This window comes from Mustela putorius, unplaced genomic scaffold (genome assembly GCF_011764305.1).
Source record: "Mustela putorius furo isolate JIRA1106 unplaced genomic scaffold, ASM1176430v1.1 tig00000174_pilon_pilon_pilon, whole genome shotgun sequence".
Taxonomy (NCBI): Eukaryota; Metazoa; Chordata; class Mammalia; order Carnivora; family Mustelidae; genus Mustela; species Mustela putorius.
In genome coordinates, this window is record NW_025421304.1 from 31,012,812 (window position 1) to 31,074,169 (window position 61,358).

General features: G+C 42.1%; 2 protein-coding genes across 3 annotated transcripts; both read right to left on the reverse strand.

Annotated features, from left to right (window-relative positions):
- Nucleotides 1–18,463: 18,463 nt before the first annotated feature.
- CHST4 (carbohydrate sulfotransferase 4) lies at nt 18,464–28,110 on the reverse strand. 2 transcript variants are annotated; one of them, XM_004763449.3, is made up of 2 exons: nt 27,904–28,110; nt 18,464–20,461 (listed from the first exon to the last, which is right to left on the reverse strand). In XM_004763449.3, the coding sequence occupies exon 2, from the start codon at nt 20,444–20,446 to the stop codon at nt 19,292–19,294; it is 1,155 nt and encodes a 384-aa protein (XP_004763506.1). In that variant the 5' UTR covers nt 20,447–20,461; nt 27,904–28,110; the 3' UTR covers nt 18,464–19,291. The 2 variants fall into 2 exon arrangements, with proteins under 2 accessions (XP_004763506.1, XP_004763505.1); XM_004763448.3 differs by lacking the exon at nt 27,904–28,110 and adding an exon at nt 27,725–27,888.
- A 16,142-nt stretch (nt 28,111–44,252) lies between these two features.
- LOC123391025 (ragulator complex protein LAMTOR5-like) lies at nt 44,253–45,738 on the reverse strand. Its single transcript, XM_045076518.1, has 2 exons — nt 45,537–45,738; nt 44,253–44,365 (listed from the first exon to the last, which is right to left on the reverse strand). Exons 1-2 carry the CDS (start codon nt 45,736–45,738, stop codon nt 44,253–44,255), a joined length of 315 nt encoding a protein of 104 aa, XP_044932453.1.
- Nucleotides 45,739–61,358: the final 15,620 nt, after the last annotated feature.

The following is a 61,358-nucleotide window of genomic DNA, read 5'->3' on the forward strand; positions in this document are numbered from 1 at the left end:
CTCTGTCAAGTAAATAAATAAAATCTTTAAAAAAAAAAAAATCACAGTGTAGTATCACTTCTCATCCACTGAGATGACCCTAACAAAAACAAACAATAAAGTAGTAAGTGTTGGCAAGGCCATGGAGAAATAGCCACTCTTGTATGTTGGTGGTGGGCATATAAAATGGTGTGGTTGCTGTGGAAAACCATTTGTTAATTCCTTGAAAAGATAGACATACAACTACTAGCAATTCTACTTGGAGATTTATATATATCCAAAATAATTGCAAGAAGGAATGTAAATAAAACTTTGTTTATAAATACTCTTGGCAGCACTATTTACAGTAGCTAAAAATATTATCTAATACACTGTCCACTTTTGAAAGTTTTTGATTGTCCCCATAGTGTCTTTTTTCAGCCTGCCTTTGTTGAATCTAAGATCCAATCAAAGTTCAGCCATTGCATTGTGATGTCCTATCTCTTTAGTTTTCTTTAATGCAATACACTTGTCTTTTTTTTTTAAGATTTTATTTATTTATTTATTTATTTGAGAGAGAGAACATGAGAGGGGGAAAGTCAGAGGGAGAAGCAGACTGCCCTGCTCAGCAGGGAGCCCGATGCGATACTCCTCCTGGGACTCCCAAGATCATGACCTGTGCTGAAGGCAGTTGCTTAACCAACTGAACCACTCAGGCGCCCTCAATACACTTTTCTTTAAAAAAGTTCGTCTTTTTTGAAATTGGCAATTTTGAAGTGTCCGGGCCCATTGTCTGGTAGAACATCCATGTTCAGCACTTAACTGCTGCCTCGTGATTAGATTCAGGTTGAACAGTTTTGGACAGGAGGACCACTTCAGTGATGATTTGTAGGTCCCATTGCCTCCACCAGGAGGCATGCAATACCAGTTTGTCTCATGATTAGGGATGCTAAAGTCAGTCACACTGTTAAGGTGGCATTAACCTAACAGAATTGGGGGTGGGGGAAGGGGGGATTATATGAAGAAATGTACCCAAAAGGTCTGGCCCATAAACCTTACCTCTGCCCATTCCCCTTCAACTTTGGATGACTTTGGGGCAAATACATATTTCTGACTGTACTTCACCACCACAAATGCTCTTGGGGGGACTGTAGCTTTCACTAAGTTGAGACTGTTTTTAAAAGAATATTTAATTATGACACTTCCAAACATACAGAGAAGTGGGGAGGGTAGTATAATGAATCTCAGTGTATTCACCATCCAGTTCTCTAAATAATCACCATTTTGCCAGTTTGCTTCCTCCTTTTCTTTTCTGGTACATTTTAAAGCAAACCCAAGATACGTAATTCATCCATAAGTACTGAAGTATGGTACATCAGTAACAGAGACTATGTATGTATGCACGTACTTACATGTATGCATACATAGATTTATTTTTTTTTAAGATTTTATTTATTTGACAGAGATCACAAGCAGGCAGAGAGGCAGGCAGAGAGAGAGAGAGAGGAGGAAGCAGGCTCCCCGCTGAGCAGAGAGCCCGATGTGGGGCTTGATCCCAGGACCCTGAGATCATGACCTGAGCTGAAGGCAGAGGCTTAACCCACTGAGCCACCCAGGTGCCCCCATACATAGATTTACACAGACATCCCACACAACCATGATAACATTGTAACATCTAACGAAATGAAAAATTATCCCTTAATGTTACCTAAAAACAAACCATATTCAGAGCTCTGGAATTACTTTTGAGTTTTATTTTTTGAGCCTCTCTTCTTTTTCTTAACACAGAGGTCCCCAAGTGGAAGCACTACACAGACTGTTACCAGACTTTGATTTTTACCTTTTGTTATATACATTTGTTTCTCTAGGCAAAGCAGATGTGTAGTTAAAAGCATAGATGAACCAGTCTGTGGAGGGTGCAGCCCAAGAATTCCTAACTTTGATAAGCACCCAGGTAGTGGAGACTCAGACCACAGCTGCCTTAGATATTAGTTATGTTCATGAGAAACGAGATGCATGGTTAGAAAGCCTCAAAGAGTTTGCTCATGCTTTTATTCTGGTTTTACCATTTGGATGTAGAATTTGTCCAGTCAGCCATCAGACGTTTATTGAGCATCTACTATGTGGACAAGCAAGGGGTGGAAACATCCTGTCAGAGGATGGACATGCAAATAACTAAGACACCATTACTGTACTGAGAAGCATTATAAAGAATTATGAAAGAATTAAAACAGACCCTGGTTTTCCTTGTTTTGATCGTTACCTCCTTTCCTTTTTCTTTCTCTCTCCTCTCCTTCCCCGTTTTCTCTTTCTTCCTCCCCTTCCCTTGGACCTTAACTAGCGTGACTCACAGGGCTTACAAAGATAGCTCTCAAAAGAACTGTGCCTGGGTGGCTCAGTGGGTTAAGCCTCTGCCTTTGGCTCAGGTCATGATCCCAGGGTCCTGGGATCGAGCCCCACATCGGGCGCTCTGCTCAGCAGGGAGCCTGATTCCCCCTCTCTCTCTGCCTACCTCTCTACCTGCTTGTGATCTCTCTCTCTGTCAAATAAATAAAATCTTTAAAAAAAAAAAAAAAGAACTGTTTCAGCAGCTACCAAAGTTAAGACTGCACCAACAGTCATGAGAAAGAGGCATGGAAACCCCAACATATCCCTTCCATTCTAGCTGCAAAGTTCTGCAGCAGTTACAGATAAAGAAAATTGCAGCTGGGATGAGATCCTAACCATGGGCCACTCTCTTCTGTGCCCTATGTATAAAAACTCGCATCCTGCTTTAGCTCAGGGAGCTTTGTCATTTTGAGGGATTACCTGATACACATCAGCTAAATACCCAAGTCACATTAACCTCTGAGTCACTTCAACTAATTTTTTTCCCTTGCCAAAATAAAGAAGACATCATTTGAAGGGAGAGAGACTTGTGGGAAATTGTCTCTGAGGAGGATGGATTTGAATTGAGACTAAATAATGAGAAGGAGATGGGCTTGAGATACAGAAGCCACAGGTGCAAAGGCCAGAAAATTGGTAGAAAGAAGAGAACATGAATAGGAGTGAGTGAACGGAGAGAGAAGGACTCTGTGGTCTGGGAAACCCCTGGAGGTTTCTCTTCTCTTTGTTTCAGTGGCTTTCTTGATTGAGATGTAATTCCTAAATGATTCATGCATTTAAAGTATACAGTTCAGGGATGCCTGGGTGGCTCAGTTGGTTAAGTGGCTGCCTTCGGCTCAGGTCATGATCCCAGTGTCCTAGGATCGAGTCCCGCATCGGGCTCCTTGCTCAGCAGGGAGCCTGCTTCTCCCTCTGCCTCTGCCTGCCATTCTGTCTGCCTGTGCTTGCTCGCTCTCCCCCTCTCTCTCTCTGACAAATAAATAAATAAAATCTTTAAAAATAAATAAATAAAGTATACAGTTCAGAGGCGCCTGTGTGGCTCAGTCCGTTAAGCATTAAGCATCTGCCTTGGCTCAGACCATGATCTCAGGATCCTTGTTGGGCTTCCTGCTAGGCAGGGAATATGCGTCTCCCTCTCCCTGACTCCCTCTGCCCCCGACTCCTGTGAGCGCTTTTTCTCAAATAAATAGTCTTTAAAAAGATAAATTATACAATTTAGTAGTTTTTAGTATGTTCAAAACATTATGCAGCCATTACCACTGTCAATTTTTTTTATTAATTTTTTATTTTTTATAAACATATATTTTTATCCCCAGGGGTACAGGTCTGTGAATCACCAGGTTTACACACTTCACAGCACTCACCAAAGCACATACCCTCCCCAATGTCCATAATCCCACCCCCTTCTCCCAACCCCCTCCCCCCAGCAACCCTCAGTTTGTTTTGTGAGATTAAGAGTCACTTATGGTTTGTCTCCCTCCCAATCCCATCTTGTTTCATTTATTCTTCTCCTACCCACTTAAGCCCCCATGTTGCATCACCACTTCCTCATATCAGGGAGATCATATAATAGTTGTCTTTCTCTGCTTGACTTATTTCGCTAAGCATGATACGCTCTAGTTCCATCCATGTTGTTGCAAATGGCAAGATTTCATTTCTTTTGATGGCTGCATAGTATTCCATTGTATATATATATATATATATATGTGTACCACATCTTCTTGATCCATTCATCTGTTGATGGACATCTAGGTTCTTTCCATAGTTTGGCTATTGTGGGCATTGCTGCTATAAACATTCGGGTGCATGTGCCCCTTTGGATCACTACGTTTGTATCTTTAGGGTAAATACCCAATAGTGCAATTGCTGGGTCATAGGGCAGTTCTATTTTCAACATTTTGAGGAACCTCCATGCTGTTTTCCAGAGTGGCTGCACCAGCTTGCATTCCCACCAACAGTGTAGAAGGGTTCCCCTTTCTCCGCATCCTCGCCAGCATCTGTCATTTCCTGACTTGTTTATTTTAGCCATTCTGACTGGTGTGAGGTGATATCTCATTGTGGTTTTGATTTGTATTTCCCTGATACCACTGTCAATTTTAGAACACTTTTTATCACCCCTGAAAGAAATCCTATACCCATTAAAATTCACTTTCTACTTCTATATCCATTCTCACCCCCAGTTCTAGGCAACCACTAATCTGTTTTCTGTCTGTATGAATTTTTTTATTCTGGACATTTCATGGAAACAGAATAATACAATTTATGGTCTTTTGTGGTCTTTTTCATGTCTATAGCATGGTGTTTTCAAGGTTCATCCATGTTGTAGCACATGTCAGTACTTCATTCTTTTTTATGGCAGAATATTACACTATATAAATTATACTACTTTCTCTGTCCATTCATTGGTTGATGAATATCTGGGTTGTTTCCCCTTTTTGGATATGATCAATAATGTTGCTATAGGGATGCTTGGGTGGCTCAGTCTGTGCGGCATTTGCCTTCCACTCAGGTCACGATCCCAGGGTTCGGGATTAAGTCCTGCATCAGGCTCCCTGCTCAGCAGGGGGTCTGCTTCTCCCTCTCCCTCTGCCTGCTGCTCCCCTGGTTTGTGCTCTCTTTCTTTCTCTCTGACAAATAAAGAAACTCTTTTAAAATATAATGTTGCCATAAACATTCAGGTACAAATTTTTGTGTGGGTATATGTTTTCACTTTTCTTGAGCACATAACTGTAAGTGGAATTGTTAGGTCATATGTTTAACCTTTTGAGGAACTGCAAAACATTGTTTGCCTTTTTTATGTCAGCCATCATAGTAGGCATGTAATTGTGGTTTTGTGTATGTGCTGCCAAAGCGAGCACTTTAATTGTGGTTTTGATTTGTGTTTCCTTAATGACTATTGACTTTGCATATCTTTTCATGTATATATTGGCCATTTGTATATTTTCTTTGGAGATATGTCTGTTTGCATCCTTTACCCATTTTTAAATTGGATTATTTTTCTTTTTATTGTTGAAGTGTAACAGTTCTTTGTATATTCCAGACACAAGTTCCTTATCAGATGTATGCTTTGCAAATATTTTCTCCCATCCTGTGGGCTATCTTTTCACTTTTTTGATGGTGTCCTTTGAAACAGAACAGTTTTTCATTTTGATGAAGTGCAACTTATCTCTTTTTCCTTTAGTTGCTTATGCTTTTGGTGTCATATCTAAGAAGCCACTGCCTAACCAAAGATCATGAAGATTTATGATTTCTTCTAAAGGCTATATAGTCTTTTTTAAAAAAAATATCTTTTCAGAGTAACAGTATTCATTGTTTTTGCACCACACCCAGAGCTCCATGCAATACGTGCCCTCCTTAATACCCACCACCTGGCTCCTCCAACCTCCCACCCCCCGCCCCTTCAAAACCCTCAGTTGTTTTTCAGAGTCCATAGTCTCTCATGGTTCACCTCCCCTTCCGATTTCCCCCAACTCCCTTCTCCTCTCTAACTCCCCTTGTCCTCCATGCTATTTGTTATGCTCCATAAATAAGTGAAACCATATGATAATTGACTCTCTCTGCCAGTCCCGTCCATGTTGCTACAAAAGTTGGGTATTCATCCTTTCTGATGGAGGCATAATACTCCACAGTGTATATGGACCACATCTTAGTCTTAACTCTTATATATGGGCCTATGATTCATTTGAGTTAATTTTTGTATATGGTGTGAGGTAGGGGGTCTAACTTCATTTTTGTACATATGGAGATCTAATTGTCCCAGTGCCATTTGTTGAAAAGATTATTCTTTCCCTATTGATTGGTCTTGGATTGTCAAAGATTACTTGTCAAAGTATTGTAAAAGATTACTTGACAATATATGCAAAGGTTCATTTTTGAACTCTCTATTCTATTCCATTGATCTGTTTATCTTTACACCAGTACTATATTGTCATTTTTTTAAGGTTTTATTATCTATCTATTTATTTATTTTAGAGAGAGTGCACGTGTGAGTGGAGTGGTGAGGGGGGGCAGAAGGAGAGAGGGAGAGAATCTTTTTTATTTATTTGTCAGAGAGAGGGAGAGAGAGCGAGCACAGGCAGACAGAATGGCAGGCAGAGGCAGAGGGAGAAGCAGGCTCCCTGCTGAGCAAGGAGCCCCATGTGGGACTCGATCTCAGGACGCTGGGATCATGACCTGAGTCGAAGGCAGCTGCTTAACCAACTGAGCCACCCAGGCGTCCCGAGAGGGAGAGAATCTTAAGCAGGCTCCATGCCCAGTGCAAAGCCCTCCACAGGGCTCAATCTCATGACCCTGAGACCATGATCTAAGCCAAAATTGAGAGTTGGATGCTTAACCAACTGAGCCACCAAGGCATCTCTAAGAGTTTATTTATTTATTTATTTTTTAAATTTATTTTTTTTTTAATTTATTTGACAGACAAAGATCACAAGTAGGCAGAGAGGCAGGCAGAGAGAGAGGAAGGAAAGCAGGCTCCTCTGTGGAGCAGGGAGCCCGATGCGGGGCCCGATGCGGGGCCCGATCCCAGGACCCTGGGATCACGACCTGAGCCAAAAGCAGAGGCTTTAACCAACTGAGCCACCCAGGCGTCCCCTCTAAGAGTTTATTTTTAAATAATCTCTACACCCAACATGGGGCTCCAACCCACAACCCTGATATCAAGAGTTGCATGCTCAACTGACTGAGCCATTCATATTGTCTTAATTACTGGAGCTTTGTAATAAGTTGTGAAATTGGGAGTTCTTTCCCACAATATTTTTTGATCAGCTTGTCAATTTCTGCAAAGAAGCCAGATGATGTTTTGGATTGTTTGCTAGTATACAGAAATAGAATTGGTATTTGTTTATTGATCTTGTATCCTGCCACCTTGCTAAACTCCTTTATTCTATTATTTTTTAGTAGATTCCTTAGGATTTCTATATATAAGATCATGTTGTCTGAAAATAGAGATCATTTTATGTCTTCTTTCCAATCTGGATACCTTTTATATCTTGCCCACTTGACCTTCATAGAACCTCTAATACCTTAGGAAATAAAAGGATGAAAATGAATTTTCTTGTCTTGTTCTTGATCTTGGGGGTGGAGGGAGCATTCATTCTTTTACCATTAAGTATGTTGTTATCTGTGGGTTTTTAACAGATGCCCTTTTTACAGTTTGAGGAGTTCCCTACTATTTTTAGTTTATTGAGTATTTTAATTATGAAAGGTTTTTGGATTTTATCAAGTACTTTTTTTTTTTTTTACATCTATTGAGATTATCAAAAGGGTTTTGTTTTTTGTGGGTGTTTTTGGTTTTTTAGAGAGAGAGTGTGTACCCGTGTGCACACAAGCTGGCAGGAAAGGGCAGAGGGAAAGGGAGAGAGAAAATCTTAAGCAGGTTCCATGCTCAGCATGGAGCCCAACTTGGGACTTGGTCTTACAACCCTGAGATCGTGGCCTGAGCCACAATCAAGAGTCAAATGCTTCACCAGCCGAGCCACCTAGGTGCCCTGGTTTTTGTTTTTATATTCTATTAGTATGATATATTGCATTATTTGATTTTTTGATGTAAAGTCAACCTCATATTCCTGGGATAATTCCTACTTATTCTGGTGTACCATGTTGCTGGATTGAGTTGACTAGTATTTGTTGAGGCTTTTGCACCTATATTTATAAGAGATATTGTTAAGTAGGAGTTCTTGTAACATGTTTTTTGGTTTTTGTCTCAGAGTAACACTGGCCTTGTATAACAAGTTGAGAGGTATTTCCTCCTCCTCTTTATTTTGGAAGAGTTCAAGAGGATTCATATTAATTCTTTAAATTTTTGGTGGAATCTATCAGTAAAGCTATTTGGGCTTGGGGTTTTCTTTATGGAAATTTTTAAATTATTAATTCAATCTCTCTTTTTTTTAAAGATTTTATTTATTTATTTGACAGACAGAGATTACAAGTTGGCAGAGAGAGAGGGTGAAGCAGGCTCCCTGTTGAGCAGAGAGCCTGATACGGGGCTTGATCCCAAGACCCTGGGATCATGACCTGAGCCTAAGGCAGAGGCTTAACCCACTGAGCCACCCAGGCACTCCTAATTCAATCTCTTTACTTGTTATCAGTCTTTCTAGACTTTATTTCTTTTTTGAGTTGTTTTTGGTAGTTTGTGTCTTTCTAGGATTTTGTTCATTTTGTCTATTATCTAATTTATTAGCATGTAGTTGTTTGTAGCACTCCTTTATCATCTTTTTTATTTTTGTGAATTCAGTAGTAATATCCCTGCTTTCATTCTCGATTTTAGTTATTTATTTTATTTTATTTATTAATGTTTTTAAAAGACTAGTTTGGGTTTTATTCCAAAACAGACATTAATAGAACGTACTGAAAGTATTGAAGCCTTGAAAACACAAATGATTGGCCTCTGGTATAAAGATGAGAACTTATTTATGTACTGAGGACCAAATATACATATAGCGCTGTATAAAAACAAAAAATGTTTACATTAGATATCACTTCTTAGTGAAGGTATCCGCTAAGGCAGAAGCCTGCAATGTTGATTTATACCCCTTATGCCATCAACACTGCCAGGTTTCTTTCCAAAATGTCTATTGGCTTCATTTTTCCCCTTTATTTACACTACCATCTATCACCCTAGTCCTGGACTTTTTATCTTCTTTTTTTTTTTTTTTTAATTTATTTGACAGAGATCAAAAGTAGGCAGAGAGGCAGAGAGACAGAAAGGAAAGCAGGCTCCCTGCTGAGCAGAGAGCCCGATGTGGGGCTCGATCCCAGGACCCTGGGATCATGACCTGAACCAAAAGCAGAGGCTTTAACCCACTGAGCCACCAAGGCACCCCGACTTTTTATCTTCTTATGCAGATCATGGCAGGACTGTCCTAACTGATCTCACCGGCTCCTCTCTTCTGTTGAAAGCTATCCTGCTTGCCATTACCAGATTAGTCTCCCTAAAACATTACTTTCTTGGTATAATTACCTTCCTAGAGATCTTTAGACAGTCAGGCACTGGAAAAAAAACCACCTGGCCCCTCCTTGCATGGTCACTCTTTTCTATCAATACTCTCCAGCAACTTGTCTTAGATAGATGCTCTTTGATCTCAAACTGGCCATATTTATTTGCCTGTGTTTATGTTTGCTAATGGTTTTCACCTATCTGCCAAAGCTCAGATGACCTTCAATACCAATGTCAATTCATCTACTTCCATAAAACCAGTTCTAATTATTGACATTTCTTTGATTTCCAATTAATAGATTCGTAGAAGTTCATATTACTTGACTATATGTTCTTTAATTTTGGGCACCAAACTACATTCCTGCACAGTACAGTGTTCTGCAACTGCAGTCTTGAATAACGTTTGAATAATGCAAGATTTGAGTAATGGTGATCTTTGTCTCAATTTTAAATAAACCAAATTCCAGTAAATAGAATTCTGTCCACTTTAAATGTCTCCTGCAATATTCTCATAAACCATTTCCACCAATTCTTGCTTATTTGCAGGGGGTATTAAAACAGAATAAAAATAATAATTAGTAACAAATGAATTTTAACCAAACAACTAAAAATAGTTCAGCATGGTCTGGACAACTTTTTTCCCCCTCCTTTAATAAACACATTGGGTCATATAGAATTGCCATTTTTTTTATCTTCAAATGGTAAAATATCAGTTTCCATACAATTTTATATGGTTCAATTTAATACACAGTAAAATTATTAATAAATTTTCCAGTTATTTCTAATTCATATATGGAATTAAAGTGAACCATCTAGTTAGGTTTAAGAATCACTCTTTTATGTATTAATTTGACTCTTCAGTTATAATTGAGATTTTGATAAATAAGCTTCATGAGAACTTAGGTTTAAAAGTTTCAAGGTGTTTCCTTCTATGCATCATTTTTTTGAAAATTCACAAATTTCTGGGTTTTCTTAAGAAGCACATTTAAATGCAATAAGGTTTAAGCCTTGATATTTTCTTATTCATTTCCATTTCCCTTAGATATCTGTTCAGCTTTTTTTTTTGCACATCCTTTCAGGAAAATTTTTGAAAGAACTTTTTTTTTTTCTTTTTCTAAGGAAATTCCCTTAATAAAGGATGTAAGGCTTAAACACAGAGAGAACCATGACCACCTGTAGGACTCAGTAGGGATTCAACTCCCATGAGTCAGGATTTTTTGCTTCTTATTCAGTTTAGATATCAGAATGTCATTTTATTCATTTCTGATGAAAAACTGAATATGTCACTGATTGGAAATGGTAATGCAAGTGTAATCAGCATTTATTCTTTTTCAGAAGTCAAGCTGCATGAGAAATCAGATCACAGTGGGTGGTAGATGTTAAGACACTGATTCAATTTCTTTCATGGTTATAAGTTACAAGCCTACTTATATTTTCTGTTTCTTCCATAGTCAATTTAATAAATTACATCTTTCTTTAAAATATCCATTTTCTCAGGCAACTGTGTGGCTCAGAAGGTTAAGTGTCCAACTCTTGCTTTTGGCTCAGGTCATGATGCCAGGGTTGAGAGCCTCTGTGGGGCTCTGTGCTGGGTGTGGAGCCTGATTAAGATTCGTTCTCTCCTTTTCCTTGTGCCCCTTCCTACCTAAATAAACTGAAAAGCCCATTTTCTCTAAATTTTCAAGTATCATATATTTGTTCAAGATAGGTTCCTATTTTTCAAGTCTCTGATTTTCTGTAATTGTATCCCTCCTTTTTTTAAATTCTGTCATAGTTTATTCGATTTTAGTAATTTTAGCTTCTTTTTAAATAATTCCTTTTTAAAAATAATTTTTATAATTTTTTATAATTTCTGCTTGGAGATTTGGCTAAAAGCCAGTTGGAAGGCAATCACTAAGCAAGTATTTGCCATACGCTTCCAGGTGGCACCTGATTCGTTCTTATGCTATACCCTGTGAACACATGCAACTCTTCAGAAACCAGCATAATTTGTAGTTCCTCTTGCCACAGTGATATCACTATTAGAAATATATGTCACCTTAATTTATGAATCTCTGCTTTAGCCCCTACCTCCCATCTGCCACCCCACTTGACCCAGCACTTCTGAGCTACTGGCTTTGAGATTCAACTTCCCTTATTTCTCTCAAACAGGAAACTTTTAAATGTTGATTCTTTTTTATCTGCATAAATAGGGAGAGCACAAGTAGGCAGAGTGGCGGGCAGAAGGAGGAGGAGAAGCAGGCTCTCCATAGGCAGAGAACCCAGTGCAGGGCTTAATCCCAGGACCCTGGGACCTGAGCTGAATGCAGACATTTAACTGACTGAGCCACCCAGGTGCCCCTTATATGAATCTTTAAACATGTCACTGTTTTTCTCATAGTAGACGGTTCTGTGATTAGCCTTTTTTTTTTTCTCTAATTATTACATAAAGACTGAGCTCTTTACCTATAATACAAATAAGGTCAAGATTTCATTTGTTAAACATTTAATGAGTGTCAGGAACTGAGGCAGGGAACTGTGTCAGACATCAGTTATGACACGTGAACAAGATAGTTTCCGCCTTCAAAGAGCTCAAAGATGCAAACAGTGGATGGTTTTATTATATGGTATTAAGTGCTGTGATAGTAGAAAGCCAGTACAGGGACACTGAGCAGAGACCTAAGGGTTAAGCTGGGAAAAACTCCCAGAGGAGATGTTTTAGTTGAGAAGGAATTAAAAGAAATGATCAGAGAAGTTGGGGACGGGACAGAATAGCATATTCTCCGTGGGAGAAATAGGACGATCTAAGATCCAGACATGTATGTGGCACACTGGCAGAACTACAAATTTGAGATGGTAGGAAGGTACAGTCTAAGAGGGAGTGACAAGGGAAGGATGCGAGAGCCCGAGCATGAAAGGCTATCTAAACTGTATTAAGAAATTTGTGGGGGGGGGGGCCTGGGTGGCTCAGTGGGTTAAAGCCTCTGCCTTCAGCTCGGGTCATGGTCTCAGGGTCCTGGGTCTTAGGCTCTCTGCTCATTGGGGAGCCTGCTTCCTCCGCTCTCTCTCTGCCTGCCTCTCAGACTACTTGTGATCTGTCCGTCAAATAAATGAATAAAAATCTTTTAAACTATATTAAGAAATTTGGACTTTCTGAATTTTCAGTACAGTGTAGATTGTACTGAAGTGGGAAGCTTGGAGGCAGGAAGACAGGTCAATGCTTCAGGAGAAGGTGATGGCATGAACAAAACAGGGTGAAGATTTGGAGGGACATGGAAAAGGGAAAACATGTACTTAAGAAATGTTGATTTCTAATCAGTGGCTTTTTATTTTCTCACCTTTTACTTCCTCCTCTACCCACTTCAATCTGGATTTTTCTCCCTTCTCTAAACTGCTCTAGATAGTAAAATTCCATATTATTCATTCACACAATGGGCATTTTCCAATTCTCATTTCACCTGAACTCTCAGCAACAAACTTGATCAAGAACTTCCTCCTTCTTAAGACACTGTATCCTAGTTTTCCTCCTATTTCTCTAGCCACTTCTTAATTTTTTATAGAATTATTCTCTTCTAGAGAATAATTATTCTCTTCTAGAATCAACAGTTGTTGATGATTGATCGGTGGAAAAGTCAAGGGCAAAGTCCAGTGTTTTGATTTGGCAACAGGTTGAAAAAGTGGGGAAGAGACCCAGAAGGGATCAAGATGTTTGGCGTGGTCTAGGGTGAAGGAGGGGAAGATCAGAGTCTGATACATCTTTTGAGATGTTCAAGGGATGTCAGTCAGTGATTGGATTTACAGATCTGGAGCTCAGAGAAGATATACATCAAAGATACAGATTTTGGGGGGTCTTGGGGTGGCTTAGTCATTAAGCATCTGCCTTTGGCTCGAGTCATGATCCCCAGGGTCCTGGGATTGAGCCCTGCATCTGGCTTCCCGCTTAGCGGGAAGCCTGCTTTTCTCTCTCCCACTCCCCCTGCTTGTGTTCCCTCTCTTGCTGTGTCTCTGTCAAATAAATAAATAAAATCTTAAAAAAAAAGATACAGATTTGTGGATCATCTACATGTAGGTGATTTTGAAAACGTTTGTGGGCATAAATGAGATAGTCTAGAGAGAAAGCATAGAGTGGGAAAAGAAGAGGTTCTATGTTGTGCCTTAAGTAATGCCAACATTTAATAGCAGGGTAGAAGAGAATAATTCTATAAAAAATTAAGAAGTGGCTAGAGAAATAGGAGGAAAACTAGGATACAGTGTCTCAAGAAGGAGGAAGTTCTTGATCAAGTTTGTTGCTGAGAGTTCAGGTGAAATGAGAATTGGAAAATGTCCATTGTGTGAATGAATAATATGGAATTTTACTATCTAGAGCAGTTTAGAGAAGGGGGAAAAATCCAGATTGAAGTGGGTAGAGGAGGAAGTAAAAGGTGAGAAAATAAAAAGCCACTGATTATAGACAACTAGTCAAAGCAGTCTGGCTGTGAGGTGAGGAGAGGCTAGTAGCACTGGTGACTCACCGACTTCTGATGGCTCAGGCTAATGACTTTATGACTTTATCATGGTGTGAAAACAATATGCATACAATAGAAACCGTACATCAGAGTTTGAATTCTTACCATTTCCCAAGCTGGGGATAAGTGGTTCAGTTCTGTCGTGAGCTTGGATGGGGGGGCGAGCTGTGACTCCTAGTCAGCCACACCGTCACGGGCATAAAGAGCTAATACACAGACAGCCATTCTGTACCCATACAACTGTCCCAGTTTTCATTCTAATACAGTGTTCAATGAATTGCAGGAGATACTCAATTCTTTATTATAAAATGGGTTTTCTGGGAGATGATTTGCCCAACTGTAGGCTAATGTACATGTTCTGAGAATGTTTAAGGTAGGCCAGGCTAAGCTGTGATACTCAGTTAAGGGTATTACTTGCATTTTTGACTTGGGATAGTTTTGATCTAGGATGGGTTTAACCCCAGTGTAAATGGAAGAAGATCTGTAGGTGGTTAAGGATATGGGAAGGACAGAAATTTTTTTTCAAGATGTGAGTATGGTGAGTATGTACAGAGGTAAAAAGAGGAGGATTCAGTTGAGGAGAAGTTGAGTCGAGAGGAAGTGAATACTGAAAATACACAGTGCTTGAAAAGGTGAGGAGATAGAATCCAAAGCTCTGGTAGTGGGGAGGCGAAGCCTTCCACAGGAGACAGAACAGTCTCCATCTTGTAACAGTATCAGGAGCGAGACAGAACGCTAGGGAGCTTCAGACATTCACAGTGAGGAGTGGAGAAGTCGGGTATCAGATGGCTTTTCTTTTCTCTGGGGAGGAGTGGGGAGGTATGCAGTCAGGATAGGACTAGGGAAAGTTCTTAACGTTGAGGGGGAAAGAGTTGTGAGTGTTGAGGTGATCCTACACTGATGGAGGTGATCATAAAGCCCCCGTGAATTAACCCCGTGTGATCTCCTCTGTTCAGCATTTGCCGGCCTGAGCTCGGGAGGAGGCAAAAAGAAGCCAGAGTGTTGCGGTCAGCCAGGGTTAGGATTGCTGAAGACAGCTCAGCATTTCTCAGACTGGCCTTTCTCGAAACATTCCCGTGACAGGTGTTACTAGGTATACTGAGGGGAAAGAAGCTTCCTTGGTCAAAGAAGTTTGGGAGAACCACTAAATGCTCTTTTCCATTTTTAATATGCACATGGACATATTTGAAGTTCTGAGGGCCTTGCATTTGAAAACCTGGTTAAATTTAGTTTTGTCAACTTTTTCAAGCTTATTTGCTCTCGGAATGCTGTGTGTGTGCGCGCGCGTGTGCACTCACCTGGGCTCATGTAAGCATTTGTTAAAATCTCCTGTTTGGTTTATCTCATCATTTCATCAGCTAATCAGGAGTTCACCTCACCCCTACAGGGGGGCCTTTATCCCGTTCGTCCAACATGTTTACATTATCTGTCATTAGCCATTTAAATGCGTATTGATTTAGGGTGGAACAATAGCTTACTTTTCCTGAAACACACCTCATTCTTCATGAACAGCAGTGCTATGTGCCTGTTGCACTTGTTCTCCATTCTTGTCATAAACTTAAAAACAAACAGTATGTTCTTCCAGGACCATAAGAAGCCATCTTGAAACGTGGCAAGGCAAACAGGGCCAGCAGCCATCCCAAATAGTTAAGATTAGTGCTGGCAGGGAGGGTGGCAGTGCGAGTTACCTGTTTAATTATCATTATTCTAATAAGAAGAAGCAACATTTTCATAGGTCCTTACAAGTTGCTCTCGTGTGCGTTACTTTGCATAATCACATTTAACTACAGTTAAGCAAGGTTCAAATCTTATTGGTGAGAGCAAGGAACATAGTTTAGGGGGGTGACAAAAGACATGTTGAGGAAAATGGAGAGGAGCCGGGGAGGGAGCGAAGTGTCAGGGACAGTGGTCTGGGTCGTGCATGGTCAGTGGAGCTGCTGTTGCCACCGATGGGGTAAAAGTGGTTTGTGGGGGACAACAAATGTAGGTATTACAATGATTTGTGGCCTTTTAGAGGGCCACAAAAACTGTATAAAATATGCAATATATTTGTGGTACTAACATTTCATGGTAGAGGACGATCAGAACAAAAATGTCTACAGTAGGCTTGCTGGCGGGGTGATAATGAAAAAAAGATTGGGGAGCCATGGTTTAAGACCTGTAGTGCCTGTGGAATTTTTGACGTTTATGAATGATTCTTCTGTTCCCAGACATGTCAGACAGCTCATTTGTCTAGCACAGTGTCTGCTTCTGGCTTCAGTTGTCTTGCCCATCTTCCCCCAGACCCTAAATGACCATGTTTTGCCCCCATTAAGCTCTTGTCTTCTGGCCACAGCTGATGGAATTAGGGTGGATATAAGCCAAGACCAGTTATGGCCAGTGCATAACTAATCCCAGGAAGCCTGGCTTTGCTCACTTCCTCTCATCAGACCCCTGTGATGCTGCTCTGTGTTTTTAAAACACCCGCAGCACTACTTACTCCCTTTGAGATGACTTGAGCGAGTGCCGGAAGAGCCCTGGGGGTTGCGATATCTCCCTAGTCAGGACGCTTGGCCTGGGGGTGTACTATTTGAGTAAGACTGGTTGTGACTGAATGAGGAGAGAAGAGAAATCTGTTTGAATCACGGGCTCTTCATCTTGCATGTATTCAGCATCTGACGAGTGCAGAGTAGGGTTGCTTAACAGCTGTGCTACTGACATTTTGGACCAGAGAATTTTGGCTGGGGGTGGGGTGGGGGCTTTCCTGTACATAGCAGAAGAGTTAGCAGCATCCCAGGCCACTCCCCGCTACACACCAGGAATATGCACTCCACCGGTTGGGACGACCAAAAATGTCTCTAGCCATTGACCAATTGACCAATGTCTCCTAGGGAACAAAATCACTTTGGGTTGAGAACAATTGATTTAGATAATACAGACTATCAGAAAGCTATAATTCTGATCCTATCAGTGTGATCAGAAACGCCACAAAGGGCTTGTGATCCTGTTGGACATCGAAATGATGGAAGATGGTCCCCGGGAGCGCTAAAACCAGCCTTGTTACCAAGATGGTCACAGTGAGTGCTAGCTCGTGCGCCAAATGCTTGCTACACGTGTTCCATTTATTAACTCATCAGCCCTCCCAGTAACTCCAGGAAGTCAGGGCCGCCATTATTCTGCCCACCCTACAGTTGAGGGAACTGAGACATGGAAATGTTAGGGGACTTGCTGGAGGTCACCCAGCTGGTAATAGCAGTGTCACCCAGGTGGCTTGACTCCGGAGCCCATGGGCTCATGAGCATGTAATGACTCCTTTGGAGAAGGAGAAGCAAGCAGCTCTGTACTCCAGCATCCTGTAGAGATGCTTCCTAAGGAAGTTGCTAACATTAAGACAATTCAGGTGGAGGCAGAATTTCAGAGGGAAAATCGGAAGAAGTTGAGTCTGTCACTGTCTGTCCCCCTCACTGGACTTCTTCACTCTTTTTGCACCATCACCTACTGCCCTGGCCTTATTTTCAATGTTGGGGAAACTTTTCTTGGTTTTGGAAGGTTCATAGAGGCAAAAAGCATTTGTTTGGGAGATCCCAGCTAGGCTCTTGAGGTGTATCTAGAGTGGCTTAGGTTTATATGTTAGAATAAATTCACTCCTTTAGAGCCACATATAAATGAACTTTGCTAGATCCAGCTGGCAAAGGTAGCTACCCACGCATCTCAGGTAGCGCCCGAGCCCAGGAGCTCCTCTGCAGAATCAAGCGTGAGCATTCCCTCTGCCACTGAGGGCACTTTATGAGGTGAGGACCACATCCAAAGTGGGAGTAGGCACAAAAGGGAAGAGGAAGGGGTGGTATCCTTTAGGGTTTGGACAAAGTGAAATATTAAGTGAGCCTGGATTCAAAGGTCCCTGGAGTTCCAGACAAATATAGACTGTCTTCCTATTCCTTCTACCCTGAGGACAGCGCTAGTGTCAGGGGTCAGCCGCGTGGGTACTTGGCATGTCCCGAAAAGGCATCTGTCTCGGAGAAGCAAGGCAGACAGTGCTGCTTCCCGGTGGAGGGTGTGGTATTGCCGGTGGAGGGTGTGGTATTGCCGGGCTTGCCATGAAAGGATCACCAGGGTCGCTTGATCAATACAAAGAAGCCCAGCTCCCACCCTGGCGGACTCCAACTCCAGCTGACTTGAGGTGGGGCATGGCGAAATGAATTTCTAACTATAGATTCAGATGCATCACTAGACCTAGAGTGCTGCAAAGACTTCCTATGCTGCAAAGACATTTGGAGAGGTGACCTGGAAGGGCTGCACAGTGCCAGCTGTACTAGACCAAAGGTCTTCTGGCTGAGGAGCACATTAAAAGAACCCTTTGTGGGGCGGCTGGGTGGCTCAGTGTGTTAAAGCCTCTGCCTTCGGCTCAGGTCATGGTCCCAGGGTCCTGGGATCGAACCCCGCATCGGGCTCTCTGCTCGGCAGGGAGCCTGCTTTCCTCTCTCTCTCTGCTGCCTCTCTGCCTACTTGTCATCTCAGTCTGTCGAATAAATAAATAAATAAATAAATAATTAAAAAAAAAAAGAACCCTTTGCCCAGACTCTAGGGTGATATATACAGTTATTATCACAACTCACACCTCACACAAGAAAGGGCTTAGTTGCTAGTTGCCTAATTTCTACAGATTCTTAAAAGCACAGTGTGATAGTCAGTTATCGATCAGTCTAACAGCTAACACCAAATATTGTCTTAGCAATTTTTTTATGTGTAGGTAATATCTAATCCAAAAGTGTAAAAAATCTGTAAAGATGCTTATGCTAGGTTAGGATCCTATAAGAATTAGTTAGCATTTACTACTAAGTAATTAGAAAGCATAACCAGGGGAACTCCTAACAGAATCCTGTTTGGAATTTTAGCGTGAACGGATGGCAGCTTCACAAGTCAAACTCTTCCACGGGTTAGGCAAACTCTGAGGGAAAATGACGTCTGCGTCAGGGACAGCCACCCCCGTGAACTTAAGAGCTCGCTCTGTTGTGCAGGGATCTTATTTTGTATTTGCACTAACGGATAGCTGACGGCCTGGCTCGTCGTAAGCTGCCAATACTGTTCTCTGTCCCCTTTTTGAATCCACCAGGAGTTCCGTGGGCTCAGAGTTCACATCCCTGTGGAATGTGCTGGTGGGCTCTTCGGCAGGAGACCCATTTCCCTGGTTTTCCTGTCTCTTCCCTTTCCCGCTGGGTGAGATGGGGACAGAAAAGTTTATGGATCTACTCCACTCATCTGTGTGGTGCCGAATAGGACTCCAGGCCACCAGGTCTTTGAGGTATCCATGGAGAGGAAGGCCAAAAAGAGAAGAAAGGCGATACTCCTTTGTCAGGGGCGGAATATGCTGCCGAATCTCTTCTAGGCCTGAGTAGAGACACGAACATTTCTCAGCCTGAGCAGCTTGTGGGTGCGACTCAAGCTTCCACGTACACGGACAGAGATGTCATTAAGGCTCAGAAACCTTCAGTTAACTCGCCTGAGGCTGGTGCTCGCTGGGAACAGACCCTCTTCCGCCCTCTTGGTGGACTTACTTGGAGGGAGTCCATGCAGACAGAAGGTCCAGGGACAGGTTTTTCTGCTCTTGCTCCGATCTGACAAGGTGGTAGCCCAGCAAAGTCATGGTATCATTGCAGACTTTCTGAAGCCGAGAAACCTTCTTGTAAGGCAACGTCCAGCGCCAGGCCTGGGAGACGTTGAGGGCATTCCTGGCATTAGTGTGGAAGGCGTGACTACCCATGCCCTTGCCTCTAGTGATGTTGTACACCCAGGTCTGGAGGTGAGGCAAGAATTTCAGTCCCACATATTTATACATTTGGGCAGTCTGGCCAGTGGGGTCCCGGACCAGGTCCTCATAGCGTATGAGCATGTAGCGTTGCCTCAGGGCTTTGGGCAAGGACTGCACAGCCTTATAGATCTCCAGCTGGCTTTGGCAGATGACCTGCATCACAGAGTAAGGCTGATCCTCCTCCTTGAGTTCCTCCCAATGCTCCCCCAACACAGTGCGGCTGTCAAGCCTGAGTTCCCCAGTGGTGCGTTCTCGAGAACGGAACACCGCCCGGGGGTCCCGTACCAGGTGCACAATGTGCAGATTGAGGGAAGGGTCTCTCAGCAGTGGGTAGAGCACCTTCAGGTTGAAGAAGCGTACCTCCTTAAGCACCACGTGACTGTAGGAGCGACAGGCCTTCTCTACCACCTCAAAAGGCTGCTGACTGCACAGAAGCTTGCAGTGAGCCTGGGGGATGATCATATCCCGGGAGAAGACGTTGCAGGCGGGCGGGGAGCACAGGGCCCTGCTGTTCTCCCACTGGAAGAGGCTGGACTGTCTTCGAGGACCGGGTTTCATGTAGGCATCAAAGACACTCATGTCACACAGAAAGACAGCACGGATCAGGTCCCTCACTGCCATCTGCAGCCTCCAGGCGGTGCTGTGTGTGAAGGTCATCCAGATGTGCCAGGCGGGCTCCATCAGGTAGAAGACGTCCGGGTGCTGTGCAAAAAGCTGTCCCACAAAAGAAGAGCCAGAGCGCCAGGAAGACAGGACCAGCACGTGCATGGGCTTGGGCTCCTCCTTCGTGGACAGGGAGTTGAAGTTGTGGCCATACAGATGGAACAACAGGGCAAAGATGGCCATCTGGGAAATCAGAAACAGCAGTGGCCTCATTTTTTTGGGCGGTATCATCATGGCGAAGTGGAAGAGCTTTAAGAAACAAGGAGAAGGGCTGTGTTAGGCTTCCATTTTGGTGTCTGCCTTCCATTCCCTTTCTTCTTTCATTCCCTTTCTTCCATTCCCTTCCATGTCCCTTTCAAATGACAAAGCCATTTTGTCCCCCCCGACCCCCAGCAAGGAGCAACCTAGAGCGCTGGAAACTTCTGGCAGCCAACTATGCAAATCCTTTGAATCAATTCCCATCCCTTGTAGTTAGTGTGTCAATAAGTTCTATTTATTTTAGGCTCTTTACTCCCTTTCTCCTGGACTTTCTTGTCCAGTGAGCTACCAAAAGTGCCTGAATGTAGCCATATTTCATCGACCTAGAGGAATAGCTCCATTCTGACAGCTTGGTGACATGCATGCCTCTACACAGGCCACTTAGGCAAAGCTTAACCACAGTCTGACCAAATTTTGGCTGAATGCTCTGTGATTCCTTCTGAAACGAAGGACGATAAGCTGACTTGGGAGGAATGAGCTCACGGCCACCGTTCACCTACCTCTCCTGTCTTGAGGGAGATTGCCGTAGGCCATTTCTCATTACCTTCCTTCATCTCAACCAAGCACAGGCTTCAGTCCCCTGAAGGATACGGTTGCAGGCTGTAAAACTGTTTGGCTCGAGTTTGGAGCTGTCTCCTCAGTGACAGAGCCAATTGCCCATGGCACCTGTCCTCTGGCCCCCTCTGGTTTGGCATCATCCTGTAGGTTTAGGGACAGGAGGAACCGGCCCAGTGCTGACATCTACATAGCTTGGAAACTGTCTGAATCTATTTAGCTTGAACTGTTGTCTCCTTAATAGCTGACTCGGTGGCAGTGTGGCAAGCCAAGCTAAGAGCTACAGTTACCTGTGACCTGTTAGCCACTCTGCCGCTGCTTGGGGGAATGCTTAACTGCTTGACGCAATCCAATCAGGGCATCTCAGTACAGATGGCCAGGTTATGTACTGCACAACCCTAGAGAATGCCATCTCCTCAAAATTTTAAGATATTTCTTATTAAAAAATGTTTTCGTAGGGGATAGTAAAGTATTTTGGTCCAACAGAATAAGAACATTAGGATGATTTTCCAGTTGTTAGATGTTAAACATCTAGAGACGGGCGCCTCAGTGCTTAGTCAGTTAAGTGGTCAACTCTTCATTGAGCCCCATGTTGGGTTCCATGCTCAGTAGGGAGTCTGCTTGGGATTCTCTCTCTCCCTCTCCCCGCTGCTTGTGCATTCCCTTGAAATAAATCAAATAAATAAATAAATAAATAAATAAATATAAAATCTTTTAAAAAAGTATCTAGAGAAATGAATTCTACTTAATAATTCACACCAAGACTCATACAGACTGGTGGCAGCCCTCAACTTACTCCCTTTATAATCAAGGCTGAAAAGACCATGGTTCCCAGTGCCATGCTAGAATGTTATTCTCAGGGTTTTTTTTAATGGTTTAAGGTTAAGGGTTCTTTAAGGGTTAAGATGAATCTGGATCATTTTGGATGACTTTGTAGCACAAACAACTACTGAGAGATAGAATAGAATAGCTTTTTCAAACAGTGTAAAATATTAATAGTAGCAAGGTGCTAGTTTTTTTAAAAAAATCTTATTTTTACGTAATCTGCATACTGAATATGGGGCTCAAACTCACAATCCTGCAATCAAAAGTCCCGTACTCTGATGTCCATGACTGAGCCAGCCAGGCACCCACAGGGTGCTAATTATTATACACCCAAGATATTTTTCCTTCCAGCTTTAAAAAATGAAATACATTAGGGATGTCTGGGCAGCTCAGTCAGTTAAGCATCTGCCTTGGGTTTAGTAATCCTGCTTCTCCCTCTCCCTCTGCCTGCCACTCCCCCTGCTTGTGTTCTCTCTCTGTGTAGAATAAATAAAATCTTTTAAAAAAATAAATAAAATAAGGCTTCCTACAATCCTGCATGCATGCAGGACCAACCTAATGGGAGCACGTACCGGCCTGAGTCTCTAGCCTGTCACACTGCCAGTCTTTAACAGGTGTCGGCGGGGTGCGGGGGGTGGAGTACTATGACAAGCAGTTACGTCTGTGGATGAAGATTATAGCTGTAAATTAGAAAACTTCTAGAGCTGTTTGTAAACAGGGTTAATGATATGCCTTAATGACAGGTCACAGTATTTTTCTGGGGGATAGAACACCTAAGAATTTTACCAGCCGCTGAATCCGTAACCTCCACTGGACTCACAGCTAGGATGAATCTGCTCGCTGGTGTTTGGTGGTTACTGTACAGAGAAAGTCTGCGCCAGTCCATGTCCCCCATCTGCCCGTTTCCCACCTTGCACCCAGGTAGCAACTGGGTTTATTTTTTATGTGTCTTTTCCTTTGCTTTCTACACACCCAAGAAAATTCAAATGTACGTGTCGTCTTAATTTTCCCCCTCTTTATAACAGAAAACGTAGCAAGCTCTACACACCTTGCTTTTTTTTAACTTTATAGTGTGTCTTGGCGAGCTTTCCATGCTAGCACATAAGGCACTTCCTCACTCCATTTTACCACCACATAGAGTTCTATCATGCAGATACACCACAATTTATTTAGTTGCCTCATTGCTTGGCTCCCAGCTTATTTCCAGCTCTTTTGCCATTCAGAAACGTCGGTAATGACCTGATGTTTATACATCATTACACATTTATGTAAACTAAATCCCCAGAAGGGGAATTGCGGAGTCAAAAAATACACGTGGGTGTAGCTTTGCTATCTGTCACCCAGATGGTCTTCATACTTGCCACAAACCATTCATTATATCCAGAGCTGCAGAAATTCTAGGGTGTAGATTTTCAAGGAGGAATATATAAATATAAAAGCAAGTTTATAGGTTGCTTCCTGAAGAGATGCAACATGCTTCCCTTGGAAGTCCCCTGAACCTTCTGGGAAGTATGTACTGACCCAAGCCAAACCTTGTGCCATAGAAACTCTTCTCTTGCATTCATTACAACAATGTATTTCCTCCTTATTGCCAAAAGGATCCAGTGAGGGTCATCTCTCCTTCATGGCCAAGATTACTTTGCTATATGCCAGGGAAATGTCAGTGAGTGGTAATTCCTTCCTTTGCCCTGAAGGTTAGAACAGGAGAAGCTAAGATATGCTCTTAGGTCTTTCAGACTCAAGCCCAAGAGGAAATGATTAGAAACGAGGACATTATTAATAACAGCCCAAGATTGGCCTCCTCTACCCCTACCTCCCAAAGACTTAGGAAATGACTTTAGCAAGAGATCCTCTCCGAAAGGTACTGTGATCATCTGGAAAATTGTGGAACAAAGATAGGAAACAACAGAGCAAGAGAGAGAGAAAAGTAAAGAAAAGGACTTGACCTTTGCACATTTATAAGGAAAGCATGGTAGAATTTTATATGCAGGGCCTGTAATCAACTCACAAAGAAACTAACATTTCTTAAGGATTAGGAATATAGATCTTTCAGAATTATACTCTCTCCCTAATCCTGGCTTTGGACCAACTCAGTGTCCTGAGCAGGATTAATGGCTGTAAGTCCTCCCTGCCTACAAGTAGCTCCTGGCTTCATGCCTGTTCCCTCCCAGAGCTGGAGCCACGCCTCCTGACCCTGTCCCCAGTTATCCTCAGGCTTTAGTTGTTCACAGTTCTCAGGAATCCCCATGGAAACCCTCTGATTTCTTTCTCTGCTTTGTCTTACCATGAGCATTCACCCTGGCCAGGAAGAAAATATGCTTTTGAAAAGTGAGTCCCATCTCTTGTCACTGGGATCTAGGTACTTCCTGGATCTAGGCAACCCATGATGGGGCTAGCCAGGACAGCCAAGAAATACCACAGGCAAAGCTCATGTCTGCAGAGATTGTAATCAGCGGTAGAGATGGATATTCTTTTTTTTTTTTTTTTAAAGATTTTATTTATTTATTTGACAGAGAGAGATCACAAGTAGGCAGAGAGGCAGGCAGAGAGAGAGGAAGGGAAGCAGGCTCTCCGCCGAGCAGAGAGGCCGATGCGGGACTCGATCCCAGGACCCTGAGATCATGACCCGAGCTGAAGGCAGCGGCTTAACCCACTGAGCCACCCAGGCGCCCAGAGATGGATATTCTTGAGGGCCTTGGAGAAGCGAGCTAATGTGGCTCCATGAAGAAAGGGCAAATTGGGTTTTTTATGGCAGTCTCCTCTAATCTAACTTCCACCTCTCCCCTTGTCCTGCACTAACCTCCTCTATAATCCTTGGAGTTGGTAAGCGTTTGTGAGAAGTGTGTGTCACTACTCCATTTCTGAGTCCCTGGTCCACCTTCCCAAGTGTTCTTTCCTGGATGTTGCGTTGCAAGCTTGAACCCCTCCCTCCCTGCTGTCAGAATCCCCACTGTGCTCATCTCTGGCCTGGCCTTTGACAGTAAGTAAGTAACCTTTTTCTTCTATCTCTCAAATTCCCCATCAACCACTGCTGCCAAAGTCTGTCTTTTCTTTTTTTTTTTTTAATTTTTTATTTTTTATAAACATATATTTTTATCCCCAGGGGTACAGGTCTGTGAATCGCCAGGTTTACACACTTCACAGCACTCACCAAAGCACATACCCTCCCCAACGTCCATAACCCCACCCCCCTTCTCCCAACCCCCCTGCCCCCAGCAACCCTCAGTTTGTTTTGTGAGATTAAGAGTCACTTATGGTTTGTTTCCCTCCCAATCCCATCTTGTTTCATTTATTCTTCTCCTACCCACTTAAGCCCCCATGTTGCATCACCACTTCCTCATAAAAGTCTGTCTTTTCTAAAGCACAAGTCTATCAGTCCCCTCGTTCCGTAACTTTCCAGCACACGCAGGATTAAATCAAAATCCCCAAGATTTGTAGCCTGGGGCCTTCATGGTCTGGTCTTTGATCCCCTGTCAGTCCCCTGCTTTTCAGCACTTTAGGTGCCAGACTTGACTTTCAGTTCTTTCCTGTTGTTTAGAAGCCCTTCCTCCCAAGATGGAGTTCTCTAAACTTTCTCGAGTAGCACCCATCTCTCATGCTATAGTAAACAGCCATAGAAGAATTTATTTCTACCTCTGGGCTGCTGTAACTTAAGGGTAAATACTATGTCTTATCTTGTAAGTGATTAAGACTCTTTAAATACTTGTTGACTAAATCAGCAGTTGAACAGGGGGAAGAGGAATAATGGCTGGAAAGCAGATAACTGAATGAGATCCTTTGAGAAAGGGAAACTTTTTAAAATGCACATGTGTGTCTCTGTAGTATCAGTTACTAAAATTTAGGTGATTCTGTTGAATATTGACCAAAACTATCTCAAGTGTATGGAGCGAAATATTAAAGGCAGAGATTTGATGGTATGGCACAGTTAACCTTACTCCAAAGGGGGGGGGGGGCGTTCCACAGTGAGTATGTATTAAGGAAAGCTACAAATAAAAAGCCATGAACACTATTTTTTTTTAAACTAATAAGAAACAGAAGGAGGCCATCTGGGTGCTCAGTCGGTAGAGCATCTGACCCTTGATTTCGGCTCAGGTTGTGATCACAGGATTGTGAGATCAGCCCTGCTCAGCGGGGAGTCTGCCTCTCTCCCTCTCTCACCCTCTTCCTAAATAATTAATTAATCTTAAAAAAGAACTAAATCTTAAAAAACAAAAAAGAAAAGAAATAAAAGCGTACTCCAAGGCACAAGACCACTCAGACAGACTACTTCTGTTGTCTAACTAGCTAAGTTAGGAAAAGAAAAAAAAAAAGAGAGAAAAACCTCACCACATCCTGTCATCATCGACCCCCGCCCCCCAGCCAATACTTTAAAAACAGGTTGTGCCAATGAGGGGTGAGTGGTATATTCTTAAAAAACACTATCATCAACATGATCTCACCCGGGAGCCTGGATGACCCCCAAATGGGTACTGTGTAGTTCTTTTAGAAACAAAATGAGCGGGGGCGAGGGGGTGCGCCTGGGTGAATCAGTCGTTTGAGCCTCTGCCTTCAGCTCAGGTCATGATCTCAGGGTCCTGGGATCGAGTCCCACATTGGGCCCCCTGCTCAGCGGGGAGCCTTCTTCTCCCTCTCCCCGTGCCTGCCTCTCTCCCTGCGACAGAGAGAAAGAAAGAAAGAAAATGAGGAATTCTGAGGGGAAAAATAACAGGCAGCAATTTAAAGAGCCCTGGATTCCAGCCCCTGGCACATTCCTAACTTAGATCCCCCAGGGAGATTATGCTCCCATAACCCCAAATTACAGATGGCAGAAGATATTTTCACAAACCGAGAATTCAGAGTTGAACTGGAGAAACCGAAATCCAGACGTACACCTACAGACCCAGAAAAACCACAGGTATAAGCACCTGGGTAAAGGTGACCCTGTGGTAACAAACACTGACCAGACCGAAAGCGCCAGGAGGGTTGGACCCGGGCCGCCACCACTTCCCTGTCTCCAGTCACCACTGTCTCCAGTGTGCCAGAAACAGCGCCTGCAGCATTTACCGAATGATGACCAAGTAACATCATCTGTAGAGCAGTTTTTAGTGCTTGAGCGTGATGCGGGTGAGGAAGGTAGGCAAGATCGTTTTATTTTGCGCATATAAATGTATTTCACTTCCAATTAGAAGCCCTAGACTGGTCTGAGGCCCGATGGGACAAAAGTCTCTTCTGCTTCGGCTGTTGTGCCTGCCTCATAACTTAATCTTTCACGTCCAAGTAGCGCTCCGCAACTTTGAAAGCCCGTTCAGCCACAACCACGACAGCTGATCATGACACGGATAATCCACACACTCATTTTTCAGAGTAAACTGAACCCTAAGTGATGGACTCAGTGGTGGCAACAGCCCTACCAGAGTCAGACCCCAGGTCCGTTGAGTGTCAGGGATGAGAGCATTCAATGATCACATCACACCCTGCCTGAGCTTGAGAAAACCTACAGCTCCCTCCACCTCCCGTCTGCCATTCTCTAGCACCCGAGCAGAGAAGCTCCAGGAAGTATAGAAACTTGAACTCAGAAGCCGGGATCGGAGTAAGTTAGATGCACCAGGAGATCATCTACGGAACATCTATCAGGATAGCCCCACTGGCATTCTCTGCTTTTTCAGATCCTGTGAGAGATGGGGCTGGGTGGGGACGAGGGAGCTACTGGCAAGCAGCTTGTGCTTTTTCAGGAAGATTCTCCAGGTGACTCTGATTTCGCCATCCTCCACAGCCCCCCTTCTCCAGTGCCTGTAAAATCCTTAGCTCAGCTGGGGGAGCTTTTCTGATACTCCGTCCGGAGCCCTGGGACAATGGCCCCGCTGCGGAGTGGTGTATAGAGAAAACTCTTCTTACCTTGATAATAGCTTAGGCTTCTCCACTCCTTGAGAGAGGCTCACGGCTAGCCAAGTTGTGCTTTTCTCCTCTGACTCACCAACTCCCCTATCGGCTTCCTCTTCCTCCTTGCATTTTGCATAACCATCCTTACTCAGAACAAATTCCACTGCCCTCTCCCTTCTGCCAGAGTGACCCACCTTCCAAGACGGTGTTGAGAAAGCGCTCACTCCCGAGTAGCCTTGGTATTAGCAGCTTCAATCCGGAGAGACTCAGGCGCTGGGAGAGTCTGTTCCCGGTAGACCGGGAGAAGCAAAGGAGGAAGCGTCCTCTCCTACGACGGAGCTGATGCTGGAAGGCAGGCTCCTGGAAGGCAGCTGAGAGGGTTAACTCCCTTAGGACAGGGCAGTAAAAGAAAAAGGAGACCTGGGAGATGAGGTCGATAGGGAAATCAGAGACAATTACAAACCAAATACCCACAAGATCTTAACCCTTGTTCTTCCCTTAATCTTATCTCTGTTGCAAAAAAGAGGACAAAAGCTGAATGCTATTTCTGGATTGTACCTGCCTGCTCAAGCCACTGGATTTAGGGAGATAACTTTTTTTTTTTTTTTGGCCTCTGTGTCACGTTCAAAAATCTTCCACCCTTCCTATAGGAGATTTTTAACTAGATAATTAGCTACATGAAATAGCTAAATATATGGGAGGGCAAAAATCTAGTGGCATTTAGTGCAAGAAACGTAATTACCTCCACAAGAATAAAAGAAACAAGTTATTAAAACTTGTAGCTTCTTACTAACTGCGTGGCCTTTGGCATATCACACACCTATTCTGAGCTACTTCACATGATCCTTGTGAGTGTAAACAACAGAGGAGAATCCTCAAGTAAATGTAAATTGCAGCCAAGTGTAAAAGCCACTGACTTTGCATTCAGACATCTGGGCAAGCAAGTCCTTCCTACCTCTCCGAGCCCCGGACTATCACTGTAAAATATATACCTACTTTATAAAATTCTTGTGAATGTTAGGGCAGGATTAATGCATGTCATACCCCTAATACAATATTATGACAATAATGAATTAAAAAGTGGTAGTTAAGGGACGCCTGGGAGGCGCAGTTGGTTAGACATTTCAGCTTTTGGTTTCAGCTCAGGTCTGACCTCAGGGTCAGATGCGTCCCAAGTCCAGCTCCCCGCTCAGCAGAAAATCTGCTTCGGTTTCTCTTACCCTCTTCCTCTGCTCCTCCCCACTGCGCTATCACTGACATAAAAACATAAATGTTGAGAAAAAGTGATGGTTAATCATAGTACCTTTTTCTTCTTGCTCACTCGCTGGCCCACTTTCTAGGTTTGAAACAGAGAGCAGGCAGAGTTGTAGGAGTTCTAGGATAATCTAGAAAGCATCTTTCCTGGTTTCCCTCAGCTGAGCCTCCTCAGGCTTCAACACTGGCACAGATGACCAGACCTACAGTGGTGGGATTTCAACTGTATGGCCCTCCCACTCTCCCAATCACTCCCCAGCAGGAAGAAGAGACAGATTTCCTCAAACTGACTTCATGCTGTACATTGAGGAGCCAGAACCAAGCAGTTGGTGGTTCTGCTTTTATTCTTTTTATAAAAGTGAATACTTGGGACGCCTGGGTAGCTCAGTTGGTTAAGCAGCTGCCTTCGGCTCCGGTCATGATCCCAGGGTCTTGGGATCGAGTCCCACATCGGGCTCCTTGCTCCGCAGGGAGCCTGCTTCTCCCTCTGCCTCTGCCTGCTTCTTTATCTGCCCGTGCTCGCTCGCTCTCTCTCCCTCTGTCTCTGACAAATAAATAAATAAGATCTTTAAAAAAAAAAAAGTGAATACTTATTCGTTATTTAAAAATTTGGAAACTACAAAATGTGTAAGGAAGACAATATAAATCCCTTTAGATTTTGCTGCCCAGAGAAAATCACTCTTGATCTTTTTTCCCCAGACATGCAGAAGTCTATATTATTGAGAACACCCTGGAAAATAAAGATTTATACTTGTTTTCCCTTTGTCTTTATTTTAAAACATCTAGAATTACAAAATTAGAATAAGGGCAGGAAGGTACAATGTAACAAGTAACATAAAGGAACTGCCTCTTAAAAAAAGAAACCAGGACATTCATTATCAGAGCTGTTTCACTGCGTCCCTCCCCTCCCACAACCTCCTCCTGCCCTTGTTACTCAAAGATCACTGATCGCTGTCATGTAAGTGGTTCATTGCTTTTTCTTATGCTTTGTCATCTTTTTTATTTTTTTATTTTTTTATTTTGGGGCGTGCCTGGGTGGCTCAGTGTGTTAAACCTCTGCCTTCAGCTCAGGTCATGATCTCAGGGTCCTGGGATCAAGCCCCGCATCAGGCTTTCTGCTTGGCAGGGAGCCTGCTTTCCCCCCTCTCTCTCTGCCTGCCTCTCTGCCTACTTGTGATCTCTAAATGTCAAATAAATAAATAAAATCTTTAAAAAAATTTTTTTTTGTTTTTAAGTAATCTGTGCATCTACCATGGGGCTCAAACTTACAACCCCTAGATCAAGAGTTGCACGCTCCACCAACTGAGCCAGCCAGGAGCCCTCTGCAGTCTGTCATCTTAATCAAGACAATTAAAATTTCCCCAATTTGAGCTTTATGTAAGTAGAATCATAGCATATGTGCTTTTTTGATTTTTGGTTTTTTTGGTTTCATATTATCCTTGTAAAACTCATCATGATGCTACATATAGTTATAGAGGCTTTTTAATTTGTTCTGGTTATCCTTGAAACATATTGTGAATATACCACAATTTGTCCACAATCTTATTAACTGACATCTGAAGTGTTTGTAGTTTGGAGCTGTGGTTGAATATTCTTGACCTATCTCTGGGCACACATTTACCCAAGTGTCTCTAGGGGATGCTAAGACATGGGGGGTGTTTGGCTTTGATTTTTTTCACCTCATACTATGTAATAAGCATTTACCCATGTTAACAAATATTTATGGAAAACATTACTTTGAAAGGATTTGTGGTATGCCAACATTCTAGTGCTTGCTCGTCAGACACCGAGATTGTTCCCAGTTTCCCTGTGACATAGAACACTGTGGTAAATATGCAACCTTAATGATTAATGAAACACTTAGCATAATTCTCAGTACGAGTAGCTGCCCCGCCTCTTTCCTTACAGGTAATACCACAGATCTTAGCCTCTTTATTTTGTGACTCATAGATTAGTTCAGAAGAACTTTCAGAAAGTTTGGGCTGAAAACAGTCATAAGGAAATAGGTATTCACAGTAATAAAAAACCTAGGGTATCCCAAACAGAGGGCATTCCCAGGAAGAAATTAGGAGGCACAAAGACTATAAAATAAGAAAACGATAGGATAGCTCCTGCTTGTTCGCAGCTGGGGACAAGCCAAGCACTGTACTGTGTGCTTATTGGGGTCATTGCATTGTCCTCTTTGCTGTTGCCTTAAGAGGTAATTTCTGTATTTTCCAGATGATAGAATAGAGGCTTGTAGAAGCTACACAGTATATTCACAATTATATGGCTTATAGTGGAAAAGTATGGACCCAACCTCCACTCATCAGCAGTGCTGCCTCTCTTTGTGATCATGGACAGGACTAGTGAGTCTAGTCCCTTTTGCTGTCCTCCTAAGAGTAGTTGATGGTTCATTCAGGGAGAACTCTTTCTATAATTATAGGAATAGAAATTTAACATTCATAAAGAAGAAAGAACTTGTCCAGTTCCGTGTATCACCATGGAATCCTTGGGCCTTGCAGACCTTATGGGAGATTCTACTAGCCTCGTGTAAAAAGAAAAAAGAGAGAAACTGGGTCTTTGTCAGTCATTGATGAACACCAGTAATTTAACCCAGCCCTTTCTACTTTCTTTCCATGCTTTTCTGAAGCCTTCCCAAATATAGTGATCACTCAGATATACCAAAATCCCTAAATAATTCATGTCACCTACTATCTTTTTCTTGAGAGGAATTTGTGCTGGTAGAGTGCCCAGCAGCTGAAGAAAAGCCTCCTTTGGTAACTAGCCTTCGGTTGGCAGTCGGCACATTCAGATATGCAGCTTCTAAGACTCCCTAGTATTCCACAGCACCAGGAAGAAATTTGAACGCCAGTGCGGAACAGTCACAGGGAAAACACCATTCCTTTAAGTCCGCACCATCCACAGCACTTTTCTGTGATGAAAAACTATGACACATCTGCATTGTCTAATACAACAGCCACTAAGACATGAGGCTATTGGACACTTGAAATGTGGCTAATGTACCAGACTAGAGAGCTGGGTTAAGGTTGTGTAGATCCATTCTCTTTTTGAGTCTCAGATAATTTGATGAAAGATAAAGACCATCTCTCTATGAAAATGTACACTTGACCATCATACAAACGCAAAATCATATCCAGTTGCAAGGGGTCTCTACTGAAGAATCCTGACAAAGGGCTGTATGTACTTTAAGTGCTTCTCAAAGCATGATTTCAAGAGGGTTGACTCTCAGGGACCACTGTACAGCAGAGCTTTGTGCTCCATCCCTCCCCCTTGGACTTTTGCCATCTTTAGAGTCTGGAGACCATCCCTCATGGTAAGGAGTCAGCCACTGGGCCAGAGTCTGATTTTTTTTTTAAAGATTTTATTTATTTATTTGACAGAGATCACAAGTAGGGAGAGAGGCAGGCAGAAAGAGAGAGGAGGAAGCAGGCTCCCTGCTGAGCAGAGAGCCCGCCCGACGTGGGACTCGATCCCAGGACCCTGAGATCATGACCTGAGCCGAAGGCAGAGGCTTAACCCTCTGAGCCACCCAGGTGCCCCAGAGTCTGATTTTTTCAGGGGTCAAAAAGAATCTTTCTGCTGGTTATATACCCATGCCTACCTTTACTGAAACCATTGCTTCCTGTGTACAAGGGTTGGAGTTTCTTCACTGCTACACTTGGCTACATGTCTTTCCTATTCACTGACATTAAAAGAACAGTTAGGAGTACCTGGGTGACTCAGTTGGTTAAATGTCCCACTCTTGATTTCGGCTCAGGTCATGATCTCAGGGTTGTGACATTGAGCTCCGTGTCAGGCTCTGTGCTGGGCATGGGATCTGCTTAAGATTCTCTTTCTTGAGGCGCCTGGGTGGCTCTGCCTTCGACTCAGGTCATGCTCCCAGGGTCCTGATGCAGCTCTGCACTGGGCTCCCTGCTTGGCGGGAAACCTGCTTCTCCCTTTCACACTTCCCTTGCTTGTGTGGCCTCTCTGGCTATCTCTGTCTCTGTCAAATAAATAAATAAAATCTTAAAAAAAAAAAAATTCTCTTTCTCCCTCTCCCCCTCCCCACCCTCTTAAAAAAAAAAAAACAAAAAAAACCCAAAAAAACCAGAATAGTCAGGCTTTCCTTGGGATCCTTTTCACATGGGGGCTCCAGAATTATCTTTAGTCAGTATGAAACAGCTTGCAGTGTGAATGTCAAGACTTGAAACCTGAATGACATTACCCTCTCTACATTGGTCACCAGCCCTGTGTAACTTACCAAAGCCTGGCGTCAGGCTTGACAAGGGTACAGGCTGGGTTTGGAGAATGGATTCTAGAGGATTACAGCTTTCTACTTTGGTTAAACATCTGCAGGCGGCAAAGGTTGGACCTGGACATCCTAGAGAGTCAGCACCTGAAGAAGTGTGCCAGGGAGGGAATTTTGGTTGCTATAAATCCTATTATCAAATGGACAATTGCCTGCTGTAGAATCTGCTTCCCTGAGCTGGGCCTTGGGGGCAGACCCCTGACTGGGGATCCCCTGGCCCTTATCTCTGTGTTAAAAGTATTTGTTTCAGTAGTGGGAGAACAAGTTGGATTAGGGCAGGTCAGGATGAAGGAAAAGGTAAACATGGTATTAAGTTTCTTGTTGTTCTTACTTTCTTGAGGCCTCTTAATAGGACAAAGAGGGTGTGAAAATGGGGACTAAAGAGTCAGGAGTCCCTCTTAAAGCTCAGTCTCGTATGTTTTTGGTGGTTCAGGAGCTGGACATTATTGGACAAGAGAGACCTTACCAGGGATTAGATCAAGATATGATCTGAGATGAGAATTTTATCTCCAGGCTTTCAAAAGATAGCCAGAGATTGATAGAGGTGATCCATAATGGCCTAGTCAAGGAGTCCTGGGGGATGAAATCCGAGGAGAGCAGAGAGGTGTCTTCTGATGGGCTCCAACCCCATGTATCACATTGGTCACCCCTATAGAACCCAAATTTGCTTCCTTTTCTTTTTGTTCACAGACACTGTCTTTGCTCAGGCTCTCAATTTTTCCTGCTTGAATTTCTGCCAACAACCCCTCAACTCTTCCCTCAACCTCCAATGCTACCCCCTCAAGTCTTTGCTTCACCCGACAGCTAGAGTGATCTTTCATTGTATAGATCCAATCCCAGTCACTTTTCTGATGAAATGCTGCAGTGGAGCTCATTATAGACAAGGTGAAATTTTTTTTTTTTTTTGGCTTGCCACTAAGCACTTTTAAAAGCAGGTGTCTGTCTACCCTCCATCATAATCTTCTTCATGCAGTAAATTCCAGAAGTATTTATTGGTTGCCTATCACATACCAGGCTTTGCTTCAAGGCCCTGAAAACTGCAGTGAATGAAAGAAAAAATTCCCTGCTTTTGTGGAGCTTGCTGGATGGGGGACAAATAGATAAATAAAATGTGTGGTATATCAGATTGTGTAGGTGCTATGAAGAAAAATAAGGAAAGCCAAGATAGAGATTGTGATCTGGGTGGGGGTTGTTCCAATTTTAAATTGAGGGGTCAGGGGAAGTACATTTTGCCAAGGACTTGAAAAGGATGTGGGGACAAAAAACAAGAGAATATTTGAGGAAGGTCCATCCCAAGCAAAGGGAACATGCAAGTGCAGAGGTACTAAGCTAGGAATCTCAAGGAAAGTGGTGCGACTAGTCAGAAGGAGTAATAGGGGAGTAAACAAGGAAGTTGAGTGTCTTTTATTAGTGGGAGTTTGACTCCTACTTTGGGTGAAATGGGAAGCTACTGGAGGGTATGAATTTGGAATGACATATTCTAAAAGGATCATTTGGGATACAGTGAGGGGAATAAACCATAATAGAGTTAAGGACAGAAGCTAGGAGATCAGCGAGGGGGCTAGGCAAGAGACTAATGGCTTGGATCAGGGTAGTAGCAGTGAAAGTAGTAAATTCTACAATATCTATTAAAACATTTTTTAAAGAAAGACTCGAATAATTCACTGATGGATCATATGTAGGGATAAGAGTAAGATGATTCAGGGCTGACCCAAGGATATAGTTGCCATTTTTCAAAAATGGGAAGAATTCGGTTTGGGGTGGAAATCAGGTGTTAGATTTGAGATATGTTACTTTCAATGCCTGTTGGACATCCCAGTAGGAATGTTGGAGTAGGCAGGTAAATACACAGTCTGGAGTTCAAAGGAGAGGTCCAGCCTGAGACACACATTTGCAAATCATCAAGATAGAAATAGTACGTAGAACCATGAGGCTAGATGAGAACACTGTGAAAGATTGAGAAGATGGAAGACAAAGGAAACCAGAAGAAGGAATCACTAGCGAGTTAAGAGGAAAACAAGGGGGTGTAGGATCCTGGAAGCCAAGAGAAAAAGGTATATCAAGGAGAAAGGAGTAATTAGTTGTGTTAAAACTTCAGAAATATTAAACAAGTTAGAGACTGGATATTGACCATTGGATGTAGCAAGATCGATGTTATTAATGACCTTGACTAGAAGACATTCAAGGAATCATAAGCATGAAAATCTGTGGGAAGGAAAGGAATTGGAGATCGGGAAGATAGCCAACTGTCAGTGTCTAAAGGGGATGAGAAATGGGATAGTAGAAGGAAGTGAGGTCAAGAGATAGTTTTTTATTTTGTTTTTGTTTTGTTTTAAGATGGGAGGAATAACAGCTTGTTTACTAATTGGTAGAAATGGTCCTGGACAGAGAGGAGAGTGGTTAGAGTGATGGAATAAGGTGTACACGAGTAGAGAGTTGGCCCAAGGTAGGAGCACATATGGGTCATCCTTATTAATAGGAGGGAAGGTTGACTGAATGAGCCCAGAGGCAGGTAGGTGGGGAGATGATGTTCTGGAATTTGTGAAGATTCTCTTCTTACTCTTTTTATTTTCTTGGTGAACTAGTTGACAGGGTTGTCATCTGAGTCTGAGGATAGGAGAGAGGTTGTAGAAAGTTTGGAGAGAGAGGAGAAGGTATGGAATGGCTATTAATGAGGAAGGGTTAGTAACTACAGTGTTAGTAACTATGCTAGGGTAATGTAAGTAAGATTGATGAGTGACATTGAAGGCCTCTGCAGGTACATGGTCATAAACTTAAAGTGAGAGCAGTCGGCATAGGTGTGTGAATTTTCAAGCTATGGTCAGCTGTTGCACTTGTGTAGACATAGGTGGAGAGTTAGATTTAATTAAGGCTTATGTTCCGTCAGAGTGTAATGAGATGAGAGAGGAGAAAGGGAGCCAAGGGTGTATTCAAAAGAGTGATTATGATAAAGAGTCACAGAATCTAAGTGGGATGAGAGGCGAAACAAGAACACGAAGGGAATAACCGAGCTAAGGAGGAAGACCGGCTTTTCAAGGGGAGGAGGTCAAGGATTTTAGAAATAAGCATTTTGGAAGGGTCATCTGTAAGGATGTTGAGATTGTGTCAGAGGTGGGTTACAAAGGAAGAGCGGCCACATGGCTGCAGTAAGAATAACATAGTCTGGTTAACCTCAGAGTCAAAAATGGGCAGGATTAAGAAGGAGGGAAGTAGAATGTTCTGGAAGCAGCAGTGGGGAATATTAGCGATAACAGAGGACAGTGATTATTCCACCGTAGGATATGGGAGAAAAACAGCCACCACTTGAGAGGGCTGCAGAGGAAGCAGTGTCCTCAGAGGAGACCCCAGTTTCCAGAGCAAAAAGGTAAAGAAAAAATTCAAAGACTTTGAAAAAAGCAGGGGGTTTGCTGATTCTGACAATGAATTGCTAAGGGTTTCAGGATGTGGGGGAGCTGGAAAATGCGGGTCAGAGAACGAGATGTACAGGGCCATTTGGGATGAAATGTGAGAGATAAGGAACCTAGGATCCTGGGCTCCTTGTGTGACTGACATGAAGCTGGATAAAGGGAATCATGGTAACATGATGGTTTCAAGGAGGACCATCATTGGGTTATTGACTTGGTCTATGGTCTCAAAGTGGCCAAACTGAATACTCTTGGTAGTCCAGGGGCCACTTGTTGATGCTTGGCACTGACGATGTATAGGTCATTCCTTTTACAGGTTCACTGAGCACTTTCTATGTGCCAGGCACTGTGCTAGGTGTTAGTTATACACCAATAAAATGTGACCCCTTCTTTTTTTTTTTTTTTTTCTTTTTTTTTTTAATATAATTTTTTATTTTTTATAAAATGTGACCCCTTCTAAAGGAGTTCCCCACCATTGGTTATATCACCGAAATTGTGTGGTTGGTTGTCACTCAGCATGACGGTGGCATTGGATCATTGTTGCGGAATCCCCTGAGCATAGCTCTGCCCCAAGCCTTAGTTGGCCCCGTTTCCCCAACCAATGTTGGGGAACTCCTTTAGGATGGGTCACATTTTATTGGTGTATAACTAGCACTTAGCATAGTACCTGGCACATAGAAAGTGCTCAGTGAACCTTGTGAAAGGAATGAATGAATGAACCTTTGTTCAAGCTTTAAAAAGGAACTTGCTGCACAACAGGTGCCAAATTCCCCATAACTAAACAGTGTGATCGAATGAACTCACACACAGAAAACCCGACTCAACAAGGTATGTGAAACTACAATAAAAAATAAGTTCTCATCCCAGATTAAAGTGCTTTTCTACCACAGATGGTCCCGGTTAAACACCGGGAACTCAGTTTCATAGTTTATTATATTGTGTAGGAAGTTTAGAGATAATCTAAATCCCATAAATATACTTTATTTTTACAAAATATTTATTTATTTATTTGACAGAGAGAAAGTGTGAGAGAGCACAAGCAGGGCTAACAGCAGAGGGAGAGGGAGAAGCAGGCTCCCCACTGAGCAGGGACCCTGATGAAGGGCTTGATCTCTGGACCCTGAGATCATGACCTGAGCTGAAGGCAGATGCTTAACTGACTGAGCCACCCAGGCGCCCCTGTTTTTAATTTTTTTAGGAACCTCCGTACTCTTTTCCACAGTGGCTGTGCCAGTTTGAATTTCCACCAACAGTCCTTGAGGGTTTCTTTTCCTTCGCTTCCTCACGAACGCTTGTTTCTTGTATTTTTTATTGAAGCCAAAGATCATATTTGTGAAAGGTCAGCAATCACCTGGTATGGCATGTTTTGGGAACTTAGAGAGTAATTTTACCAAAGAAGAAAGATTCTGTAGAGAACTAGTAAACAAGACTGGGAGTAACAAATATAATGTTAGATGTCAGTTACATGTACATTTTTTTAAAAAAAATTTTATTTATTTATTTGACAGAGATCACAAGTAGGCAGAGAGGCAGGCAGAGAGAGAGGAGGAAGCAGGCTCCCCACTAAGCAGAGAGCCCGACGCGGGGCTCGATCCTAGGACACCGAGATCATGACCTGAGCTGAAGGCAGAGGCTTTAACCCACTGAGCCACCCAGGCGCCCCACATGTACATTTTTTAAAAAAGATTTTATTTATTTATTCGACAGATCACAAGTAGGCAGAGAGGCAGGCAGAGAGAGATAAGGAAGGAAGCAGGCTCCCCGCTGAGCAGGGAGCCCGATACGGGGCTCGATCCCAGGACCCCAAGGTCTCGACCTGAGCCGAAGGCAGGGGCTGTAAACATGTACATTTTAAAATAAAAGGTTGGAAGTGGCAGGGTAGAAGGATTCCAGTAGTGGAAGTCCTTGAATAAAAGGTTAGGGACATTTTGACATTATCTTTTACTCAAGAGATATCATTCAACAGCTCTGGAGCAAAGGAGTGACATAATAAAAGATTGGGTGAATCTTAACTGCTAGATTCTAGCAGTATTGTGTGTGATGGTTTTCACAGGAACATATTTAATAGTCATATTAAATTTATGATTTATGCTGGATGTAAATGACCAAGGAATTATTTTGAAATCATAAGATATGCTATTGTCTTCCTGAGAGTCATTTAGCTTGTTGTGCGTTAGGAGTCCTTGAGCTACTATCTTTCCCCCTCTGGCTCTTGGGCTGTCTCATTTTCTTCTATTCTGATTTTAATATACTCCCCTGTTTCTGCTTGTCCAGCTCTATAAAAAACTGTTACAGCCAGGGGTAGAAGTCAGAAGTACGATCAAATGGGACTCCATGTAGCCAAAACCAGAATCAATATTGGGATAAAATTTTCTAGACACCTTTTCCAAAGACACATCTCACTTGAGTTTTGGTGGTATTTACCTTTTGGGTGTGAGGGTGTCATTGTGTTCTTGAAAATCTTTCTTAATCTACCAATTATATTTGCTACGTGGGTGTCACTATTTCTTTTTATTCAAGTGGAACTTAGAGTCAGGAAGGTACATATCTTACCCAAATCTTCTGTCATGTTAGTGATAGAAGCATGTCTTTTCATACTCCATTCCTTTATACATTTTTTTTAAAAGAATGTTCTCTTCTCCACCTCACTCCCAATTTCACCTTAAAAACTCCCATTCAGCTTTTTAAACCCTGTTCAGAGATGCCTTTTCTGTGCAGCCGTTCCTTATCCCCATGCCCAGTTCTGTCTCCTCTCACCCCCCACCTCCCTGATAGAAATGATCATTCTCGGGGTTGTACGAACGTCTGTAATTATGCATATTCCTTTACATGTCTGACTCTCCTGTTGGACTGTAGGAGCCTTGGTGTTCCTCCCTTTTGTGTCCCCAGCACCAGGCTGGGAATCACAGTAGGAACTCTGTCAATGTTGCAAATCCAAAGGGAGAGAATCAAAAAGGAAAATTCTAAACTCTCCTAACAGTCTAAGCAGAAGATTAAGGGGCCACACCCCAAGCCATCTCCACCTACGTTCATGTTTACCGTCTTTAGAATGTTTGGGAGTGGAAGTTTCCCAGCCTTCCTACAGCCATCAAGGAGATGTCAGTGCTGCCCCTCAGGGGTTCCCCCACGGACTCCCAAAGTTGTGTGCTGAGCTCTTCCCATGACATCTTGACCCCTCCCAGGGGCCCCGCCAGGTGTGGTTCCTTTTTCTGGCTCACTGAGTCTTCTGTGTGGATGCTTACTCTACTTGCTTTGTCCTGGTTTTCTCACATTTTCTCCATCCAGGAACTTTGTTTTCTTCCTCTGGAGGAGATCCGTCTTCCCCACCACATCCTCCTCCACCCACTGCTTCCCAGGAGAGCAGGCAAGAGGAGGCATTGTCTGGGCCCTCTTGTGTGTTTTCTTTTACTTGATGTACCTTCCCTTCCCTCCAGTTTTTCAAATCTGAAATCAGATAGGCATGAAGTGTAGTCAGTAGACAGTGAGGACTGAATGAAAACGAGCATGGTTTATTTAGGGGGCGAGAAAGAAGTCTATATTGGCAGGCCGGCTCTTCCAGCTCCTTCCAGCTTCCTACAGTTACAGCCTCTGGTACCACTGGCTTAGGGCTGAATCTGGCACGTGGGTCTTAGGGAAGCCAAGGCACAAAGCTTCACACAGAGCTCGGTTCTCAAGGTGCCAAAAGAACCAGGGAAGGAGCAGGCAAGTTTCAAGGGCTGGGTGGGGGACCAGTTAGGAGAGGCTGAGGGTGGACAGCGGGGCAAAAGTGTGCTGATAACCCCTTTGAACTCCTCAAACAAAGCACAGCCCAGGTGACCCCACTGCTCTTACCTTTAATGTCTTTTTCCAAGTACTTTCCCTAGTGGCACAGTCAGGTCATTGTTCAACCATGTCCCCGCACCCCAATCCCTGCATTTCATTGAGGGAACAATTTATATGAGAGTCACCCCAGGCCCCAGACTATAAATTGTTGGAAATGGAGAGTTTGGCCTAGGAGAAGGGAAGGAAGCAGGGTTGACCAGTCCCCTGTGGAGAGGAAGTAGAAAAGAGAGAAAACACGAATGGTGATTTTTCCTTGTATTTTTCTCTAGCAAGTCTCCACAAGAAGGATGTTTCAAGCTTCTATAGCAACAGTTTTCCTAAACACATAATATAATCACATAAAACAATTATAATCTTTCTGGAGTCTTGAAATTAACAAACATTTCTTTTTTTAAAAAATGCAAACATCTGAGACCTGAAATGTTAACAGCGTTAACAGTCAAGTTTCCCATAAGAAGTAGAAGGTACACAAAGTTGCAATTTAGTAGGGAATTTCAGCTTACAGAAATGTAAGCAGTGGGCACATGGGTGGCTCAGTGGGTTAAGCCTCTGCCTTCAGCTCAGGTCATGGTCTCAGGATCCTGGGATCAAGCCCCGCATCAGGCTCCCTGCTCAGCGGGGAGCCTGCTTTCCCCCTCTCTCTGCCTACTTGTGATCTCCTTCTCTGTCAAATAAATAAATAAAATATTTTTTTTTAAAAAAGAAAGAAATATAAGCAGCATTAAGGGAATCAAGAGAACGTGAGTCTGACGAAAGCAGGAAGCCCTTAGCACCTACAGGCCTGAAGGAGGAAAGGGAGCTCTGTGAAAGCGGCCTCTGGACGGAGCTGTTTCAGTGGCAGAAGCAGCCACTGCCTGAACCTCTGTGATGAGAAGGAAGGGAATAGGAAGGAAACACCATCCTCGGGCTGCCTCCGGTGCTTCCCATTGTCTGAAGCCAGCTGGAAGCCAGAAGGAGAAGAAGCCCGTTGATGCCACCCTCAGGGATTAGCTGCCCAGGGCCCAAGGAGGGCAGAGGAGGGCGGAGAATGGATCTGGGGGACGCGGGACATGCAGGGAATGACCGAGCCCAGTCAGCACCAGAATGAGGGTGGGGAGAGGAGACTGAGGAAGGCAAATGCAGGGTGGGATCCAGCCTTTATTAAAATTTAGGCATTGTGTCATCCTGGATGTTTTGCCCTAATTTTGTTTTTTAAAAGCTATTACATTAAAATATTATTTGTCTGGCTAATGAAATAAAATATTATTTGGGTGGCTCAGTGGGTTAAGCCTCTGCCTCCCGCTCAGGTTATGATCTCAGGGCCTTGAGATCGAGCCCCACATCCAGCTCTCTGCTTCCTCCGCCGTGGCTCTGCTTCTCTCTCTCTGCCTGCCTCTCTGCCTACTTGTGATCTCTTTGTGTCAAATAAATAAATAAAATCTTTAAAAAATAAAATAAAATAAAATATTATTTATCTTGATGACTGAATTGTTTAGCATTTCCCGCCCCCTTTAAATTTTGTGCCATTGGCCACACTCTCATCCTGGCTCTAGAGGGATTCTCTCTGGATAAAGGTATTGTGGGTGGTTTTTATTTTCTCATTTTTGCTGACCTGTATGTTCTGATTTTTCAAGTGAACGTGTGTTCCTTGTTTAATAAAAACAAATGCAAAATTTTCCTCTTTGAAAGTAGGGATCTTGAGGCACCTGAGTGGCTCAGTCAGTTAAGCAGTTAAACATCTGCTTTCAGCTCAGGTCCTGATCCTGGGGTCCTGGGATTGAGCCCCGTGCTGGGCTCCCTGCTAAGCAGGGAATCTGCTTCCCTCTCTCTCTCTGCCCTTCTTCCCCAGCTCATGATCTCTCTGTCTCTCAAATAAAAAAATAAAATCTTTAAAAAAAGAACTTAAAAACAAAAGTAGGGACTCTTATTCATGCAACATGGATCAGACTCAGCAACAAAATCAAATGTTTGTTGAACGAGTGAATTAAGAAATGTGTATCCACTCTATTTCCAAATCCCATCTCTTCCCAAGTTCTAACTCAAATGCCACTTTCTCATGAAATATTTCCTTATATCCCCAAACACATTGGCCTCTGAAGGCCCACACAATGTGTACATGGGGCACCCCTGTCTCTTCGTGGCCTCTGCCACCTGCCCTCTCCCTCACTTGGTTCCTTTACATTAGCCCCCTCCTGGCTATCGCTTCCGGCGCATGGGGAGCAATTGATTAATATTTGGTGAATGAATGAATGAGTGAATGTGGCCTCTCCCTTTTTTTTGTATCATTCCTGACATAATCTGTTTTGTTCTAGATAGATGTGTATTTATCTCACCTCCCCTCTTCTTAAGCAACTCAGGCCGTCTTCCTACCCACTTTGATGTGACCATTGGTGCCTGGCACATTGCTTGGAATGTAGTTAATGACAACCACTAACAATGAGAGTAGGGAGAGTCATTTTTTTGAGCCAAGCCTTGTGTTATACATTTACAGGTATCCATCACCTCATTTATTTACCTAAATGACTGTGAGGCTGCAACATCCGTAGGAGTGCAAGTAGTCATAAAAGAGAACTCTTGTTTTTAGTTGCACTTTACAGTTAAGGAAGGCGAGGCATAGAGAGGTTAAGTTGCAGGGCAGAGATCACATTGCTAATAAATGGCATGACAGGAAACTGTGGTCCCAAATTATACCAGATCAGTAGTTCTCAGAGCATAGTCCAGGAGCCACTGGGGTTCCCAAAGCCCTTGAAGGGGTCTGTACATTGAAAACCACTCTTGTGTGCCTACAGTGATTTTCTCAAGTCTACATGCCATGTGCTATCAAACACCTAAAATGCAAAAGTAGGGATAAGAATCCCACTGTCATCTGTTAAGCCAGACACTAAAGAGATTTCCAAAAATGTAAAAGAATGCCAATGTTTTCACTTCATTTTTTAATGTTTTGTAAAATATGGTTGTTTTTCATAAAACATATTGTTTATGTTAGCATGTAATGTGATTACTATTGTTATTTTAAAATAAATTAACAAATACTTAAAAATTGTATTGGTGTTAATTTCTAAGATGGTCAATATCAGTAGATGTGGCCCACATTTAAACAAAAACTCTTTGGGGTCCTCAACGTCTTTAAGAGTATTATGGGGTCCAGGGATCAACTTGCTTGAGTATTAGATGTACTAGGTAATATTTAAGTTTCTTAGCAGCTCTAAAATTTCAGGATTCTCTACTCATGAAGCAGTTTAGGTCATACATAACTTTTGGAAGGCAGGGGCAGGGCCTCCAGGTCACGAGGCAGTCTCTGGGGCAGCTCAGGGAAGAGGGGCCATCTTGGGATTGAATTCTGTCTATGTCTAGGTTCCACTTTGTTTCACTGGTCTTGGGAACCTGGATTTATTCTGCTCTTAATTGCTCTGTGGACTTCTGGAAACTCCTGTTCCTGTTTTGGACTCCCCCATGACTCCCAGTTATGATTCAGTTCTCCAAGACTCATTATTTTAATCTTTGTCCCTCATCCTCTTTTATGCTTATATGATGTGTGTCACTCTTTTCCTTGACCCTTGACTAGATCCTGCTGCCAACTTTTATTTTATCTTCCAACCAGGTTTATTGAACATATAAAAATTCTGTGTATAAAGTGACATGGACCTGCTGCTTCAAAACATGATCCTTTCTTACTAATATTTTGATAAGTCAGTCCATTGAGTGTCCAAAGGCAACTTACTCTGAAATTAATAGGAAAGTGCCCAATACACACTAAAGAAATGGCCTCACTACTGGAACTTTAATAGTTCTACAAGGTAATTAACATTGAGCCCCCGTGACAGGCTGTGGGTGAACTTATCAAGGGGGTCATTTTGTGCAATGCCCCTATGATGCCATCATATTTCTGGATCATCATGTTCCATTATCTTTTTTCTTTAATTTTTATTTATTTATTTGACAGAGGTCACAAGTAGGCAGAGAGGCAGGCAGAGAGAGAGGAGGAAGCAGGCTCCCCGCCGAGCAGAGAGCCCAACACATGGCTCCATCCCAAGACCTGAGATCATGACCTGAGCCAAAGGCAGAGGCTTAATCCACTGCCCCATCCAGGCGCCCCTTCATTATCTTTTTTTTTTGTAGTTTTATGGTTTTATTAATGCAAATATGACGTGTACACAAGCTGACTATTCATTTTCTTCACGGCACAGCCTGGCCTTGGGATTGGTAACTCTGACTGCTGGCTGGGCTGCTCTTTCCACAATGGCTTTGTGGTTCTTGGAGGAGACATTGTGAGCAGTTGCTGCACAGTAAGATTTGTTGCCCGTCAGGAGCACTTCAAGCTCCTTGACATTGTGGACTAGGAACTCCGCAAGGGATTTCCTTGCAGAGTATAGTTAACACAGTTAACGTTTTTTTTTGTTTGTTTGTTTCTCCGGTAACTAATGTTGGGCATCAAGATCTGGCCCTTGGGGGCACCTGGGTGGCTCAGTGGGTTAAGCCACTGCCTTCGGCTCAGGTCATGATCTCGGGGTCCCAGGATCGAGTCCCGCATCGGGCTCTCTGCTCGGCAGGGAGCCTGCTTCCTCCTCTCTCTCTCTGCCTGCCTCTCTACCTACTTGTGATCTCTCTCTGTCAAAAAAAAAAAAAAAGGGACGCCTGGGTGGCTCAGTTGGTTGGGCAGCTGCCTTCGGCTCGGGTCATGGTCCCAGCGTCCTGGGATCGAGTCCCACATCGGGCTCCTTGCTCCGCAGGGAGCCTGCTTCTCCCTCTGACTCTGCCTTCCACTCTGCCTGCCTGTGCTTGCTCTCGCTCGCGCTCTCTCTCTGACAAATAAATAAAATCTTTAAAAAAAAAAAAAAAAAAAAAAAAGATCTGGCCCTTGAATCTTCAGTGCACCCTATTGTCAATGCCTCTGGGCTTCCTCCTGTTGCGCTTAATTTTGACCTATTGGTCTGACTGGTGCCAGATGGACTTATTGGTCCTCTTTTTAATGATCTTGGGCTTCACCAGAGGTCTGAGGGCAGCCATGCTGCCCAGTAATAGATGGCTGCCACCTGTGCAGGCAGAACTGAGGAAGAGAGGGGAACCGTGTTCCCATTATCGGATTCCAGACACACCACAGGAATATTGGTGAAATCTGAGGTTAGCTGTACTAGAACAGATATCACCCCAGCATGCTCATCTGATGGCATCCCACAGCAGCCCAGATTAAGTCCTTGCACACCTGTGCCCAGGACTCCAACAATGGCTCGATTCTTCGTTGTGTCCTCCAAGTGCTGCTCCAAGGTCGTCTTCATCCCGCCTACTATCCATCCAGCCCTGCCCTGCTGCCAACTTTCTACACTTAGTCTTCCATAAATGAAGGTCTTAAAATATCCAAACACTTCCTGAACAACAGATTAGCCCCAAATATCTTATTTCATGTTGCCCGAGGGATATACGGGGTTACAACAGATTTCATGATTTAAATTCTTTATCATTGATTATGTCTGGGAAGGTAAAGAGGTGGAAGGGAAACTCATTCTTTTGTAATGCCTTTTGAATGACTAGCCAAAAAATAAACTGAAACTTTGTTTCAAATGAAGCAAAAAATTAATAATTTATCCTGAAATAACTTCCTTGTTAAATTATCATTAAGTTATCATTCTCCCCTGGGAATGCTCATCTTGCAGGGTGCTTACAGAAGTACAAAGTGGATCACAGATCACTGGACAGTGAAAAATGAATGTGCCTTTTGGGATGGAAACTGCTTTGGGGAGCTTTATGGTGTTTTGTTTGGTTTTGTTTTTCTGCTTTTCAGTCTACCGAGTCACAGTTTGATGGAACAGACTGAGAATATTCATGGGCCTCTGTTATTTCATGAAAATGATATTTTATAAAAATCCATAAACTTAGATAGAGTATATATTGTATATATAGTAACATACTGGATATACTTTATACTTTCTGTTAAAGCATTTGATGTCATTAGTGGTTAATTCATTTGGTATTTGATGGTAATTGCTGGTATTTGATGTAATTGGTGATTTCTTCATGCTCTGTGGATGCATATGGAGAAAGAAGGTGCTATTCCCAACCAAGACATCTATCTGCTGTGAGATCTTTGGCCAAGTCTTGCCCCGGATCTCCATGACCCACGTCTGTCCCACAGAAGGAAGACTTGCCTTTGAGGGACAGTTGTGAGGAAAACATAAGGTCCAGACCTCAAAGCCTTTTGGAAATTTAGAAGTACTTTTCGGAACCTAAGTAGTAGTAGTAACTATTCCTCATGCTTAATTCTTAGAACACTATGGAAGGAAACCAAAAACTAGACATTGGCTCAGTTTGCCAGATTAGAACAAGATGGCTAAATTCCAAAGCAAGTCAGTGGTGGTGGAGCCTGCTCTATCTGCCTTTCTCCAGCCCAAAGAAATATCCTTGAAGCTGGAGGTCAGTCTGGGTCAGTGGTCTTCAAAGTGGGAATAGCATCATCTATTTGCAGATCCTCAGCTTTGTGTGGGAGCAGGGCTGCTTGCTTGCTCTGGTTCTCCTTCGCAAAACCCCACCCTCGGGTTCTCCTTTCCAAAACCAATTTCACAATCTGCCCTTTTGCTTGATAAAAAGAATGCGTGCTCCTAACCTGCCTTGAACTGCCCTGGGGGAGTCAAAACCTCTGGGGCACCAAACAAAGAGACACTTTGAAATATAGGTTTCTGAAAAGGATCCTTTAATAATAATTAATCAAAGGGGGAAAAGTCCTGCCTCCCTTTTGTCTTCCATTGTCTTGTACATTTTTTTATTGGGAGGAATTGGACTGTGTTATGATAGTCTGAATTCAGATACTGTGTACCGATGCCGCGGGGTTCAGGTGACTTCACTTCTTCCATCTCTAGTTCATTGTTGAAAAACCTTTGCTCCTAGCAACAGCCCCACAAAATCAAAGGAAACATCCAATCATCAGAATGCCTACCCACCCCCCCATATTTAAGATAAGCTGTTCCATTCAGTATGTTTCTTTTAGTACTCACCCCAGGACATCTTTTGTGGAAAGAAAAGTTACCTCTAAATGAGTACAAGTTAATAATGATGATTATAATAATAATAATAATAATTTATTATTATTATTACTACTTCATAATATAATAATAATAATAATAATTTATTATTATTATTATATTATGAAGTATATTATTATATTATGATATAATATATCTGGGACTATCATATTATTCAAGATACACTGCATCAATTTGCTAGCAAAAGTTCCATGTGATTTCTTTCAGATTTTCTGTGCATTAATTGATACAGTATTTAATAAGGTACTTTTATCAAAGCATATCCTGAAATATTTATTCCAATAGCAGTCAATCCTCATCTTATTTCACTTATAAAATGTTTAATGATGCAGTGTTGGGCTAATTAGCGCAATATGCCTTTCTCTTACATTGGAAAGTTCAATCATGATGTCAAGCAAAAGTAGTAAAGTTAAATTCTGATTTTTGTACATTGTTTTATTTTCAAAAACTGAACACCTGGTATTTATATATATGCACATGCACACATCAAAGAAATATTATATCTTCCTGTATTTCTTGCTTTGTAAATAGCTTACAGTACTAGTTGAATTTATATTGAAACATAAGTGATGATAAATAGCATAATTACCTTGTTTTTATAAATTATTCTAAATGTGAATAAATTAATTATATAACAGCTGCATTATTTGAATCTTACCTGCTTTTAGTAATGTGTTGTACCAGATGTGTTCCATAACTTATTTCTCAGTAGTTGTTATAATATTCCTCAAAAATGCCTATTAACACATTTACTTGACTTTTAAAAGTTAGGCAGAAATTAACTCTGATGTAGTTTATTGGTTTGAAAATGAGGATCAGAGTTGACAATTAGGTAGTATGATGCATGTTTTTCATAAATGGAATGAGACTTATCTCTAAGACTTTTAAAAAGTATATATTTAAAATGTGGGATGAAGAAACTACTTTTATTGAAAAAATATTGAGGGGTACCTGGGTGGCTCAGTGGGTTCAGCCTCTGCCTTCGGCTCAGGTTATGATCTCAGGGTCCTGGGATCGAGCCCCGCATGGGGCTCTCTGCTTGGCAGGGAGCCTGTTTCCCTCTCTCTCTCTGCCTGCCTCTCTGCCTACTTGTGATCTCTGTCAAATAAATAAATAAAATATTTTTTAAAAAGAAAAAAATATTGAATTGGCTATGTGCATTAGAATTAATATTTTGGTTTTTTTTCCAATATTTTCTGAACATACCAGATTAAACAAGATGTCTCTTACATGAAAGAGTAACAGGCAGGGACACCTGGGTGGCTTAGTCGGTTGAGTGTCTGACTCTTTTTTTTTTTTTTTCTTTGAGTGTCTGACTCTTGTCGTGATCTCATGGGTCATGGGATGGAGCTTACCTCAGTTTCTGTGATCATGGGGGAGTCTGCTTGAAGATTCTCTCCCTCTACCTCTCCCCTATCCCCCACATGCACTCTCTCTCTAAGAAATAAGTAAATCTTAAAAAAAAAGGAGTAACAGGCATAACTGTATAATTCTTAATATTAACAATTATATAACCTGATGATAATTTTTTTTAAAGATTTCATTTATTTGTTTGACAGAGAGAGAAAGATCACAAGCAGGCAGAGAGGCAGGCAGAGATGGGGGGAAGCAGGCTCCCTGCTCAGGGAGCCTGATGTGGGGCTCGATCCCAGAACCCTGAGATCATGACCCAAGCTGAAGCCGAGGTTTAACCCACTGAGCCACCCAGGTGCCCCTGATAATTAATAATTCTTAAAGCTATTTGAGTATACTACTTTCCAGAAATTAAGAAAGTGAATGACTCTAATTAGGAAACAAATTATTTTCTATTTTCCAATTATTTATTTTCATCAAAACTGAAGGAAGAGGGGTGCCTGGGTGGCTCAGTTGTTAAGCAACTGCCTTCAGCTCAGATCATGATCCCAGGATTCTGGGATGGAGTCCTGCATCAGACTCCCTTGTCAGAGGGAAGCCTGCTTCTCCCTCTCCCACACCCCCTGCTTCTATTCCTTCTGTTGCTGTGTGTCTCTCTCTCTGCATCAAATAAATAAATAAAATCTTTTTTAAAAAACTGAAGGAAGAACACGTAATGAAATGCTGGATCTAGGCAGTGATCATTAATGGCTGCTAAACCATCAGGTGAAAAAATGATGGAGACCTTGGTAATGGGTGGATACAGCTAATAACACTGAACCCACTGATACAGCCTATCACACACACACACACACACACAAGAAACCCAGACTTTAGGTACCTCCAATGAAATAAAAAGTACAAACACACCAGCTATGAAGAACTCTTGCCAAAGTATCAAATCTGTATCTAATCAAGGCTCAAGATCTAAATACCAATTTTCAGGAAATACAGAGACCAAAGAGATGTAATCAACAAAATCCAGAACATGGAAAACATATCCACAGGACAAATGACCCAGTTCTTCAACAAATCAATTGCAAGGGGAAAGAAAAACAAGGAGAAAGAATCTATTGGTTTGAAAAAAAAAAAAAAAAAGACTTAGGACACCTGGGTGACTCAGTGGGTTAAGCCTCTGCCTTCGGCTCAGGCCATGGTCTCAGGGTCCTGGGATGATGCCCCGTGTAAGGGCTTGGCGAAGTCTGCTTCTCCCCCTCCCCCTGCTTGTGCTCATGCGCACTCTCTCTCTCTCTGCAAATAAATAAATAAATAAAATATTTTTAAAAAATTAAGATTGGAAAAAAAAAAAGACTTCAGAGGAGCATCTGGGTGGCTCAGTCAGCTAAGCATCTGACCCTTGACTCTTGTTCTCAGCTCAGGGCTTGATATCATGGTTGTGAGTTTAAGCCCCATGTTAGGTTCCATGCTAGGTGTGGAGCCTACTTAAAACAAAACCAAACCAAGAGAAATATGAATAGAGCCAGATGTAATTTGTGGGCATTGTTAGACTCTTGAGTTGAAAAACCAACTCTAAAATCCAAACCAAATCAAAACAAAAGCATGTATGATATAACCTAGGGACATTTAGACAATGGCTGGATATTGGATGATTTACATTTCTTAGGTATACTGCTTTGTTTCAACAGTGTCTTTATTTTTAAGAGATATTTATAGAGGTATTCTTTCTATTCTCATCCCAAGATGATTCTTGGGATTTGCTTCAAAATGATCCAACGGTGGTGAAGGGGTGGGAGTGGAGGACAGATAGCAGGAAAGGACTGAAATGAAAAAGGTTGGCTGTGGGTTGGTGAAATTGTCAAAGCTGGATGGGAGTCATGTGGAGATTAATTTTATTATTTTTCTACATTTGTACAGACTTGAACTTTTTAATAATAAAAATTAAAAGATAAAAACAAATCTAAAAAAAAAAACCTCATTGAAGGAGTATCTACTCTAGCTCTCAGCTAATAGATCAGTAAAACTAATTTTTTGATGATATATCACTGTGTGATTTTTGGCATATACCTTGAAAGGATTGAGTGACTGATGTTGGTATAACAAAACTCTCCATTCCTGTATGCCTGTTTATATGGACAGTGCTTAAATGTGGAGAGACAAAAACAAGCAATGATTGTTTATTCAGAACTCTTTCATTTCATTTCACTTTTTTAAAGATTTTATATAGTTATTTGACAGAGACACAGAGAGAGAGGGAACACAAGCAGGGGGAGTGGGAGAGGGAGAAGCAGGCTCCCTACTGAGCAGGGAGACCGATCTGGGGCTCTATCCCAGGACCTTGGATCATGACCTGAGCCAAAGGCAGATGCTTAATGACTGAGCCACCCAGGCACCCTGAACTCTTTTGTTTTAGCCAGAGGTGATATTTATCCATGAATTCATGAGCAAACAGGAAAAAAAGAAGAGCCCCATCCAGTCTTTTAAGAGACCTGTATTTTCAAGAATTTTTTTCTTTTTATGTTTAATAGTTGCTTATATTGTTATATCTTTTTAGAGAGTGGGGAGGGAGAGGGAGAGAGAGAATCCCAAGCAAGCTTCATGTCCAGTGCAGAGTCTGACTTGGGGCTTGATCTCACAACCCTGAGATCATGATCTGAGCCTAAATCAAGAGTTGGATGCTTAACCAGTTGAGCCACCCAGGTGCCCCAATTATTTATATTATTTATCAGAGTAATATTTATGTTGTTTTGATCAATTATATACTAATACCAACTATAACAACCCAATCCAGAAGAAGTTTTTAATATTTGGAGACTTTGGGATCAGGAAAAAAAAACTTCAAAAATTATACCAAAAGGGGTACCTGCGTCATGCAGTCAGTTAAGCTTCCAAAACTTGCTCTCAGCTCAGGTCATGATCTCTGGGTCATGAGATCAAGCCCCTTGTGGGATTCCACACTCTGTGGGGAGCCTGCTTGGGATTCTCTCACTCCTTCTCCCTCTGCTCCTCCCCCACTCTCTTCTCCAAATCAATCAATCAATCAATCAATCAATAAAATTAGAAAAAAAAAACAAAATAAAAATTACATTATGAAGATAAAAATATAAGGGGAAATGCAATGGAAATATAATTTTAAGAAGAAAAAGGAGTGATATAACTTAGAGTTACACAAGAGGTTGTTCATATGCTTTTAAAAATAGGTGATGGGTTTGGGGTGCCTGGCTGACTCCGTCAGTAGAGCCCGCGACCCCTGATCTCAGGTCGTGAGTTTGAGGCCCATGTTGGGGATAAAAATTAACTTAAAAAAATAGGCGATGGGGTATCAAATTAGAGCATTAAGATCATATGGATGTATTTAGAAGAATGACGTAACCGTTTTATTTTGAAGTGTTATTTATGAGATACTGTAGAGCTGCCCTCTACACTCCCAGCAGGGCATCAGTATCATATGATCTACCAGAAGTTACATCCTTTGCAATTCTTTATACTTCTGTTCAAAAATGTTAAATATTAACCAAAAATATGTAGGGAGACTTTTGTTTGGGAATTTTTTATTGAGTTAAGTTCACATAACATAAAATTAACCATTAACCACATTAAAGCATACAATTCGTGGCATTTACTATGTTTATAATATTGTGCAACCACCCCCTCTATTTCGAGACATTTGCATCATCTCAAAAGGAAACCCTGCACTCCTTAGGCAGTAACTTCCATCTCTCCCTGCCTATTTCCTGGCAACCTCTAATCTGTTTTCTGTCTCTATGGATTTACCTATTCTGATGTTTCCTATAAATGGAATCATGCGATACTGGACTTTCTGTGTCTGGTTCCTTTTACTTAGCATAATGTTTTTGAGGTGTATCCAAGTGGGAGCATGTACCAGCACTTCCTTCCCTTTTATGGTTGAAAAATATTCCATTGTCTGTATATACCCCATTGTGATTATTCATTCATCAGATGATAAACATTTGTCTTGTTTCCACCTTTTCGCTAATAGGATCGTGTTGCTATGAACATGCATGTACCAGTATTTGTTTGAATATTTATTTCCAACTCTTTTGGGTCTCTACTTGGGAACAAAATTATTGAAAATTCTGTTTCACTTTTTGAGGAACTGCCAGACTTTTCCACAACCACTGTACCTACATTTCCAGCAACCATGGGTTCCAATTTCTCTGCCTCTTTGAGAACTCTTGTTATTTTCATTAAAAAAAATTGTGACTCGCCTGGTAGGTATAGAGTGGTATCTCACTGTGGTTTTTGATTTGCATTTCCCTATTGATGCTGAATATCTATTCATGTGATTGTTGGCCATGACTACCTAGTTTTTACAGAATTATTTTCAGGGGTGTGCAAGCAAAAGTGTTATGGTCCACGGCTGTAGACATAAGCTGTTGTGTTTCTGAAGGCCTTGTCTAGTACTCTTCTGTTTTCCAGCAGCATCCTGCTCTCACCTCAAGGCTTTGTGAGTTTGTCTAAGTGACCCTCCTCCCATCTAGAGGTGCAGAACTAAAAATAAAAAAATACTTTCCTGGGCGCCTGGGTGGCTCAGTGGGTTAAGCTGCTGCCTTCGGCGCAGGTCATGATCTCGGGGTCCTGGGATCGAGTCCCACATCGGGCTCTCTGCTCAGCAGGGAGCCTGCTTCCTCCTCTCTCTCTGCCTGCCTCTCTGCCTACTTGTGATCTCTCTCTGTCAAATAAATAAATAAAATCTTTAAAAAAAAATACTTTCCTTCTCAGTGGGGTGGCTGGCGGGTCTGTGCAGACTGAAACTACAATTTATAATACCAAATCTTCTTTCTCTGCTCCCTGCTAAATGAGCCCTCCTATGTTTTGAAGACATTTTAAAAAAAGAGACTGAACTAATGAAAGGTTTAAGCAACACTCAAGGACCCACAGGGTATACTTACTAGTGCCAAGATAATATCTACCATTGATTGAAGGTCCTATGTGGGGCCATGGTCTTGTGCTAGGGGATCTATTTACATGTCAACAAATAAAAAGACATCTAATTTAATAACAGTACTACTAATAAATAGGGCTGGCTTAAGGAATAGGCATGTCAAAAGCTTTTGAAATATGTTTTAAACCTAAGTGATGTACATAATATTTACACATTGTGAGTATGCTGTTCAGCCCCATGTGGCAGGAAGTGTAGATTGGCTCACACAACACTCTTTCCATCCTCTTTCTGCCATGGAAGCCAGAAGGGGGAAAAAATTACCTTCTAGATTCTCTGCTGTTGGGAGTAGCTATGTGATATAATTTTGGCCACTAAGAATGTAAGCTCTATGAGAACAGGGATTTTTGTCTATTTTGTTCTCTACTGGTCAAAACTCACCAAAATGTACACTCTAAAAATATCCAGTTTGCGTGGGGATTAGGAACATTGTGGGAGTGGGAGGACATGACTTACTGGCACTCATGACCACCGAAATGGGTCATTCATGCATTCCATGGACACTGAACTACCATGAGTCACAATGTGCTGGGACTCAAGGGTGAGTAATGACCAGTCCTTGTCCTTGAAGAGGTCAGACTTCAAAACAAGACAAGACATCTAAAGAAATTCTTTAAAGAGGATAAGCTAAGATGTTGTTCAGGGGTACAAACTTGCAACCAGTAGTAAATAAGTCCTAGAGGTCTAATGCACAATTTAGTGAATATAAACAACAATATTGTATTATAGTCATCAAATTTCCAAGGACTAGAACTTAATTATTCCAGCCACTAAAAATAAATTATAATTATGTAACATGATAGAGGTGGTGGTTGTTGCTATAATGGCAATCATATTACAATATGTAAATTGTACAAAATTAACACGTTGTACACCTTAAATTTACACGATGTTATATGTTAAATATATTTCAGTTTAAAAAACATCCAGGGGCACCTGGGTGGCTCAGTCGGTTAGGAATCTGACTCTTGATTTCAGCTCAGGTCATGATCTCAGGGTTGTGAGATCACGTCAGGCTCCATTGTGGAACCTGCTTAATATTCTCTCTCTACCTCTATCTATGAGCCCCTTCTCTGCTCCCATGTGCTCTTTCTCTCAAAAACAAAACAAAACAAAACAAAACAACAACAACAACAACAACAAAAAACCACCATCCAGTTTGTTACATTATTTTATTTCAATAATGTGAAAAATAAGAGCGATTGTTAAACAAATTAAAAGGCAAGTTACAAACTAAAAACAATAATAATAATAACAAATTTCTTAGCCCTGCAGGAATCCTGAGAGAAAGGGAGGCACCAAGAAACCTCTTTCTCGAAATTTCAACTAAATTGCCGAGCTAGCTGATATTTAACCAGCCAACACTAGATGTCACCATTGTGCTGTGCAAATACAGCTGGCGGTCTGGCGTGCTATTTAATATTTAGGACGGGGTCAGGCTTTTCGAGCGTTTCAAGAGTGCTCATTTTTTCACCCCCGTTTGACGCTGGAATATGATTGCTGTGGCTTTACCAAAACTCCCTGAACCTTGATCTTCTCTTGTTTATGATTCATTCTACATCTCTCGTGCTTGGTACTGCTTTGAGCCAAGCTCTAAGGGACACACCAAAGCGGGGCGGGGGCGGGAGGGGTGTGTGGGTGTGTGTGTGTGTGTGCGCGCGCGCGCGCGCCTCATTGCTTCCTGTGAAGGATGGCAACATACAGGGTTCCTGTGTTATCTCTGCCTTGGACCTGTGCTTCCATCTCCTTGGAGGTCTGACAGGTGCAAGCTCCACTGCTAGAGCTGGAAAGAGAGCGACCCAGGGATGGGGAGCATGAGGGAAGTGTGTGCAGGTGACACTGCCCAGGTGGGAGAAAAGGAGAGACAAGGAGCCCACCTCCTAAGGGCTAGACACACATTTAAATTGGGGAGACTTCTTGGTCCTGGGAAACTGAACAGCCTCCTGGGTTCTGTCACCAAAAGTTGAAGCTTTAACCAAGGCTCTTTTGGGACCATCCAAAACTATGAGTTAGGTACAAGAAATCACATGTAATATACAGAAGTTATTGTTCCCAGTTTTTAATGATTCCTGGACTTTGGCAAGAAATATGAAGAAAGAATGTATTGTACATGAACTATAAGAGAGTAATAAGGGGTAAGAGAGCTCACTTACATTTAATTTGTTGCATGAGTAGTTAGTAATTTAGGAATTTCTGTTTAGGATAGTGTACTTCATGGATACCTGGGGTTTGTCCTGAGTGAAAAGAGGAAGGGCGCTCCACATATTAGAAATATAAGATTTTCCATTTGCAAGGCTATCTAGGCAATAACCCTATTCACAGGCTTACTTACCCTTGTACTTATGGAAAGTAACCCAGTTACTTTCTACAGTAGCAGTATAGTTACTACAATCTATATGTAGGTAGAGTATGTCTCATCCATTTGGCGTATTGATGCTTTTAGGAATATTTTAACCTGTTAACATTTAATGTGATAAAATTTGGTCTGACATCTATCATCTTAAATGCTTTTAATTTTTGATGATTATTGCTGTCCTATTTAGTCCCCTTTGCTATGTAGACTTGGCTTTCTTTACTCTTATCATCCTTAGGTATTTTGGAAGATTTCTTCTGTTTTTATTCTACTAGTGGTACCATTGAGATTTTTAAACATTCTTAGAAATATTTTAGGTGTAGAAAAATAGCATATAATAAACCTCTATGTACCTCTTCTTGGCTTTATCATATGTTAACGTTTTGTGATGGCTGTTTCAGATGTTTCTAAGAACTAAAGCAGTACAGATATAATTGAAGTCCTCTATATTAAACTGCATTTCCCTCTCTGTGGCTCCAGAGGCAGTTTACCATCTGGATATGGTGTTAATTGCACCCATAGATGTTTTTAAACTTGTTATATATGGTTATTTCCATAAACATCATCACATTACTTTGCACATTTTGAATTACATAAATGGTATATCTTTTTGCAGCTTATTTTTTAAATTCAATATGATGTGATTGAGATTTTTTTGAAAAGATTTCATTTATTTATTTGAGAGAGAGAGCATGGTCAGGGGGAGGAGGAGCAGAGGGAGAGAGAGAATCTGAAGCAGGCTCCATGCCCAGTGCAGCACAGGGAGCTCAACATGGGGCCCGATGCCAGGATCCTGAGATCATAACCTAAGACAAAGGCAGCCACTTAACTGACTGAGCTACGCAGGCACCCTTGTAATTTAGATTTAAACACATAGTTCAAGTTCATTCATTTCTACTTATGTTTAGTATAGTATTTCATTTTGTGAGCTAAAGTTCAGTTGATTTAGCCATTGCCTTAATAATGGACACTAAGGTTGTTTGGAGTTTTTTCTTTTGAAAAACTGATGCAGTGAACATCGTTGGACATGTTTCATTGCCTACATGTGAAATAATTTTTCTCTGACATAATTGCTGGGTCCAAATGTAGGGTGAGGGAAAGTGTAATGCTGGTGATGGAAAGAACATGTAACTGGCAACAAGGCCTGGTTTATTTTTTCTACCTTGACCATTTCCCTTTTTTGAGATACTGCATATTTCCTTTATAATAGCCTCAGCTTGTCATTGGTTAGTTGAGGTGATTGGACAATGATATTCAATAGTTCTATAATTTTGTGATCCTGTTTCTTTCTCAGGAGTAATTAAAATTTTTTTTCTATTTTAATTCTTTTTAGAGTGGGAAGAGGCAGATGGAGAGGGAGAGAGAATTTCAAGCAGGCCCCATGCCCAGTGCAGAGCTTGACAAGAGGCCTGACACAGGGCTGGTCCTACAACCCTGAGATCATGACCTGAACCAAAATCAAGAGTCATACGCTCATACAACTGAGCCACTCAGGTGCCCCTCAGGAGCAATTCTTAAGTGTAATATTGTTTTCCACTTCTAAGTACAGATGATGTAACCAAGACCGCAAATAAATTCATAACAACAAATGATACGGCAAAGGAAGAGATTATGCTCTCTAGTAAACTCCAAAGAAACATTTTCCAAGGAACTACCTTTCTTTTTTAAAAAAAGATTTTATTTATTTGACAGAGAGAGACACAGCAAGCGAGGGAGCATGAGCAAGGGGAGTGAGAGAGGGAGAAGGAGGCTTCCTACTGGGCGGGGAGCCCAGTGCAGGGCTCGGTCACAGGACCCTGGGATCAGGACCAGAGCTGAAGGCAGAGGCTTAACAACTGAGCCACCCAGGCACCCCCAAAGAACTATGTTTCTAGAAGATTACGAACTGAAGAGACAATAGGAAATATCCACGGTGGGGAAAGGGAAGGGGAATAAAAGTTGTTTTGCAGCAGGAATGGACAGGATTAGAATCTCCACTGGAGAGGTTATTTTAGTCAATGTGTAGACATTTTATCAGTTTCAAACCATTCCCACCAGGGAGAAGTCCTATGAATGTAGGATATGTGGGAAAGGTATCAGCTTTAATTCAAAACTGATTCAGCACTGAAGAATGGACATGGGGGTGATACTCTTCAAATATACAGTGTGTAAGAAAACCTTTGGGTGTAACTCCCAACTTAGCACTAGAGAAGTCCACAGAAGAGTTTTGAAGCTATCTCAATGTAAGGAATGTGGGAAAACCTTCAATAGGAGTACACAGCTAACTTGGCATTAAGCCGCACTGTGGAGAAACCCTGAGTTTTAAAACTAAGCATTATTATTATGAGATTTACATGTTGAAGCTTGTAGCTCTAGTTCGTTTTAACTAATGAATAGAATTTTCTACAGCCTACTTACCTACTTTTACTATTTCAAGGAGTGCCATAGTGAATATCCTCAAATGTGTTAAAGAAACAAACTCGGGGCACCTGGGTGGCTCAGTGGGTTAAGCCTTTGCCTTCATCAGGTCATGATCCCAGAGTCCTGGGATTGAGCCCCGCATTGGGCTCTCTGCTCAGCAGGGAGCCTGCTTCCCCAACCCCCTCTCTGCCTGCCTCTCTGCCTACTTGTGATCTGTCAAATAAATAACTAAATAAATAAAATCTTTATTTAAAAAAAGAAGCAAACTCAAAGAGGTCTGTAAGAAGAAAGCAAAAGCAAAGGTGTTCTTCATGTTTAATAGTTGGTAAGTACACACTACTTATATAATAGGGGTTACAGAATGAAGGGAATAACTCACAAATAGTAAGAAATCAGTAGAGGTAATATGCTCATTACATATTAAGTGAATAAACTCAATTTTGTACAACAAACATATACTAACAAGTGTGGGGTTTTTTATAGCAAGTAGAGCACGCAAGAACAATTTCCCACAAAAAATATAAAAAAGTTTGCAGTAATCATAATCTTTCCATTTAGAGTAGGTTACCTAGGAGGCAAATATAAAACTGTGGTACTCGGTGATAATGCTTTCTCTTTATTAAAGGAGGCCTTAGACGGAGACTCAAATTCTACGTTGGTCCTGCATGAATACATCTACCAGTGGAGCCCATTCAGAAGCCCAGATATGGGACATTCGGTATTTAGCTTTCCATCTTGCAGTACAGAAAGACGCCCCAGAAGAAGGCTGGTAAAGATGCTGAGTGAAGGGGCGCCTGGGTGGCTCAGTGGGTTAAGACGCTGCCTTCAGCTCAGGTCATGATCCCAGGGTCCTGGGATCGAGCCCCGCATCGGGCTCTCTGCTTAGCGGGGAGCCTGCTTCCTCCTCTCTCTTTCTGCCTGCCTCTCTGCCTACTTGTGATCTCTCTGTCAAATAAATAAATAAAAAACCTTAAAAAAAAAAAAAGATGCTGAATGAAACACTCCATGGTAACTACCACATATAGAGTGTGCACTGATTGGACACATACTACACTGGTGTCCCATTTGGCTTAGGCTCCTCTTTTTAATGCCTTTAGGTAACTGGTATGTAATGTTTTAAAATACTTCTTTAAAGAAATGTAGACATTGATTTCTCAAAAGCGTGTATAAGAATATTCATCCCTTTAAAGGTTTCTCATTAAATACCATTGTTACTTGTTACTTGCAGTATCAACAAAGTTTTAACCATGACTGAATCAAACTTTTGGGGCTTATAATTTTTTATCTATGCAGAATGACTCCCTGTGCATGTGTGCAAGAGTTTTTTTAGGTTATAGGAACAGGGCCATGGTGCCTACGGTTTTTCAATTTTATGATATGGAAATGTATGGAAATACAGGACTGGAAGCGTTTGCAGATTCCCAAGTGAGGTTGAGGCCCTCAGTGACTGAGCTGAGGAAATGAGAAGAGATAAAAGCCAGGGTCATAATGCTAAAATGGCCAAGAAGCTTCCTACCTCCCCGTGAGATCTCTGATGTCTTATTTTTCTAGGATCAGTTCCCTCAGTGGAATAATAGATCTTGAGGTGAAGAAGGCACATGTCCAACATTTCATTTTTTTGTCAAGCCAAGGGCATTGAGACAGAATAAACATTGGCGATTTTGGAGCAGTTTGGGTGCTGATCACGTGTAAAGGGAAAGTAAGAACACTTAAAGATTAATTTCTAGAGAGGTACCATCCAGAAGACTGAATAAATGTGTACAGATAAATATGCTTGTGTGTATCTACAGTTACAGCTGCTTCCCGTTATAGAACAGCCTGTGAGAGATGCTAATAGTAGAGTTCTAAATAGTACTGTGACCATCCAGCTCTTCATCGTTGCTGATGGGGACGTTTTATTAGCCTTCTGACTGCTCTCTTGCCTATCTTAAATGCATTTTTCATGCTGCAATTACAACTCATAGATCTACAACGAAATCAGACCTGGTCCAAAGAGCAGGTTTTGATTCTCTGTTCTTTGTGTGAACATGGTGAAGTTAATCTCGTAGCTTTTGTTAATCCATCTGTTTGGAGGGCGGTGGGAACCCAAATCTCTCTAGGCCCCTAAATCTCTTTTATTTTTATTTATTGTTTTGAAGCTTTTATTTGTTTATTTGACAGAGAGAGAGAGAGACAGTGAGAGAGGAAACACAAGCAGGGGGAGTGGGAGAGGGAGAAGCAGGCTTCCCGCCAAGCAGGGAGCCTGATGCCCGGCTTGATCCCAGAACCCAGGGATCATGACCTGAGCTGAAGGCAGACTCTTAACAACTAAGCCACCCAGACACCACCCTAAATCTCTTTTAAAGGAATGTTGTGAGAAGTAGATGAGAAGATGGGTATAAAGCATTGTAGTGTGGTGCTGAGCATGCACAAGCTCTTTGCAAAAGGAAGTTATTACTAAATATGTAGATTAATTTGAAGGAAAGTCAGCATTTACAAGAAGTTTAACATTGATTGTTTCAATCCAGGAACATGTTTTACCTTTTCATTTATGTTTGTCAATAATATTTTATGTAATTTTCTTTACATAAATTTGTTATATTTCCTACTAAGTTTACTCCTGGGTTTTTTTTTTTTTTTTTTTTAAAGATTTTTAAACAAGCCGTTATATTTAAAAATGTGCTAAGGTACATCCTAAAAATTTGAACAGTTCACAAGGTATGGAGTGAAAAGAAAGTCTGTTTTCTGTCCTGGATTCCAATTTCCCAGTCTTCCTGCACCAGAAGCAACTTCTGTTGCCAGTTTCTCACATGGATT

Coding starts and splice junctions, on each gene's coding strand:
- CHST4 (XM_004763449.3), bottom strand. CDS start 20,446: ATGATGATACCGCCCAAAAAAATGAGGCCACTGCTGTTTCTGATTTCC.
- LOC123391025 (XM_045076518.1), bottom strand. CDS start 45,738: ATGAAGACGACCTTGGAGCAGCACTTGGAGGACACAACGAAGAATCGA. Junction 44,366..45,536: donor GTGTCTGGAATCCGATAATG/GGAACACGGTTC, acceptor AAAAAAGATAAT/GGAACATGATGATCCAGAAA.